The sequence below is a fragment of the Pristiophorus japonicus genome, chromosome 6, assembly GCF_044704955.1.
Source record: "Pristiophorus japonicus isolate sPriJap1 chromosome 6, sPriJap1.hap1, whole genome shotgun sequence".
Classification (NCBI taxonomy): domain Eukaryota; kingdom Metazoa; phylum Chordata; class Chondrichthyes; family Pristiophoridae; genus Pristiophorus; species Pristiophorus japonicus.
The window spans coordinates 63,215,808-63,287,896 of record NC_091982.1 but is presented as its reverse complement, the minus strand read 5'-3'; positions in this window follow the sequence as shown (position 1 = coordinate 63,287,896).

The following is a 72,089-nucleotide window of genomic DNA, read 5'->3' as shown; positions in this document are numbered from 1 at the left end:
TCCAGATCCTGAACTGCATCCTGAAGGGTGGAAGATGCCTGTGCGTGGATTTTTTTAACGCGGGGTGACCGTTGCACACCAGTCACCACACGGACTTGACAGAGCTAGGTCCTGGTCCAGTGGCCAATATTTATCCCTCAATCAACATAAAAAAAGTTAATGTGCTCATTATCACATTGCTGTTTGTGGGAACTTGGTGTGCACAAATTGGCTGCTGCGTTTCCCACGTTACAACAGTGACTACACTTCAAAAAGTACTTCATTGGCTGTAAAGCATTTTGAGACATCCTGTGGTCATAAAAGGTGCCATAGAAATGCAAGTCTTTATTTTTTCTTTTTAACTGAATTTAAATTCCCTCGCTGCCATGTTGCGATTTGAACTCACTGGATGGTTAGTCCAGAGCTCTGGGTTACTAGTCCAGTAATATATCCATTATACTACCGTACACTTATTTAAAGCATGCTTGCATTCAATTTTTCTGTGGAATACATGACAGGATTGTTTACCACAAGCTGCCAGTAAAATGATTTGGAAAGTGTGTACATGGACAGTGGATATTGGTAGTTAATTCTAAACATGACAAATAATTCACGAGCGGCATCGTTGAGCTCAGCTCTTAAAGTAAACATCATCGCATTTGATCAGTATAATCCAAGGATGAAAGATTTGCATTTATATAGCGACTTTCATGACCTCAGGATGTCCCAGGGCGCTTTTCAGCCAATGAAGTACTTTTGGGGTGTAGTCACTATTGTACTGTAGGAAATGCAACAGGTAAATTGCGCACAGCAAGCTCCCACAAACAGCAATGTGATAATGACTAAAATAATCTGTTTTTGTTATGTTGGTTGAGAGATAAATATTGGCCAGGACACTGGGCATAAATCCACTGCTCCTTCTTCAAAATAATGCCATAGAATATTTTACATCCAGCTGAGAGAGCAGAAGGGGCTCGGTTTAATGTCACATCCAAAACACTGCACCTCCGACAGTGTCGCTCTCCCTCAACATTGCACTGGAGGGGAGTATCAGCCTGAATCATGTGCTTGAGTTTCTAGAGAGGGGCATGGACCCACCACCTTCTGACTCAGAGGTGCAAGTGCTACCAACTGAGCCAACCAATGAGATTTAAGGATCAAGATTAAGCCAGCCACCTTGACTCAAATACTGAGTCAAATGCGACTTTACATAAGAAATAGGAGCAGGAGTAGACCATATGGCCCCTCGAGCCTGCTCCGCCATTTAATACGATCATGGCTGATCCGATCATAGACTCAGGTCCACTTCCCCGCCCGCTCCCCATAACCCCTTATTCCCTTATCATTTAAGAAACTGTCTATCTCTGTCTTAAATTTATTCAATGTCCCAGCTTCCACTGCTCTCTGAGACAGTGAATTCCACAGATTTACAACCCTCTGAGAGAAGAAATTCCTCCTCATCTCAGTTTTAAATGGGCAGCCCCTTATTCTAAGGTTATACCCCCTAGTTCTAGTCTCCTATATCAGTGGAAACATCCTCCTTGTATCCACCTCGTCAAGCCCCCTCATAATCTTATACATTTCGATAAGATCACCTCTCATTCTTCTGAATTCCAATGAGTAGAGGGACAACCTACTCAACCTTTCCTCATAAGTCAACCCCCTCATCCCCAGAATCAACTTAGTGAACCTTCTGTGAACTGCCTCCAAAGCAAGTATATCCTTTCGTAAATATGGAAACCAAAACTGTACACAGTATTCCAGGTGTGGCCTCACCAATACCCTGTATAACTGTAGCAAGACTTCCCTGATTTTATACTCCATCCCCTTTGCAATAAAGGCCAAGATTCCATTGGCCTTCTGATCACTTGATGCACCTGCATACTATCCTTTTGTGTTTCATGCACAAGTACCCCCAGGTCCCGCTGTACTGCAGCACTTTGCAATCTTTCTCCATTTAAATAATAACTCGCTCTTCAATTTTTTTTTGCCAAAGTGCATGACCTCACACTTTCCAACATTATACTCCAACTGCCAAATTTTTGCCCACTCATTTAGCCTGTCTATGTCCTTTTGTAGGTTTTTTGTGTCCTCCTCACACATTGGTTTTCCTCCCATCTTTGTATGAACTGCAGCCTGAGATGTTCTCAAATATACAACAGTACAAAATTATCAGCCATGGCTCAGTTGGTAGCACTCTTTCACCTCTCTGTCAGAAGGTTATGGGTTGCAAACCCCATTCCAGAGATTTAGGCTGCCATTCCCAGTGTTGTACTTAGGGTGCATTGCACTGTCGGAGGTGCCACCTTTCAAATGAGATGTTAAACCGAGGCCCCATCTGCTCTCTCAGGCATGAAATATCCCGTGGCACTATTTTGAAGAATATGATAACCAATGAAAGAATGGGGCCGATGAGAGACACTAAAGATCATCTGTGTGTCGAGGCGGAAGACATGGGTATGGTTCTCAATCAATACTTTGCATCTGTTTTCACAAAAAATACAGACATTACAGACATTGCAATCAGGGAGAAGGTGTGTGAAAAATTAGATGAAGTAAACATAGTGAGAAAGGAAGTATTAAGGGGTTTAGCATTTTGAAATTGGTCAGTCCCCAGGCCTGGTTAAATGTATCCAGGCTGTTAAGAGAAGCAAAAGAGGAAATAGCAGAGGCTCTGACCATCATTTTCCAATCCTCTCTGGCTACAGGTGTGGTGCCGGAGGACTGGAGGACTGCTAATGTTGTACCTTTGTTTAAAAAGGGAGAAAGCGTTAGACCGAGTAATTACAGGCCAGTCAGCCTAACCTCGGTGGTGGAAAAATTATTGGAGAAAATTCTGAGGGACAGGATAAATCTTCATTTAGAAAGATACAGATTAATCAAGGACAGTCAGAGTATGGATTTGTTAATGGAAGGTCGTGTCTGAGTAAGTTGATTTAAATTTTTGAGGAAGTAACAAGGAGTGTCGATGAGGGTAGTGCGTTTGATGTAGTGTAAATTAATTTTTATGAGGATTTTGTTAAGGTCCCACATGGCAGACTAATCAAAAAAGTAAAAATTCAATTCAGAGAAGTGTGAGGCAATGCATTTGGGGAGGGCTAACAAGGCAAGAGAATACACATTAAATGGTAGGACACTGAGAAGTGTAGAGGAACAAAGGGACCTTGGAGTGCAGGTCCACAGATCCCTGAAGGTCGCAGGCCAGGTAGATAAGGTGGTTAAGAAGGCATACAGAATACTTGGCTTTATTAACTGAGGCCTAGAATACAAGAGCAGGGAGGTTATGCTTGAACTGTATAAAACATTAGTTAGGCCACAGCTAGTGTACTGCTTTCAGTTCTGGTTACCACATTACAGGAAACAAGTGATTGCACTGGAGAGGGTATAGAGGAGATTTACGAGAATGTTGCCTGGACTGGAGAATTTTAGCTATGAGGAAAGATTGGATAGCTGGGTTGTTTTCTTTGAAAAAGGGGAGGCTGAGGGGAGACCTTATTGAGGTGTGTAAAATTATGAGGGGCCTGGATAGAGTGGATAGGAAGGACCTATTTCCATTAGTCGAGGGGCCAACAACCAGGGGGCATAGATTTAAAGTAGAGGAGATATGAGGGGCAATTTCATCACCCAGAGGGTGGTGGGGGTCTGGAACTCACTGCCTGAAAGGGTGGTAGAGACAGAAACCCTCTCCACATTTAAAAAGTACTTGTATGTGCACCTGAAGTGCCATAAACTACACGGCTACGGACCAAGTGCTGAAAAGTGGGATTAGGCTGGATAGCTCTTTTTCGGCTGGCACGAAAACGATCGGCCGAAATGGCTTCCTTCCGTGCTGTAAATTTCTATGATTCTAAGAGCGGAGGAGTTAAACCCAGTGTCCTAGCCAATGTTTTATCCTCAACTGACATCACTAAAACAGATTATCTAATGATTAACACATTGCTGCTCGTGGGAGCTAGCTGTGTGCAAATTAACCGCCGCATTTCCTAAAATTCCAACAGTGACTACACTTTAAAAAGTACTTTATTGGCTGTGAAACGCTTTGGGATATACTAAGTTCGTGAAAGGCGTTATATAAATGCATGTTCTTTCCTCACAACTAGCATCATAAGGCTGAAGATCCCAATTGAAATATACTTTGTGGGTTTTATGATATTACATAGAAACATAGGTGCAGAAGTAGGCCATTCAGCCCTTCTAGCCTGCACCGCCATTCAATGAGTTCATGGCTGAACATGCAACTTCAGTACCCCTTTCCTGCTTTCTCGCCACACCCCTTGATCCCCCGAGTAGTAAGGACTTCATCTAGCTCCCTTTTGAATATATTTAGTGAATTGGCCTCAACTACTTTCTGTGGTAGAGAATTCCACAGGTTCACCACTCTCTGGGTGAAGAAGTTTCTCCTCATCTCGGTCCTAAATGGCTTACCCCTTATCCTTAGACTGTGACCCCTGGTTCTGGACTTCCCCAACATCGGGAACATTCTTCCTGCATCTAACCTGTCTAAACCCGTCAGAATTTTAAACGTTTCTATGAGGTCCCCTCTCATTCTTCTGAACTCCAGTGAATACAAGCCCAGTTGATCCAGTCTTTCTTGATAGGTCAGTCCCGCCATCCCGGGAATCAGTCTGGTGAACCTTCGCTGCACTCCCTCAATAGCAAGAAAGTCCTTCCTCAAGTTAGGAGACCAAAACTGTACACAATACTCCAGGTGTGGCCTCACCAAGGCCCTGTACAACTGTAGCAACACCTCCCTGCCCCTGTACTCAAATCCCCTCGCTATGAAGGCCAACATGCCATTTGCTTTCTTAACCGCCTGCTGTACCTGCATGCCAACCTTCAATGACTGATGTACCATGACACCCAGGTCTCGTTGCACCTCCGCTTTTCCTAATCTGTCACCATTCAGATAATAGTCTGTCTCTCTGTTTTTACCACCAAAGTGGACAACCTCACATTTATCCACATTATACTTCATCTGTCATGCATTTGCCCACTCACCTAACCTATCCAAGTCACTCTGTAGCCTCATAGCATCCTCCTCGCAGCTCACACTGCCACCCAACTTAGTGTCATCCGCAAATTTGGAGATACTACATTTAATCCCCTCGTCTAAATCATTAATGTACAATGTAAACAGCTGGGGCCCCAGCACAGAACCTTGCGGTACCCCACTAGTCACTGCCTGCCATTCTGAAAAGTACCCATTTACTCCTACTCTTTGCTTCCTGTCTGACAACCAGTTCTCAATCCAAGTCAGCACACTACCCCCAATACCATGTGCTTTAACTTTGCACATTAATCTTTTGTGTGGGACCTTGTCGAAAGCCTTCTGAATCTGGAATCATTTCTGGAATCAGCCAAGTGGCAGCTGTTAGCTTGCTGCAGTTTTTTCAATCTATGAATACTTAAAAGCTACACAGATCAATGCGCGTTGGCACCTGACAAGGAAGACTGCAATTCATGTTTTTAAACAAAGTCATAAGGAGCAATAAAAGGTAAAAGGTAAAAGGTAAAAAAATGTAATGTTACCTTAATAAGAACATAAGAATTAGGAACAGGAGTAGGTCATCTAGCCCTTCGAGCCTGCTCCGCCATTCAATAAGATAATGGCTGATCTGGTTGTGGACTCAGCTCCACTTACCCGCCCACTCCCCGTAACCCTTAATTCCCTTATTGGTTAAAAATCTATCTATCTGTGACTTGAAAACATTCAATGAGCCAGCCTCAACTGCTTCCTTGGGCAGAGAATTCCACAGATTCACAACCCTCTGGGAGAAGAAATTCTTTCTCAACTTGGTTTTAAATTGGCTCCATCGTATTTTGAGGCTTTGCCCCCTAGTTCTAGTCTCCCTTACCAGTGGAAACAATCTCTCTGCCTCTATCTTGTCTATCCCTTTCATGATTTTAAATGTTTCTAGAAGATCACCCCTCATCCTTCTGAACTCCAATGAGTAAAGACCCAGTCTACTCAATCTATCATCATAAGGTAACCCCCTCATTTCTGGAATCAGCCGAGTGAATCGTCTCTGTACCCCTTCCAAAGCTAGTATATCCTTCCTGATGTAAGATGACCAAAACGACATGCAGTACTCCAGGTGCGGCCTTACCAATACCTTATACAGTTGCAGCAAGACCTCCCTGCTTTTGTACTCCATCCCTCTCGCAATGAAGGCCAACATTCCATTCGCCTTCCTGATTACCTGCTGCACCCGCAAACTAACTTTTTGGGATTCATGCACAAGGACCCGCAGGTCCCTCTGCACCACAGCATGTTGTAATTTCTCCCCATTCAAATAATATTCCCTTTTACTGTTTTTTTTCCCAAGGTGGATGACCTCACACTTTCCGACATTGTATTCCATCTGCCAAACCTTAGCCCATTCGCTTAACCTATCAAATCTCCTTGCAGTCTCTCTGAGTCCTCTACACAACCCGCTTTCCCACTAATCTTTGTGTCATCTGCAAATTTTGTTGCACTACACTCTGTCCCCTCTTCCAGGTCATCTATGTATATTGTAAACAGTTGTGGTCCCAGCACTGATCACTGTGACACACCACTAACCACTGATTTCCAACCGGAAAAGGACCCATTTATCACGACTCTCTGCTTTCTGCTCGCTAGCCAATTCTCTATCCATGCTAATACATTTCCTCTGACTCCGCATACCTCTATCTTCTGCAGTAACCTTTTGTGTGGCACCTGATCAAATGCCTTTTGGAAATCTAAATACACCACATCCATCGGTACACCTCTATCCACCATACTCGTTATATCCTCAAAGAATTCCAGTAAGTTAGTTAAACATGATTTCCCTTTCATGAATCCATGCTGCGTCTGCTTGATTGCACTATTCCTATCTAGATGTCCCGCTATTTCTTCCTTAATGATAGCTTCAAGCATTTTCCCCACTACAGATGTTAAACTAACTGGCCTATAGTTACCTGCCTTTTGCCTGCCCCCTTTTTTAAACAGAGGCATTACATTAGCTGCTTTCCAATCCGCTGGTACCTCCCCAGAGTCCAGAGAATTTTGGTAGATTATAATGAATGCATCTGCTATAACTTCCGCCATCTCATTTAATACCCTGGGATGCATTTCATCAGGACCAGGGGACTTGTCTACCTTCAGTCCCATTAGCCTGTCCAGCACTACCCCCCTAGTGATAGTGATTGTCTCAAGGTCCTCCCTTCCCACATTCCTGTGGCCTGCAAATTTTGGCATGGTTTTTGTGTACTCCACTGTGAAGACGGAAGCAAAATAATTGTTTAAGGTCTCAGCCATTTCCACATTTCCCATTATTAAATCCCCCTTCTCATCTTCTAAGGGACCAACATTTACTTTAGTCACTCTTTTCCATTTTATATATCTGTAAAAGCTTTTACTATCTGTTTTTATGTTTTGCACAAGTTTACCTTCGTAATCTATCTTCCCTTTCTTTATTGCTTTTTTAGTCATTCTTTGCTGTTGCTTAAAATTTTCCCAATCCTCTAGTTTCCCACCTTATATGCATTGGTCTTTGATTTGATACTTTCCTTTATTTCGTTGGTTATCCACGGCTGGTTATCCCTTCTCTTGCCTCCCTTCTTTTCCACTGGAATATATTTTTGTTGTGCACTATGAAAGAGCTCCTTAAAAGTCCTCCACTGTTCCTCAATTGTGCCACCGTTTAGTCCTTGTTTCCAGTCTACTTTAGCCAACTCTGCCCTCATCCCACTGTAGTCCCCTTTGTTTAAGCATAGTATGCTCGTTTCTGTCACAACTTCCTCATTCTCAATCTGTATTACAAATTCAACCATACTGTGATCACTCATTCCGAGAGGACCTTTTACTAGGAGATCGTTTATTTTTCCTGTCTCATTACACAGGACCAGATCTAAGATGGCTTGCTCCCTTGTAGGTTCTGTTACATACTGTTCTAAGAAACAATCCCGTATGCATTCTATGAATTCCTCCTCCAGGCTACCCCATGCGATTTGATTTGACCAATCGATATGTAGGTTAAAATCCCCCATGACTACTGCCATTCCTTTTTCACATGCCTCCATTATTCCCTTGATTATTGCCCGCCCCACCATGAAGTTATTATTTGGGGGCCTATAAACTACGCCGACCAGTGACTTTTTCCCCTTACTATCTCTAATCTTCACCCACAATGATTCAACATTTTGTTCATTAGACCCAATATCATCCCTCACAACTGCCCTGATATCATCTTTTATTAACAGAGCTACCCCACCTCCTTTCCCTTCTTGCCTATCTTTCTGAATCATCAGATACCCCTGTATGTTTAATTCCCAGTCTTGGCCACCCTGCAACTATGTTTCTGTAATGGCCACAAATCATACCCATTTGTAATGATTTGTGCCGTCAACTCATTTACTTTATTTCGAATGCTGTGTGCATTTAGGGAGAGTGTTTTCATCCTAGTTTTTCAAACATGATTTTTAGTTTTGACCCCTCCTGTAGCCCTTTTATATTCAGTGGCCCTTTTTGTTTCTTGCCTTTGGTTTCTCTGCTCTCCACTTTTACTCATCTCTTTTCTGTCTTTTGTTTTTGTCTCCTTTTTGTTTCCCTCTGTCTCCCTGCATTGGTTCCCATCCCCCTGCCATATTCGTTTAACTCCTCCCCAACAGCACTAGCAAACACTCCCCCTAGGACATTGGTTCCAGTCCTGCCCAAGTGCAGACCGTCCAGTTTGTACTGGTCCCACCTCCCCCAGAACCTGTTCCAATGCCCCACGAATTTGAATCCCTCCCTGCTGCACCACTGCTCAAGCCACGTATTCATCTGTGCTATCCTGCGATTCCTACTCTGACTTGCACATGGCACTGGTAGCAATCCCGAGATTACTACTTTTGAGGTCCTACTTTTTAATTTAGCTCCTAGCTCCTTAAATTCATCTCGTAGGACCTCATCCCTTTTTTTTAAACTATGTCGTTGGTACCAATGTGCACCATGACAACTGGCTGTTCTCCCTCCCTTTTTAGAATGTCCTGCACTCGCTCGGAGACATCCTTGACCCTTGCACCAGGGAGGCAACATACCATCCTGGAGTCTCGGTTGTGGCCGCAGAAACGCCTATCTTCCCCTTATGATTGAATCCCCTATCACTATCGCTCTCCCACTCTTTTTCATGCCCTCCTGTACATCAGAGCCAGCCACGGTGTCATGAACTTGGCTGCTGCTGCTCTCCCCTGATGAGTCATCTCCCTCAACAGCACTCAAAGCAGTGTATCTGTTTTGCAGGGGGATGACCAGATGGGACCCCTGCACTACCTTCTTTGTACTACTCTTCCTGCTGGTCTTCCATTCCCTAGCTGGCTGTGGATCCTTCTCATGCGGTAAGACCAACTCACTACACGTGCCACTTATGTCATTCTCAGCATCGTGGATGCTCCAGAGTGAATCCACCCTCAGCTCCAAATCCGCAACGCAGTCCGTCAGGAGATGGAGGCGGATACACTTCTCACACACGTAGTCGTCAGGGACACCGGAAGTGTCCCTGAGTTCCCATATGGTACAGGAGGAGTATAACACGTGACCAAGCTCTCCTGCCATGCCTTATCCCTTAGATACCCTTAAATTGGTAACAACAATGTTACAGTTTACTTACTGATTTAAAAAATAAAAAGAAAAGCTACTCACCAATCACCAGCCAATCACTTACCCCTTATCACTTAATGTATCCCTGTATTGGCAATTATAATTTTCCAGCGCACTAAACGTAATATGATGTTAACGTGCTAAAAGGAAATGTGGCAGAAAATGTGCTGCAAATGTTCTGAAGGTCTTAATGAATTTATTACTTAAAAGGACTAAACAAATGAAAACATCTCTGGGAAGTTAATGTCTGGGAAAGAGACTGACAAAAGAAGCGATTTAAAAATGATAAAGGGGCCTTTGTACACGGAAAGTTATTTAATGCATGGTTAATGTCGAAGACGTTTTCCGTTAATTCGTCAGCTTATTTTGGCCGAGGTATCTATTTGAGATTCAGACGTCAATGTGTTATTCAAATTAGTGCGTTCTTAAGTACAAGGGACTTAATTGTCCTATGTGTGGGTGTAAAGGCTCCTTTCGTGCTAACTACGCGGAAGAGAATCATAACCATAAGAACAGTATATATTAAACCCGCATATGATAATTTGCCACTGTTGATAAGATGAAATGAGCAATTGTACGTGCTGCAAACTTAGTCGCCTAGCAACTGTCGATGACCCGAATAACTCGGGCTGATCCCACCTTGCTGGTGAGCTGAGAATGATGGCTGACAAGCTCCAAGCCACTTGAGAGACACTTTGTCAGGCCAGAAAAAAAAACAATCTGAGCAACTGCGATTCGGGAAACGTCAAATTCTGCAAAGTCAGAGCATCAAGAAACCTGGGCTGTTGCAGCCATAGAAGCAAATAGCAAAAGGTTTTATTGTGTTCAAAAAATAAATTGGGAAAGATTCTCCATTCAGCTTCATAATTTACGACTGGCTAATTAAAGGGCAGTTTGGTTAATGTTTGATTTCCGAGAAGGCACTTTAATTCGCAGCGCCAATAAAATATTAGCAATTGCAAAGTATCTGTAATAACAATCCTTTCATAATGTTCAAACAGAAAACAAGCTATTTAACAGGAATAATTGTTTTTTTAACTGTTCAATCAATTTAGGTACCAGCTGGACTCGATGGCAGCATTCTCAAAAGGTCATGGGTTCAAGCCTTCGGTCCATGACTGCCATTCATACTATAGGAAAACATCAGTTGTTAAAAGATGAGATCATCAGGCAGATACAGAATCATAGAAATTTACAGCACAGAAGGAGGCCATTTTGGCCCATTGAGTCCGTGCTGGCCGAAAAAGAAGTACCCAGCCTAATCCCACTTTCATGCTCTTGGTCTATAGCCCTGCAGGTTATGGCACTTCAGGTGCACATCCAATCACTTTGTAAATGCTATGAATGTTTCTGCATCTACTATCCTTTTAGGCAGAGAGTTCCAGACCGCATCCCCCCCCCTCAACCTCTGGGTGAAAAAAGTTCTCCTCAACTCCCTTCTAAACATCCTACCAATTACTTTAAATCTATGCCCCCTGGTTGTTGACCCCTCTGCTAAGGGAAATAGGCCATTCCTAACCACTCTATCTAGGCCCCTCATCATTTTATACACCTCAATGAGGTCTCCCCTCAGCCTCCTCTGTTCCAAAGAAAACAACCCCAGCCTATCCAATCTTTCCTCATAACTAAAATTCTCCAATCCTGGCAACATACTCATCAATCTCCTCTGTACCCTCTCCAGTGCAATCACACCTTTCCTGTAATGTGGTGACCAGAACTGCATGCAGTACTCTAGCTGTGACCTAAGTAGTGTATTGTACAGTTCAAGCATAACCTCCCTGCTCTTGTATTCTATGCTTTGGCCAATAAAGCCAAGCATTCTGTATGCCTTCTGAACCACTTTATCTACCTGGCCCACTACCTTCAGGGATTTGTGGACATGCATGCCAAGGTCTCTTTGTTCCTCTACAATTCTCATTGTCTTACCATTTAATATGTATTCCCTTGCCTTGTTAGCCCTCCCCAAGAGTATTACCTTCCACTTCTCTGGATTGAATTCCATTTGCCACTGTTCTGCCCACCTGACCAGTTCATTGATAAGTTCCTGCAGTCTATAGCTTTCTTCTCCATTCTCAACCATGCAGCCAATTTTTGTATCATCCGCAAACTTCTTAACCAAACCCCCTACATTCAAGTCCAAATCATTGATATATACCACAAAAAGCAAGGGACCTAGTACTGAGCCCTGCGGAACCCCACTGGAAACATCTTTCCAGTCACAAAAACACTCATCGCCCATTAACCTTTGATTCCTGCCTCTGAGCCAATTTTGGTTCCAACTTCCCACTTTGCCCTGATGTGAAGGAATTCTACCTTATAACTTCTTTACTAATAAGATACCACCTTATAACTTCTTTTAAAATTCTACCTTGTAACTGCTATAAAAATAGGACAGATTGAATTTGGCAATCCTAACCACAGAAAAATTCCTGCCTTCAAGGACTGACCCTGAATAAGTTAATTTATTAACTTCTTAAAACAGGACCATTGTTGAAATAAGCAGTCAGCTTGAATGGCCTAATCTGGATTGTTCATCATAAACAAATGGGTTGCCCTCTTGGCTACAGATGACAACCCGAACAATGAATACATGGTTAGTTCTATTGAATTAGCAAAAAGTCAAGTACATTACACAAACAAACCTTCAAAAATGCAGCACCACCTCAGTACTGCCCCTCCGACATTGCAGCACTCCCTCAGTACTGCCCCTCCAACAATGCAGCACTCCCTCAGCACTGCCCCTCCGACAGTGCGGCGTTTCCTCAGTACTGCCCCTCCGACAGTGCTGCACTTCCTCAGTTCTGCCCCTCCGACAGTGCAGCTCTCCCTCAGTACTGCCCCTCTGACAGTGCAGCCCACTCCCTCAGTGCTGCACCTCCGACAGTGCGGCACTCCCTCAGTAAGGCAGTTGAGTGTTAGCCTAGATCTTTATGCTCAAGTCTCTGGAGTTGAACCTGAACCCACAACATTCCAGGTCAGAGGTGAGATTGCGACCCACTGAGCTACAGCAGACACTCTCAATCCTGGTCTGTAGGTTAGTGTATAATATAATAGGACCAGTAGCTTACCAATACATAAGTTAATTTTGCATGATGAGCATATGTTCTGTGGTGTAGTTGCATATAACACATTAAGATTATTTAGAATTACATAGGATATACAGCACAGAAACAGGCTATTCGGCCCAACCAGTCCATGCCGGCGTTTACGCTCCACTCGAGCCTCCTCCCGTCTTACCTCATCTAACTCTATCAGCATAACCCTCTATTCCCTTCTCCCTCATATGCTTGCCTAACCTCCTCTTAACTGTTTCTATATTATTCGCTTCAACGGGTTCCACATTCTCACCACCCTCTGGGTAAAGAAGTTTCTTCTGAATTCCCTATTTGATCTCTTGCTAACTATCTTATATTGATGGCCTCTAGTTATGCTCTTCCCCACAAGTGGAAATACTCTCTGTCCATTCACATGACAATAATCTCAGATTTGATAGGTTCAGACCAAGTTACAGGATATTGTCCCTCCAGGTATACCAGGTATGGACTGGAGAACTTTAGCTCTGAGCAAAGATTGGATAGGTTGGGTTTGTTTTCTTTGGAACAGAGGAGGCTGAGGGGAGACCTCATTGAGGGGCCTGGATATAGTGGATAGGAAGGACTTATTTCCCTTAGCAGATGGGTCAACAACCAGGGGGCATAAATTTAAAGTAATGGGTAGGACGTTTAGAGGGGATTTGAGGGGAAATTTCTTCACCCAGAGGGTGGTGGGGATCTGGAACTCACTGCCTGAAAGGGTGGTAGAGGCAGAAACCCTCACCTCATTTTAAAAAGCACTTGGATGTGCAGAGCTACGGACCAAGAGCTGGAAAGTGGGATTATGCTGGATAGCTCTTTGTCAGCCGGCGCGGACACGATGGGCCAAAATGGTGTAAATTTCCATGATTCTAATAGGCTCAGCTTCAGCAACTCTTTGGTTTTGTGTGCTGATCACCCATCTGGACTGGTTAGCAGTTTGTAGACCTTGATGGATATCTGACTTGTAAGTCTAGAGGCTAATAAACTTGCTTGTACTTTCCGTTGATATTAATAAAACCCACAAATTGATAACATTCTGGAGTGACTTACCCTATATAATTTGGTTGAATCGCATGCCAAAACATTCCTGAAAAAAAGGCTGGAATTTTGCTGCTGCTCAGAGGACGGCTGGATGGCAGGTCAGCTGTTAAACTTAAAATGATTGACAAAGGGTCAGGATCCCACTGTCAATCCGCCACCACGCTACTTTCCCAGAGGTCAGGTCTGTCAACGCTGAACCGACCCGACATGCAGTCATTATGACCTTGCCACAAGTCTATTAAAAATAATTTTGTCCTGAACTTACCATTTTCCTAGGTTTTCCATGGGATTTACATTGCTCGGGGATCACGTTGGGTAAGGACGTTGGGAGCTGTGTGACCACGAATTCATTTCTTTACTTGACAACTGCGATTGTGTTATAAAAACTCCCATCTTGCAGTTGTGCACTTTCCAAGGTCAAGCAATGTTGCTTACCGCATTTTGAAAGCAGATTGAGCTTTATGCATGTTGCAAGTGTTGGGAGCAAATTCTCTATCCAGTGTCACTTCACTGGAACAACCTCTCTCACCATTGACAGATCGCTTCTGTCATCTCAAGTTCACCTGCACGCTAATATATCAGCATCGGAGCCCTTGAAACTTTCTCACCTTGATCCTCAGAATCCCACCATGATCATCCCCAACACCAGCAGCACCAGCCACACCAGCAGCACCAACAACAACACCAGCCTTCTCCGCAATCAACTACACCAGCCTTCTCCGCAATCAACTGATGCTGCACAGGACACAGTGCATTTAAGGAGATATTTCATAACTCTCAACAAGAATATATTCCAATGAGGAGGAAAGGCTGTAAGAGAAGGGATAACCATCCGTGACTAACAAAGGAAATAAAGGATGGTATCAAATTGAAAACAAGGGCATACAAGGTGGCCATGACTAGTGGGAGGCCAGAGGATTGGGAAACTTTTAAAAGCCAGCAAAGAATGACTAAAAAAATAATAAGGAAAGGGAAGACAGATTATGAAAGCAAACTAGCACAAAATATAAAAACAGATAATAAGAGTTTCTACAGGTGCATAAAAAGGAAGAGAGTGGCTAAAGTAAATGTTGGTCCCTTAGAGGATGAGACTGGGAAATTAATAATGGGGAACAAGGAAATGGCAGAGGCTTTGAACAAATATTTTGTTTCGGTCTTCACGGTAGAGGACACTAATACATCCCAATAATGGATAATCAAGGGGCTGCAGGGAGGGAGGAAATTAATACAATTACTAACACTAAAGAAGTAGTATTTGGTAAAATAATGGGACGAAAAGCTGAAAAGTCCCCTGGACCTGATGGATTGAATCCTCGGGTCTTAAAGGAAGTGGCTGCAGAAATAATGGATGCATTGGTTATAATCTACCAAAATTTCCTGGATTCTAGGGAGGTTCCAGTGGATTGGAAAACTGCAAATATAACGCCCCTATTTAAAAAAGGAGGCAGACAGAAAGCAGGAAACTATAGACCAGTTAGTTTAACATCTGTCATTGGGAAAATGCTGGAGTCCATTATTAAGGAAGCAGTAGCAGGACATTTGGAAAAGCATAATTCAATTAAGCAGAGTCAGCATGTTTTTATGAAAAGGAAATCATGTTTGACAAATTTGCTGGAGTTCTTTGAGGATATAATGAGCAGGGTGGATAAGGGGTAATCAGTGGATGTAGTGTATTTGGATTTCCAGAAGGCATTCGATAAGGTGCCACATAAAAGGTTACTGCACAAGATAAAATTTCACGGAGTTGGGGGTAATATATTCGGAGTAATATTTGTACTAAGTCTCCCGACGCATGTGCAGAAATGAGAGTTAGAACAAATATCACCGACTCCGCCTCCCCAAGCGCAATTCCTACTAACCCTTTTATGCGCATGCGTCCAACACCATGTTGCCTCCTTCATCATCATAGGCGGTCCCTCGAAATCGAGGCTGACTTGCTTCCACTCTAAAAGTGAGTTCTCGGATGACTGAACAGTCTAATACGGAAATTACAATTTCTGTCACAGATTGGTTGGAGGAAAGGGTGAGTGGGGAGTCTGGTTTGCCGCACACACCTTCCGCTGCCTGCGCTTGGTTTCTGCACGCTCTCTGCGACAAGACTCAAGGTGCTCCGCGCCCCCCCAGATGCTTTTTCTCCACGTAGGGCAGTTTTTGACCAGGGACTCCCAGGTGCCGGTGGGGATGTTGCATTTTATCAAGGAGGCTTTGAGGGTGTCCTTGAAATGTTTCCTCTCCCCACCTTGGGCTCGCCTGCCGTGTAGGAGTTCCGAGTAGAGTGCTTGCTTTGGGAGTCTTGTGTTGGGCATGCGGACGATGTGACCCGTCCAATGGAGCTGGTTGAGTGTGGTCAGTGCTTCAATGCTGGGGATGTTGGCCTGGTTGTTGCCTCTGCTGAGCAGCCGAATGCATCAACCGAGCCTCCCGCAGCGCCGGAGAGGGTGGCGGGGTGAGCGAGGAGAGAGAGCTTGGGTGCTGGGCCAGAGAGAAATTGAAAGCTTGGGGTGGAGGGGAGAGAGAGTTGGGGGGGAGGGGGAGACATGGTGGGGGGAGAGAGAGAGTGTTTGGGGGGGAGGAGAGCTCTTGTGGGGGGAGAGAGAGAGAGCTTGGGGGGGGAGGGAGAGGTTGAAGGAGGGAGAGAGAGGGGTGGTAGGGCGGAGAGAGAGAACCTGGGATGGGGGTGCGGGGAAATGAGAGAGTCATAGATGGCGGGGTGGGGGGGGGGATTGGAGGGGAGAGAGGGAACTCAGAGAAAACGAATCACGTTCTTCCAACCCGCTGGTGTGTGCAAGCTTGGTGCGTGTGTTGCAAGGGACGTCATTGGAGGGAATGAAATCCAGAAGTCACGACACTGTCACTGTTCACTTCGTACCCAATAAACCTGTTAACAATCCACACACAATGCCCCATCTATAGGGGTGGGGGGGTGGGTTGCGGGGGTAAGGTCTTGCGCTGGGGTAAGGGACTTCGGCTGGAACTTGCCGGCTTTTGGGGAGATCTATCCTCTGTGGCTTCTGAAGTTGAAATGGATCAAATTACAAATTGGAAATTCACTCAGAACTTGGGCTGGTCGGTTCCAGTTGTACATTCTAGAGGAACTGCAGGGTGTGGCTTATCCTCCAAGGTGACCAATCAGCAATAGGTCTAGAAAGTCAATCAGAGAAACGGTTGCATTTCAGTTAGTACAAATAGACGCATCCTAATATATTAGCATGGATAGAGGATTGGCTAACTAACAGAAATCAGAGAGTCGGGATAAATGGGTCATTTTCTGGTTGGCAAAGAATATCTAGTGGGGTGCCGCAGGAATCGGTGCTGGGTCCTCAACTATTTACAATCTATATTAATGATTTGGATGAAGGGACAGAGTGTAATGTAGCCAAGTTTGCTGATGATACAAAGATGGGTGGGAGAGCAAACTGTAAAGAGGACACACAAAATCTGCAAAGAGATATAGAAAGGCTACGTGAGTGGGTAAACATTTTGCAGATGGAGTATAATGTGGGAAAATGTGAGGTTATGCACTTTGGCAGAAAAAATAGAAAAGCAAATTATAATTTAAATGGAGAAATACAGTACAGAGGGACCTGGGTGTCCTTGTGCATGAAACACAAAAAGTTAGTATGCAGGTACAGCAAGTAATCAGGAAGGCAAATGGAATGTTGGCCTTTATTGCAAGGGGATAGAGTATAAAAGCAGAGAAGTCCTGCTACAACTGTACAGGGTATTGTTAAGGCCACACCTGGAGCACTGCGTACAGTTTTGGTCTCCGTATTTAAGAAAGGATATACTTGCATTGGAGGCTGTTCAGAGAAGGTTCACTAGGTTGATTCCAGAGATGAGGGGGTTGAGTCGGTTGGGCCTATACTCATTGGAGTTCAGAAGAATGAGAGGTGATCTTATCAGAACATGTAAGATAATGAGGGGGCTCAACAAGATGGATGCAGAGAGGATATTTCCACTCATAGGTGAAACTAAAACGAGGGGACATAGTCTCAGAATAAGGGGCCGCCCATTTAAAACTGAGATGAGGAGGAATTCCTTCTCTCAGAGGGTTGTAAATCTGTGGAATTTGCTGCCTCAGGGAGCTGTGGAAGCCGGGACATTGAATAAATTTAAGACAGAGTTAGACAGTTTCTTAACTAATAAGGGAATATGCGGTTATGGGGAGCGGGCAGGGAAGTGGAGCTGAGTACATGATCGGATCAGCCATGATCATATTAAATGGCGGAGCAGGCTTGAGGGGTAAAGTGGCCTACTCCTGTTCCTATTTCTTATGTTATGATGAAATGATCAGCAGGTCAGGCAGCAGCCTTGGAGAGAGAAACAGAGTTACGATTGAAGTTTGCTGGGCTCTTATCTGTTGGAAGGTAGTTCGAACTTGGTTAGTACTGGGCCTGGGGAGACTGGAGGGTAGCTCAGCAGATGTGACACGTATCATTTTGCCATATTCTGTGATATATGCGGTTTTCCTCAGCTTGCGCCTGGGACCGTTTTAGACTTTATTTTTTATTCATTCTCGGGATGTGGTTTTGCTGGCAAGGCCGGCATTTATTGCCCATCCCTAGTCTCCACGAGCAGGTGGTGATACTGATACAGTAGAGTATCTTCATAGAGCAGCTAAGAATCAACCATGGTGGTGAGGGGACTGGCATCAGATATAGGCCCAGACCGGGTAAGGTCACCAGATTTCCATCCCTAGCGGGCATTAGTGAACCCATTGGGTTTTTACAGCAATCTGACAGCGATATAAATGCAAGTAGTTGGCAAGAGATAGAGAATGATGTTCATGAAGATTCAAAGGGTGAGATAGCTGGCACTGGCAAGGAAAAGGTATTAGTAGCTGATGAGGAGCCAACTGTTCCTGCATAACTTAACCATTCTATTGTGGTTTAAAAATAACACGCATCGAATAAAGTTCAACAATGCCTGAGTGATTACATTGTTCTAGATGTTGATGCTTTTCTACATATATGCAAATTATAGAAGATTCACATTTATTTGAAGAGATGCCATTACAATGATTAGCTAGACAGGCACGGACTCACGAAACCCTTCAGTCAGCCGCGGCTCAGCGGGTAGCACTTTCGCTTCTGAGTCAGAAGATCGTGCGTTCACTCCAGAGAATTGAGCAAATAATCAGGGATGACCATCCTAGTGTGCAGTACCATGGGAGTGCTGCACCGTCAGAGGTGCCATCTTTCAGATAAGAGCTTGCCGTGCGCAAATTGGCTGCCGCGTTTTCTACATTGCAACAGTGACTACACTCCAAAAGGTACTTCATTGGCTGTAAAGAATTTTGGGGTTTCATCACCATCATAGGCAGTCCCTCAAAATCGAGGAAGACTTGCTTCCACTCCAAAAGTGAGTTCTCAGGTGACTGAACAGTCCAGTATGGGAATGACAGTCTCTGTTACAGGTGGAACAGACAGTGCTTGAGGGAAAGGTTGGGTGGGGAGTCTGGTTTGCCGTGCGCTCCTGCCACTGCCTGCGCTTGTTTTCTGCATGTTCTCGGCGACAAGACTTGAGGTGCTCAGCGCCCCCCCGGATGCTCTTCCTCCACTTAGGGTGGTCTTTGGCCAGGGACTCCCAGGTGTCGGTGGGGATGTTGCACTTTATCACAGAGGCTTTGAGGGTGTCCTTGTCACGTTTCCTCTGCCCACCTGGGGCTCGCTTGCCATATAGGAATTCCGAGTAGAGCGCTTACTTTGGGAGTCTTGTGTCTGGCATGCGAACAATGTGGCCCACCCAACGGAGCTGGTCGAGTATGGTCAGAGCTTCGATACTGGGGATGTTGGCTTGATCGAGGACACTGACGTTGATGCGTCTGTCCTCCCAGGGGATTTGCAGGATCTTGCGGAGACACCGCTGGTGGTATTTCTCCAGCGACTTGAGGTGTCTACTGTACATGGCCCACGCCTCTGAGCCATACAGGAGGGCGGATATTACTACAGCCCTTTAGACCCTAAACTTGGTGCCAGATTTGAGGGCCTGATCTTCGAACACTCTCTTCCTCAGGCGGTCGAAGGCTGCGCTGGTGCACTGGAGGCGGTGTTGAACCTCGGCGTCGATGTCTGCCCTTGCTGATAATAGGCTCCCGAGGTCTGGAATTTGTGAAAGGCGGTGTAGAAATGTAAGTCCTTTCTTTTCCTGAGCTGTGACTTTTTAATACACAAAGTTTATCGTCACATTCCGTTCATTCGTAACAGTTTAGAAATTCACTGCATTAAATGCAGATTTGCGTAAATCACTGACGATCTCGCAGTATCGGCAACCCCATCAAATGTAAACAATCTCCTGGGTTCTCTCGATCTGACATCTGAAAGACGGAAGATATTTTTAATGGGCATTCAGCAGTGGAACTAACACATAAATTAAGACCACGAATGATGACAGACCAGTTAGAAATCTGATGACCTTGGAGACGCGAGGATACTGTTAGGGATCGCCTAAGACTCCGACAGGCATGCCATAACAGTCTACATATCTAAAATCATAGAATGATAATTAGAACAGAAGAACATAAGAAATAGCAGCAAGAGTAGGCCATATGGCCCCTCGAGCCTGCTCCGCCATTTAATACGATCATGGCTGATCTGATCATAGACTCAGGTCCACTTCCCCACCCACTCCCCATAACTCCTTATTCCCTTATCGTTTAAGAAACTGTCTATTTCTGTCTTAAATTTATTCAATGTCCCAACTTCCACAGCTCTCTGAGGCAGCGAATTCCACAGATCCACAAGCCTCTGAGAGAAGAAATTCCTCCTCATCTCAGTTTTAAATGGGCAGCCCCTTATTCTAAGATCATGCCCTCTAGTTCTAGTCTCCCCCATCAGTGGAAACATCCTCTCTGCATCCACCTTGTCAAGCCCTCTCATAATCTTATATGTTTTGATAAGATCACCTCTCATTCTTCTGAACTCCAATGAGTAGAGGCCCAACCTCCTCAACTTTTCCTCACAAGTCAAGCCCCTCATCCCCGGAATCAACCTTGTGAATCTTCTCTGAACTGCCTCCAAATCAAGTATATCCTTTCGTAAATACGGAAACCAAAACTGCACGCAGTATTCCAGGTGTGGCCTCACCAATACCCTGTGCAACTGTAGCAAGACTTCCCTGCTTTTATACAGCACAGAAGGAGGCCATTCGGCCCACCAAGCCTGTGCCAGCTCTGTAAAAGAGCGATCCAATTAGTCCCAGTCCCCCCTACTCTTTCCCCACAGCCCTGCAAATTTCTCCTTCTCAAATATTTATCTACAGGCAACTCTCGAATATCCAGGTCCCTCGGGGATTGGGCTATTCCGGGTAAACGAATTTTCCATGAGGGTGAGTCTACATTTTAAAGTTAAAACTTTAATGAATAAATACAATTGTTAGGGTGCGTTTACATTTATAAGTTAAAACTTTAATGAATCAAACAATCAGCTACAAACAGTAACAAAAGATGGACATTACCAGCATGCATGTACAGGTTCTGTGCCTGGGACCTGGTGCCGGCCCTGCCCCCATTCCCAACGTCAGAGGGGGCCGTGAGAGACAGCGGCTGCAGCAGTGCGCACACACACACACACCAGCAAAGCACGGGCAGAGGAGGGTGATTTTTACAGTGAGTGAGAGAAAGAGAGAGTGTGTGAGAGAGAGAGAGAGTGTGTGAGAGAGATAATGAGCAAATACAATTGAGCACAGTGTTTGGAAGGACATTTTTCCAAATTATTTGGGGCTGTCATTTCACTTGTTAGCAACGGAATTTTAAAGCCCATTACAATGGTTTTCCATTGGATCTGTGTACGGATAATCAAGAGTTGCCTGTAATTCCCTTTTGAAAGTCACCATTGAATCTGTTCCCACCGTCCTTTCAGGCAGCGCGTTCCAGATCACAACAACTCACTTCGTAAAAACATTCTCCTCTTTTCCCCCTCTGGTTCTTTTGCCGATCAGCATAAATCTGTGTCCTTTCGTTACATACACAGAATGAATTCAGTTCAAGCAGCCAATTTACACACAGAGTGTTGCAGTCGCGGTGCAGTGAATGTTTCTGTAAAGGTTGCCATGATCTTCTGAGTGACCAATCATTGCGAACTAATTACTTGAATGAATGAGGCACACCAGCTCTCGGTCGAAACGGCGAGTGTTAAGCCAAGCTCCGTGACCAAGAGTGGGGACTGTGAGCTCTATCCCAAATTCCCGTGGGGCTTGCACAATCCTGAGTATTACATGTTTCTTGCAGATTCCAATCCCAGGAGCAATTTTCAAATTGAAAAAAAAGAGATGGTTTTATCCATGCATTTTGCAACTTGCTGAAATTGCTTTTCATTTGCACACGTTTCTTCTCACCAGAAGTAGCCACTGGGAAGTACTAAATAATTTAGTTTAACCGTTTAAAAGAAATGCATGAACAAGCGTTTTGAAAATTGCCTCTCAGATAAATACAAAAGCAAAATACTGCGGATACTGGAATCGGAAACAAAATTAGAAAATGCTGGAAATACTCACTGGATCAGGCAGTGTCTGTGGAGAGAGAAACAGAGTTAACGTTTCAGCTTCTGACGAAGGGTCATTGACCCGAAACATTAACGCTGTTTCTCTCTCCACAGATGCTGCGTAACCCGGTGTTCTGAGTGACATTAATCCCTTAACTAACATCACTAAAAGACAGATTGTCTGGTCATTTATCTCAGGGCTGTTTGTGGGAGCTTGCTGTGAACACATTTGCTGTTTTGTTTCCTTCATTACAACATTATGTTCAAAAAGTATTTATAAGAACATAAGAACATAAGAAAGAGGAGCAGGAGTAGGCCATACGGCCCCTCGAGCTGGCTCCACCATTCAATACGATCATGGCTGATCTGATCATGGACTCAGCTCCACTTCCCTGCCCACTCCCCATAACCCCTTATCCCCTTATCATTTAAGAAACTGTCGATCTCTGTCTTAAATGTATTCAATGTCCCAGCTTCCACAGCTCTCTGAGGCAGCAAATTCCACAGAATTACAACCCCCTGAGAGAAGAAATTCCTCCTCATCTCAGTTTTAAATGGGCGGCCCCTTATTCTAAGATCATGCCTTCTAGTTCTAGTTTCCCCCATCAGTGGAAACATCCTCTCTGCTTCCATCTTGTAGAGCCCCCTCATAATCTTATATGTTTCGATAAGATCACCTCTCATTCTTTTTACAACATTATGTTCAAAAAGTATTTATAAGAACATAAGAACATAAGAAAGAGGAGCAGGAGTAGGCCATACGGCCCCTCGAGCTGGCTCCACCATTCAATACGATCATGGCTGATCTGATCATGGACTCAGCTCCACTTCCCTGCCCACTTCCCATAACCCCTTATCCCCTTATCATTTAAGAAACTGTCGATCTCTGTCTTAAATTTATTCAATGTCCCAGCTTCCACAGCTCTCTGAGGCAGCAAATTCCACAGAATTACAACCCCCTGAGAGAAGAAATTCCTCCTCATCTCAGTTTTAAATGGGCGGCCCCTTATTCTAAGATCATGCCTTCTAGTTCTAGTTTCCCCCATCAGTGGAAACATCCTCTCTGCTTCCATCTTGTAGAGCCCCCTCATAATCTTATATGTTTCGATAAGATCACCTCTCATTCTTCTGAATTCCAATGAGAAGAGGCCCAACCTTCTCAACCTTTTATCATAAGTCAAGCCCCTTATCTCCAGAATTAACCTAGTGAACCTTCTCTGAACTGCCTCCAAAGCAAGTATATCCTTTCGTAAATATGGAAACCAAAACTGCACACAGTATTCCAGGTGTGGTCTCACCAATACCCTGTATAACTGTCGCAAGACTTCACTGCTTTTATACTCCATCCTCTTTGCAATAAAGGTCAAGATTCCATTGGCCTTCCTAATCACTTGCTGTACCTGCATACTAAGCCTTTGTGTTTCATGCACAAGTACTCCCAGGTCCTGCTGTACTGCAGCACTATACAATTTTTCTCCAGTTAAATATTAACTTTCTCTTCGATTTTTTTCTGCCAAAGTGCATAACCTCACACTTTCCAACATTATACTCCATCTGCTAAATTTTTGCCCAATCACTTAGCCTGTCTATGTCCTTTTGCAGGTTTTTTGTGTCCTCCTCACAAATTGCTTTTCATGCCATCTTTGTATCGTCAGCAAACTTCGCTACATTACACTCAATCCCTTCATCCAAATCGTTAATAAAGATTGTAAATTGTTGGGGTCGCAACACTGATCCCTGCGGCACCCCACTAGTTACTGGTTACCAACCAGAAAATAAACCATTTATCCTGATTCCCTTTTCTCTGTTAGTTAGCCAATCCTGTATCCATGCTAATATATTTACTCCAACCCCGTGAACTTTTATCTTGTGCTGTAATCTTTTATGTGGCATCTTGTCAAATGCCTTCTGGAAGTCTAAATACACCACATCCACTGATTCCTCTTTATCCACCCTGTTCATTGGCTGTAAAGCACTTTGGGACATTCTGAGGTTGTAAAAGGAGCAATAGAAATACACGTCTTTCTTTCTTTTGCTACTTTATCATCATCATCATCATCATAGGCAGCCCCTCGGAATCGAGGAAGACTTGCTTCCACTACTGAAGTGAGTTCTTTGGTGGCTGAACAGTCCAATACGAGAGCCACAGACTCTATCACAGGTGGGACAGATAGTCATTGAGGGAAGCGGTGGGTGGAGAGTCTGGTTTGCTGCAAGCTCCTTCCGCTGCCTGCGCTTGATTTCTGCATGCTCTTGGCGACGAGACTCGAGGTGCTCAGCGCCCTCCTGGATGCACTTCCTCCACTTAGGGCGGTCTTGGGCCAGGGACTCCCAGGTGTCGGTGGGGATGTTGCACTTTATCAAGGAGGCTTTGAGGGTGTCCTTGTAACATTTCCTCTGCCCATCTGGTCTTGCTTGCCATGAAGGAGCTCTGAGTGGAGCAATTGCTTTGGGAGTCTCATGTCTGGCATGCTTTTGTATATTGATTATGTTATTGGACTAGTAATCCAAAGGCCTGGACTAATAATACAGAGACACGAGTTCAAATCCCACCACGGCAGCTGGGGAATTTAAATTCAGTTAATTAAATAAATTTAGAATTAAAAAGCTAGTGTCAGTAATGGTAACCATGAAACTACCGGATTGTCGGAAAACCCCATCTGGTTCACTGATGTCCTTTAGGGAAGGAAATCTGCCGCCCTTACCCAGTCTGGCCGATATGTTGCTCCAGATCCACAGCAATGTGGTTGACTATTAACTGCCCTTACATAGCCCAGTGAGACAGTGAGTTGTACCGAACTGCTACCACAAGGACTGCACCATTTCGAGAGGCGGCGGCTCGCCACCACATTATCAAGGGCAATTAGGGATGGGCAATAAATGCTGGCTTTGCGACGCCCACGTCCCGTGAATGAATACATTTTTTTAAAAAGTTTATTTTATCCTGTGTATATTAGACTTCTTGTTAATTGCAATCCGTTACATAATGGTTCGCGCTATATGCCATCCTTTACATAACAGACCTCATTGATGTTACTCATTTAAATAAATATATTTCCAGGATCTGTCTCTTTTTAAACTAGACTCAGGAAAAAGTGTTTGTTAGTCTCCACACCTATAGAAGCTGCACTTTATTCCTCCTGTAATATTCTGAAAAGCATTTTCTCTTCACATGCCATTTTATTTAGCAGCAAGTTACAGTGAGCCCAACAGGATGGTGCTGAATATAGAACTGCACGATAAAGCCAAGCTAAACACTGGCCACCTGATTAGTCTTCCTTCCCTCCCTTCCTTCCCTCTCTTCCTTCCCTCCTTTCCTTCCATCCCTTCCTTCCCTCCCTTCCTTCCTTCCTTCCTTTTCCTTTTCCTGCACTTTCAGCAGGGAGTTGTGGTCACTAGGAATTCCAGACTAGAGATGACACCTTAACAGGCCCTTATTTTATTATACGAAAATGAGCTCTGCGGATACTTAGAAGGCAGATGGCGGTCACAGATTGAGGCCCAAAACACAAGCAGAAACTCGAACATATCGATTTTGGGGTGGAAAACTTGTGGAATTGGCTTTTGCCTCAATGTGAATGCCACAAATTCTAGTCTTTAATCTCTTGCATCTCGTATATGTCACGCTGCAATGCCTCAATCAAAGGAGTCACCTGTAATGTAGCACCACCTAGTGGACTACTGCTCAACCTAGTGGACTACTGTGGTAATGCAACTGCTGATGTAAATACAATAAAAGCATCATGTGACTTTGACACTGACAAGTTCCTGTAAGAGCCTTTTGTGTGTGTGTGCTCCAGTGATGTCGTAAGAATATATCACATCACCTTTCCTTATGGATGCAAAATAAATCTTAAACGAAGAAGGACAAGCACCGATTTAATGCTGCCTTTTCCAGAGCTGCAGGCACAGAATTACAGGCGGTTACAATTGCTTTCGAATTGATCGCCGGCATTCACAGCTGGTGACCACTGCCCAGACTCGCTGGCTCCGACCAGTTCCCCAGAGAGCGTGCTTGTGCACTGACCGCAAAGGGAGAAGTGAGTTTATTGATTGCTCCGTCTCAGCTAGCAAACATTGCAAACTGTACTTCCTACTTCATGCTACGATGAGCAATGTCCTGGCAAGGTTGAGCAGGTTGAACATAAGAACATAAGAAATAGGAGCAGGAGTAGGCCCCTCGAGCCTACTCCACCATTCAATAAGATCATGGCAGATCTGATCATAGACTCAGTTCCACTTCCCTGCCCGCTCCCCATAACCCTTTACTCCCTTATCCCTCAAAAATCTGTCCATCTCCGCCTTAAATATATCCAATAAACAGCCTCCACAGCTTTCTGGGGCAGAGAATTCCACAGATTTATGATCCTCTGAGAGAAGAAATTCCTCCTCATCTCAGTTTTAAATGGGTGGCCCCTTATTCTGAAACTATGTCCCCTAGTTTGAGTTTCCCCTATGGGTAAAAATATCCTCTCTGCATCCACCTTGTCGAGCCTCCTCATTATCTTCTACAATTCGATAAGATCACCTTTCATTCTTTTGAACTCCAATGAGTACAGGCCCAACCTACTCAACCTATCTTCATAAGTCAACCCCTTCATCTCCGGAATCAACCGAGTGAACCTTCTCTGAACAGCCTCCAATGCAAGTATATCCTTCCTTAAATACGGAAACCAAAACTGTTGGGCTCATATTCTTTGGAGTTTAGAAGAATGAGAGGTGATTTTATTGAAACATATAAGATTCTGAGGGGGCTTGACAGGGTAGATGCAGAGAGGATGTTTCCCCTCGTGGGAGAATCTAGAACTAGGGGGCATAGTTTCAGAATAAGGGGCTGCCCATTTAAGATGGAGATGAGGAGGAATTTCTTCTCTCAGAACATCGTGAATCTGTGGAATTTTCTCCCCCAGAGAGCTGTGAAAGCTGGGTCATAGAATATATTTAAGACGGAGGTAGACAGATTCTTGAACTATAGGGGAGTCAAGGGTTATGGGGAGCGGAAAGGGAAGTGGAATTGAGGCCAAGATCAGATCAGCCATGAATAGGCTCGAGGGGCCGTTTGGCCTACTCCTGCTTTTATTTCTTGCGTTCTTAGGGCAAAGGATAAAGGCTGAGGGGAAAATAAAGGAACCATTCACTAACTGGGCAGCTTATGATGATCTTGAAAATCACAGGAATGGTTGAGACATGTTTCAACTTGAGGAACAAGATTTGAAACAGACTGTGTTTTAGGATACAGTGTATGAGTAACTTGAGACAGGACTTACGGGCAGGTACTCTTGACTCAATGCGAGAGTGTAGTACGGCTGATGACAAGTTGGCCGCCCATTTTAGATCTCTCCCTGTTATAGAGAAAGATTTTCCCCTAGGGCAATGGTACCTGTAGCATAATGTTAGAACTAAATATGTAACTCGAGTATTAAATGCGTGTGTAAGATGTATAAAGATGGCTGCTCGTGGTTTAGCAAAGCCTCAAGGGATTTCAGCCAGCAAAAAGAGACTGAATTCTTAGTTACTGATAACGGCTGTTTTTCTCACGCAGGGATATACAAGAACTCCGCAGATGTTCCCAATCTGCGGGCTAACAGGCCTTAGACAAGACGTCCTGGTTCACGTTAGAACATTATGACTCTGTAACAGGACTAAGATAAGGAGACTGCCAAAAGACAGCAACCAAGGACAGTAAGATAAGGGGAGGGCCCAGACATGCCACAAGACCATGAATAACCCTTAGTAACACATGAGATAATCACACAGTCACATAATGGTTAGAAACATAGAAACATAGAAACATAGAAAATAGGTGCAGGAGTAGGCCGTTCAGCCCTTCTAGCCTGCACCGCCATTCAATGAGTTCATGGCTGAACATGCAACTTCAGTACCCCATTCCTGCTTTCTCGCCATACCCCTTGATCCCCCTAGTAGTAAAGACTTCATCTAACTCCCTTTTGAATATATTTAGTGAATTGGCCTCAACTACTTTCTGTGGTAGAGAATTCCACAGGTTCACCACTCTCTGGGTGAAGAAGTTTCTCCTCATCTCGGTCCTAAATGGCTTACCCCTTATCCTTAGACTGTGACCCTTGGTTCTGGACTTCCCCAACATTGGGAACATTCTTCGTGCATCTAACCTGTCTAAACCCGTCAGAATTTTAAACGTTTCTATGAGGTCCCCTCTCATTCTTCTGAACTCCAGTGAATACAAGCCCAGTTGATCCAGTCTTTCTTGATAGGTCAGTCCCGCCATCCCGGGAATCAGTCTGGTGAATCTTCGCTGCACTCCCTCAATAGCAAGAATGTCCTTCCTCAAGTTAGGAGACCAAAACTGTACACAATACTGCAGGTGTGGCCTCACCAAGGCCCTGTACAACTGTAGCAACACCTCCCTGCCCCTGTACTCAAATCCCCTCGCTATGAAGGCCAACGGGTTTAGACAGGTTAGATGCAGGAAGAATGTTTCCAATGTTGGGGAAGTCCAGAACCAGGGGTCACAGTCTGAGGATAAGGGGTAAGCCATTTAGGACCGAGATGAGGAGAAACTTCTTCACCCAGAGAGTGGTGAACCTGTGGAATTCTCTACCACAGAAACTAGTTGAGGCCAATTCACTAAATATATTCAAAAGGGAGTTAGATGAAGACCTTACTACTCGGGGGATCAAGAGTTATGGCGAGAAAGCAGGAAGGGGGTACTGAAGTTTCATGTTCAGCCATGAACTCATTGAATGGCGGTGCAGGCTAGAAGGGCTGAATGGCCTGCTCCTGCACCTATTTTCTATGTTTCTATGTTTCTAACATGCCATTTGCTTTCTTAACCGCCTGCTGTACCTGCATGCCAACCTTCAATGACTGATGTACCATGACACCCAGGTCTCGCTGCACCTCCCCTTTTCCTAATCTGTCACCATTCAGATAATAGTCTGTCTCTCTGTTTTTACCACCAAAGTGGATAACCTCACATTTATCCACATTATACTTCATCTGCCATGCATTTTCCCACTCACCTAACCTATCCAAGTCACTCTGCAGCCTCATAGCATCCTCCTTGCAGCTCACACTGCCACCCAACTTAGTGTCATCCACAAATTTGGAGATACTACAATTAATCCCCTCATCTAAATCATTAATGTAAACAGCTGGGGCCCCAGCACAGAACCTTGCGGTACCCCACTAGTCACTGCCTGCCATTCTGAAAAGTATCCATTTACTCCTACTCTTTGCTTCCTGTCTGCCAACCAGTTCTCAATCCACGTCAGCACACTACCCCCAATCCCATGTGCTTTAACTTTGCACATTAATCTCTTGTGTGGGACCTTGTCGAAAGCCTTCTGAAAGTCCAAATATACCACATCAACTGGTTCTCCCTTGTCCACTTTACTGGAGACATCCTCAAAAAATTCCAGAAGATTTGTCAAGCATGATTTCCCTTTCACAAATCCATGCTGACTTGGACCTATCATGTCACCTTTTTCCAAATGCGCTGCTATGACTTCCTTAATAATTGATTCCATCATTTTACCCACTACTGAGGTCAGGCTGACCGGTCTATAATTCCCTGTTTTCTCTCTCCCTCCTTTTTTAAAAAGTGGGGTTACATTGGCTACCCTCCACTCGATAGGAACTGATCCAGAGTCAATGGAATGTTGGAAAATGGCTGTCAATGCATCCACTATTTCCAAGGCTACCTCCTTTAATACTCTGGGATGCAGTCCATCAGGCCCTGGGGATTTATCGGCCTTCAATCCCATCAATTTCCCCAACACAATTTCCCAACTAATAAAGATTTCCCTCAGTTCCTCCTCCTTAGTAGACCCTCTGACCACTTTTATATCCGGAAGGTTGTTTGTGTCCTCCTTAATGAATACCGAACCAAGTACTTGTTCAATTGGTCTGCCATTTCTTTGTTCCCCGTTATGACTTCCACTGATTCTAACTGCAGGGGACCTACGTTTGTCTTGACTAACCTTTTTCTCTTTACATATCTATCGAAACTTTTGCAATCCGCCTTAATAATCCCTGCAAGCTTCTTCTCGTACTCCATTTTCCCTGCCCTAATCAAACCCTTTTTCCTCCTCTGCTGAGTTCTAAATTTCTCCCAGTCTCCGGGTTCGCTGCTATTTCTGGCCAATTTGTATGCCACTTCCTTGGCTTTAATACTATCCCTGATTTTGCTTGATAGCCACGGTTGAGCCACCTTCCCTTTTTTATTTTTACACCAGACAGAAATGTACAATTGTTGTAGTTCATCCATGTGGTCTCTAAATGTCTGCCATTGCCCATCCACATTCAACCCCTTAAGTATCATTCGCCAATCTATCCTAGCCAATTCACGCCTCATACCTTCAAAGTTACCCTTCTTTAAGTTCTGGACCATGGTCTGTGAATTAACTGTTTCATTCTCCATCCTAATGCAGAATTCCACCATATTATGGTCACTCTTCCCAAGGGGCCTCGCACAATGAGATTGCTAATTAATCCTCTATCATTACACAACACCCAGTCGAATATGGCCTCCCCACTAGTTGGTTCCTCGACATATTGGTCTAGAAAACCATCCCTTATGCACTCCAGGAAATCCTCCTCCACCGTATTGCTTCCAGTTTGGCTAGCCCAATCTCTGTGCATATTAACGTCACCCATTATAACTGCTGCACCTTTATTGCATGCACCCCCAATTTCCTGTTTGATGCCCTCCCCAACATCACCACTACTGTTTGGAGGTTAGAGACTACTTCTATTGTTCGATTTGAATCCATATGTAATCCATAATCAATATGATTGGATAGGGTCCGGCCGAAATGGGCTGATGTTACTGTAGTAAACTGTTGTAAAACATATAAAAATCCATAAAACCCTTTGTTCGGCAGAGAGAGGTACCTGGACCCACCAGTTGCTTCATCTCCCCGCCGGTGTAATAAACTGTTTTGATGTATGGACCGATCCTGAGTGACAAGTGATTCTTGGAGGGTACATTTGCGCTAACAATGGCGTCACGAACAGGATATTGCAGAGGCTGTTGGGATACCCCGAGAGAATCCGGGTGAGTATTGGCAGTAGATCCCGGGGGGAAGGGACCAGGTGGTGTCCAGAGGCCGACGCAATTTCCGACCTGTAAGGAGGGTCGGACCAACAGGCAAAACGGTGGTAGGTAGTCGTTAAGGGGGCATAGAGCACTGCGGGAATTGCTTAAAATGCGTTAAGGAATTGCAAGAGTATGTGTAATAGCAGATTCATAATCTGACAGTGGACAGAAACAGCCTCCTACAAGTCATGTCGGGGGAGGCGGACCGCTGAGAGTGAGGTGGTCTACTACAAGTCATTCTGGTGAGAGCGGACCTCTGAGAGTTAGACCTCTAACTATCCCCAACCTTTAACGAGCTACCCATCTAAATTTATTAGTTAGAAATAGCCTACTACAAGTTGCGTCAGGGGAGGCGGACCGCTGAGAGTAAGGTGGTCTACTACAAGTCACGCTGGTGCAGGCGGACCTCTGAGAGTTAAAGACCTCTAACTATACTAAGTACTAAACATGGCCAGTATAACAACAAAACTCGAGTGGGGGCCAGAATGGTCCCTTACCCGCCACCTGGCGGAAAAACAAAAGAAAGTAATAGAAAAGACCTGGGTTCTGATTCTTCGAGCCCACGTCAAATTAACAGAGAAAGTAAATCAATCATGTGTTAATCTATCATCACATATTAACTTATTAAAAAAAACCCTGATAGTGGCTATCTTAAGTGATGTATGGATCCAAACAATACAGCCGGCCAAACAATAAGCTTTGTTGAATGAAGAGAGACTTTTGTGAATGTCTGTCTTTGAGTGAGAGTGTTTTTTGTGATTTTTGACTGCGGAATTAATTTTTCATGTGTCTGAAAGCCTGTTTGGAAAAGTGGTGGAGCTGTCTGTTTGTTTTAGCTCTGCCTACTTTTTCAAACAGAGTGAACGTTTTTTTAACCCTTTGCAGTGTTGTCCCATATGTGGGAAGTTTTAAGCCATCTTAAGTTAGAAACGCAGGTGTGGATTTATTCAGATGATAAGTTGTGGAGCTAGGAAATGCCCAAAGGATATAGGTTTGTTGAACAAAAGATAAAAAATACATGGTCCCGGTGGTTTTAAAAAAAAATTAATTTGACACGCTCACTTACTTGTCGAAAGAAAATCCGCAATCATTGATTACATTGGGTTGAAAGACATAACTTTAGTCTGGGAATGAGATAAAGAATGACTTTAAAAAAAGCCTGCGTGGATCTCTCGAGGTTGTGGGCTGGGGAAGTACGCTCCCATTTTCCTTTGTGTAAAACCTTGACATGAAAGCTTCTATCTAAGTAAAAAGAGTTTGAAATAAAAGATTGGCATTACAAAATTTGAATTGGAATTTTGAGATATTAAGAGAAGGCACAGCAAAATACTGAGATAGATTCAAACAAAAAAAAAAATTATCTGATATTAAAACGGCATGCTTTAGAAGTTTAGAAAAAAGGACATTGTAACAACTTTGAAACTGGAATATTTAAGAGAACGAAAAGCAGCCCTCAAAGCCTACGTGCTAGACTCCATTCTAGTTATGGAAAAGACGAAAAAAAAGATAAAGACGCAACTTTGAAAGAAAACAAATTGAACGAATTTGAAAAAAAAGTGTCTCGATTGTCTGATGATTTTAAATTAACAAATTTACGGAGACACGAGCCCTCTGTGTAAAATACAAAACCTAATTTGAAGAAAGGAGATCTGAAAAAAAAAGACGTAATGAACTAAATAGGTGCTGAAAAAAAAAGTGTTTGCGATGGAAAAAGACATAACTTACTAAATACTAGTTGATATTGGCTGTGAAACAAAAAAGATACTGGTTTAATTGAAAAATGTTTTTGTCAGTTTGAAAAGATTTCCAAAATGGATGTTGTTTATCAAGAAAAGTCCCGAACAGTCGAAACAAGCAGGAGGGTTTTGAAAATACTAGTTGATATAAAACACAAGATTTGCCCAGTGAATGGGACAGTAAAAAAAAATCCAAAATGTTGGAATGTATACAGCTTGTGTGAAAATTGGATTTCAGTAAACAAAATAGCTATTAAAAATGTGTGGTCTCATTTTAAATCAATTAAAAAAAAAGTCTTTGGCAAGTACTTGAATTAGAAGTTTAGGAAAGATTGGAGTTTAATCTAAAAAGCTGTCTTTCCCGATGAGAAGATTTTTATTATGGCGGCTTTACTAATGATTTCTGCTGTTTTAACGGATTCCTAATTTCTAAGCAAATTTTGAAGGCACAAAGACTTGAAAAAAAATTCAGATGATTATGCGAAGTCACGTAATGACATCAGGCCTTCTTACAAACCTGTAAAGGAGTTAACCCTTTCCATTGACAGCTGTTTTATACTGGACATTATTAATTTGGATTTCTTAATAGAATAAAGAAGACTCACCTGACAGATAAAGGAAATGGTGGGATAGTCAGGATAAAAATGAAATAAAACTAGCCTATGTAATAATACTTGCCTGATACAATAAAGAAATAGATACCCAAACAAAACAAATTCAAGAGTTAAAAGCTAAGACAAATAAGATGGAAGAGATAAAAAAAACGGGACCAGACAGATAGTGCAGTGCGCAGCCATAGCACCATCACCTATGGCAACAGAGCCAATATACCCCACAGTGGGGAGTCCACAAACCCAACCTAACCCTTACCTCTGATTTCACAGAGTGACCTCGACATGCATGGATAAAAGATGAGTAGACCAGAACCTAACACCTGGTGACGACCAGGATCTGTTTAAAATTTGCAGGTAAAGCACCCACCGAAATGGAATCACAGTGGCCACTTCAGTTCTGCAGCATGATACTAGGGATCTCGACACTCATACAAGCATCAGATAACCTGGATGGACTACAGGGGATGCAGCAAATGCAGGAAAGACACACTTACCCGAACTATGGGATCTTGTTTAACTTAACTGATGGAATATGTATCCCAGTAGCCAAGGACTGGAGCAAGGACAGAACTTATTTTAACACATAATGTTAAGCATGAAATTGTGTCTGTTCTGATCAATGTTTCATGCATCCAAATGCCGGAGTATTGGACAGAACAGGCAAGGAAGATGTATAGTATATTAAGTAAAGTTATAATGCAGCAGGCTGCCGATGCCATGGGTGCCAGGAGGTTCAGAGGACAAGAGCAGGTAGATAGGCATAAGAGGGGAATAATTAATGATGCTGCTACCTGCTTTAATACCGGGACCTCCATAGTAAACTCACTGGATATACAAGGGCTGAATGAAAAGGTGGAACAACTTAAAGAGGTGATGAGGGAATTGTTGGAGTGGGCAGAGCAGAATCAGAGAGAACCAGCTGACTTAGGAAGGGAAGGTACAGAGATACAGTTAGATGGAATTTCAATAATCAAGACACATGCCAAAACAATTAATCGTCTAATTGACAGAGAAAAGGAAGATGCCGGAAAGCTCCGACAAGGGCAACTCTGTCACGCTTATGGTTTGTGGATGGTAGGACAGATACGACACAACCTCGATCAGATCCAAGGGGGGGAGGTACCGGACTGGATAGACAGCTCACACCTATCTCAGCTAGCCAAGCTGAAGGGGACACTGGATAACTGCACTCTGAAGGGACTAACCAGAGTATGCCCAGCGATCCCAAACTGCCAGATGGGCACAGCCGCGAGGGTGTCTTGATGATCCCTATAGTCACACGAGACTCAGGTCCATTTCCCCTTTATTAACTGAAGAATATCTGAGTTGTACATGACAATGCCTCCCTCCATTATTACTTAACCGCAGACTCCGTTATCCATAGAGATAACACGCTATACGGCGTCTCCCTGACAGGGTGCAAACGAGATCGCGGTGTGCCCCCACCCGGTGGGACAAGGAGAATTAGATGAGTGTGGTTTTAATCGAACCGATGGATGCATTTTGGAAATAGTAGCTGCCGCTACACATTTTGCTCGGGCCGGGTACGGAGGCAAAGGGAGATACTGTGTCTCCACCACAAAACATTTGTATCAGTATAACGGCTTGCAATGCCAGATCCCGCAACCAAACTTCTGCTTAACACACCTACAACCCGTTACCATAGGGCAAGCCCGCATTATCCAAGTTAGACGGCGAGGTACTGAAATCATTGAAGCCACCGAGCAGCTCCGTGATCACCTGCAAGACTATGACGAGCCAGAACATGCCCCTATTCCCCATTTAGCGGAAGTACCAAGGGAACTAAGACTTAGAGTCGGACAGTCTGTTAAACTCTGCCATCAACTACGGACAAAGATTGAGACACTGGAGAAAGACACTGACACAGAGCTGCAGGATGAGAGTTGGTGGAGGAGGGTTTGGAACTGAGGGATGAATGTTAACATTCACCCTTGGATTTGAATTATATCACATATACTGGTCAGAATACAGCTAGTCCTAGCGTCAGCATGGGGAGTCATGGCTTGCCGGTCCTGCAGATATTATGCACAACAACGGAGGTTTAACACCAGAGCTCAGATAAGCTAGGAAGTTCACGTGACAGGTGAAAAGGGCAATTCGAACTATATTAAATTGATCTAAAACAACTGGGACACCTGAAATCGCATGACTGGCCAGCACGTCGAAGCAGGGAATATCGGGTGATACAAAAATATAACATAAAATAAATTAGTGTCGGTTTCAGGGGGCTAGGACTAGCCCCTTTACCGAAAGGGGGAATTGTTATAGAGAAAGATTTTCCCCTAGGGCAACGGCACCTGTAGCATAATGTTAGAACTAAATATGTAACTGTAGTATTAAATGCATGTGTAAGATGTATAAAAATGGCTGCTCGTGGTTTAGCAAAGCTCCAAGGGATTTCAGCCAGCAAAAAGAGACTGCATTCTTAGTTACTGATAACTGTTGTGTTTCTCACACAGGAATATACATGAACTCCGCAGATGTTCCCAATCCGTGGGCTAACAGGCCTTAGACAAGATATCCTGGTTCATGTTAGAACAATACGACTCTGTAACAGGACTAAGATAAGGAGACTGCCCAAAGACAACACCCAAGAACAGTAAGATAAGGGGGGGGCCCAGACCACGCCACAAGACCATGACTAACCCTTAGTAACACATGAGATAATCACGCAGTCACATAATGGTTAGAGACTACTTCTATTGGTCTATTTGAATCTATATGTAATCTATAATCAATATGATTGGATAGTGTCCGGCCGAAATGGGCTGATGTAACTGTAGTAAACTGTTGTAAAACATATAAAAATCCATTAAACCCTTTGTTCGGCGGAGAGAGGTACCTGGACCCACCAGTTGCTTCATCTCCCCGCCGGCGTAATAAACCGTTTTGATGTATGGACCGAACCTGAGTGATGAGTGATTCTTGGAGGGTACACATTCACGCTAACACTCCTCATTGAAGTCATTGGATATAAAAATGGGGGAGAGATATGCAACGGCCTGCCGATTCACTATCGCCCATTTTACACAGTGGCACAGAATCACATTTACCCCCATGGTAAGTTCACCGTGGTTCCCAAAGCTCTCCCCCACCGTCTGGGTCTGCTATAGACTCAGCGAGACTGGGCAGGGAGCGTGAAGACTGAAACCAGTTTGGATAGTGTTACCCGTTACCAGTGGGTGCTCTCTCATGCTGCAGAATTGGCCATAATTGTGAGGCAATTCTGAGTTTGTGCTGAAATCACATTGTTGAAGAGAAGTAAGAGGATGCTTCACTATGGATTTGATCCTACCCATCTCTGACATCCCATTTGCCAGAATTGATTTTCCTCATTTTAAACATCAAACATTGAACTCCCAGCCAGAGAAAGAATCTGCTGAGGCAGCTTGTCATTGCAGTGTGAGGTACCAACAGAAAGGCTGTACTGGCAGTAACCTGGGGGCAGATTGACCAGTTCTTTTTGGATGGAACAGGGTGTGTGGCAGGCACATAGACATATAATAAAAATACATTTAAACAACACGTAGGGAGGGGAACGCTTCAATCGAGACAACCTGATAAGTAAAAGATGCACAGTGAATTGCGAAAGCATAGTAGCATAGTGATTATGTTATTGGACCAGTAATCCAGGGACCTGGAGTAGTGATCCAGAGACGTGAGTTCAAATCCCACTATGGCAGCTGGGGAATTTAAATTCAGTTAATTAAATAAATCTGGAATAAAAGGGTAGTATCAGTAATGGTGACGATGAAACTGCCGGACTGTGTTTAAAAATGCATTTGGTTCACTGATGGGCTTAATGGAAGGAAATCTGCCATCATTACCTGGTCTGTGTGACTCCAGACCCACCACAATGTGGTTCAATCTTAACTGCCCTCTGAAATGGCCTAGCGAGCCACAAAGTTGTACCAACCCGCTACGACAAAGTCAGCACTGTTGGGGGTTGTCCATGAAGGTCCTGACGTTCCAGGTCCCAAACGTCATCTTAAAGGATGGATGATGCCTGTGTGTGAATTATTTTAATGTGGGGTGGCCGTTGCACACTAGCTACCACAGGGGCTTGACAGAGCGAGGTCTTGGTCCAGTGGCAAGGGGATCCAAGACGACTGGCGACCAGGCTCCACTGTATGGGCCTAGTACATATACAAACACATGCTCCTCCTGTCCTACTTTCTCCTTTCCGCAGGATTTCTTTCCCTGGGTTTCATAGGACACAGTGGCGGCTTAACTAACTCGTTGCTGGCCCGTGCTGCGCCGCTCCTAGACCACGACCCCGCAGCTGTCGTTGCCCTGAAACTCAGGCGCTTCGACATTGACATCGCCGCCCTAAGGGGAAGACCAGCTCAAAGACCAAGGCGGTGGCTACACCTTCTTCTAGAAAGGCAAACCAGGAGACAACATCGCCTCAATGGGGTTGGCTTCGCCGTAGAAAACGAGTCAGTGGACCCCACCTGAGGGATAAATGAACGCTTCATGACCCTTCGGCTCACCCTAGCCAGTGCGCAATGGTCTTCAGCACGAAGCTCCAGACAAGACCAAAGAGGAATTCTACTCCAATCTCAAACAATCCCTGTCCTGAGTCCCAATGGGCGATAAGCTGATCCTCCTTGGTGACTTCAACGCCAGAGTTGGAAAGGACACAGACCACTGGGGAGGGGTGATCGGCAGAGAGGGGTTAGGGAAAGCCAAATCCAATGGCACCCTCCTCCTGACGAAATACTTAAAACACGGCCTCGTCATAACTAATACCCGGTTCCGTCAGAAGGACAATTATTAAGCTTCATGGCAACACCCTCACTCCAAGCATTGGCATCTGCTAGACTACATCATCGTCCGGGCGAGGGACTGCAAAGACGTGACAGGAGCTGATGACTGCTAGACGGACCACCGCCTAAATCGCTCTGTCATTTCCACCAACATTGCTGCAAAACAGTGACGGGAACAGGAAAAATGCTACAGGAAAATCAACGCCGGAGCACTTAAAGATCCTGCTAAGAAAGCTCTATTCAGCCAGCGCCTCACTACCAATCTGACAACTCCCAGTGACCCAGAGACGCAGAGTGTCCACAGCGCCTGGTCTGCCCTCAAGGTCTCCATAATCAGCACCTGCGAAGAGACGCTTGGTCACTCGACCAGGAAACACCAAGACTGGTTCAACGAGAACGACCCAAGGAGATCCAGGAGCTAATATGCCACAAGCGCAAGGCATTCTTAGACTGGAAGCAGCAACACAACTCGAGGGCAAGAAAATAGCTCAACAGATGTCTGAAGGCCAAGGTCCAACAGAAAACCCATGACCTAAAGAACAGATGGTGGGTGGAGAAAGCTCAAGAAATCCAGCAGCTAGCCGACACTCATGACGTGCGAGCATTCTTTAGCACAGTCAAGGCGCCCTACGGCCCAAGCACCCAAGGTCCTACCCCACTGCTGGCCAAGAACAGAGAGGTGCTCAACAAGGACAGAGACGCAGTCAGTGCCCACTGGAAGGAGAACTTCGAGGATCTCCTTAACTGAGACTCTGTCTTCGACGTGAGTGTCCTCGACTCCATCCTACAGCATGCCACCCGCCACCATCTCAGCACAACCCCAGCCCGGCACGAGGCTGAAAACGCCATCTGACAACTGAAGAACAACAAGGCATCAGGAGCAGATGGAATCCCCGCCGAAGCACTAAAACATGGCGGAGAAGCACTACAGGCATTGATTCATGACCTCATCTCTCTTAGCTGGAAAGAGGAGATCATGCCAGGAGATCTCAGAGATGCTGTAATCATGACCATCTTCAAGAACGGTGACAAGTCCAACTGCGGTAACTACAGAGGAATCTCCCTGCTGTCTGCTGCAGGGAAAGTCATCGCAAGAAGTCTCCTCATTCACCTTCTCCTTGTGGCTGAAGAGCCCCTCCCAGATTCGGAATGTGGATTCCAACCACTAAGGGGCACAACGGACACGATCTTCATCGCGCGGTAGATACAAGAGAAATGCAGGGAACAGCACCAACCCTCATACATGGCCTTCTTTGACCTCACAAATGCCTTCAACACTGTCAACCATGAGGGATTATGGATCGGCCTCCTAAAATTCGGCTGCCCTCAAAAGTTTGCAACCATCCTTCGCCTGCTCCACGATGACCTGCAAGCCGTGATCCTGACCAATGGATCCACCACAGACCCATTCCACGTTCGGACCGGGGTCAAGCAAGGCTGTGTCATCGCACCAACGCTCTTCTCGATCTTCCTTGCTGCAGTGCTCCATCTCACCCTCCGCAAGCTCCCCGCTGGAGTGGAGCTAAATTACATGACAAACGGGAATCTGTTCAACCTCCACTGCCTCCAGGCCAGAGCCAAGGTTGTCCCATCATCCATCATCGAATTACAGTCGGCAGATGACACTGGTGTCTGTGCACACTTGGAGGTCGAACTCCAAGCCATCGTCAACACCTTCACTGAGGTGTACGAGAGCATGGGCCTTACACTAAACATCTGTAAGACAAAGGTCCTCTACCAACCTGACCCCACCACACAACACTGTCCCCCGGTCATCAACATCCACGGAGGAGGCCTTGGACAACGTGGACCATTTTCTATATCTCGGGGGCCTACTGTCAACAAGGGCAGACATCGATGATGTGATCTAATACTGCCTTCAGTGTGCCAGTGCAGCCTTCGGTCGGCTGAGGAAGGGAGCATTTGAAGACCAGGACATCAAACCCGGCACCAAGCTCATGGTCTACAGAGCAGTAGTGTTACCTGCCTTCCTATATGGCTCAGAGTCATGGACAATGTACAACAGGCACCTCAAAACACTGGAGAAGTACCACCAACTTTGCCGTCGCATGATCCTGCAAATTCATTGCAGGATAGGCACACCAACGTCTGTATTTTTGCTCAGGCCAAGATCCCCAGCATCGAAGCATTAATCACACTCGATCAGCTCCGCTGGACGGGCCACATCATCCGCATGCCCGATACTAGATTCCTAAAACAAACGCTCTATTCAGAGCTCCGACATGGCAAGCGAGCCCCTGTGGGCAGAGGAAACACTTCAAGGACACCCTCAAAGCCTTCTGATAAAAGTGCAAAATCCCCATCGACACCTGGGAATCCCTGGCCAAAGATCGCCCTAAGTGGAGGAGAAACATCCGGGAAGACGCTGAGCACCTCGAGTCTCTTCACCGACAGAAAGCTGAAGCCAAGCGCAGGCAGTGGAAGGAACATGCAGCAACCCAGGCACCCCACCCACCCGTCCCTCTAACCACCGTCTGCCTCACCTGTGACAGAGACTGTAGGTCCCACATTGGACTCTTCAGTCGCCTGAGAACTCATTTTAGTGTGGAAGCAAGTCATCCTCAACTCCGAGAGACTGCCTAAGAAGGAGGACTGTGGGAGCACTTTCACCACACGGACTGCAGCGGTTCAAGGATGCGGCTCACCACCACCTTCTCAAGGGCAATTTGGGATGGGCAATAAATGCTAGCCTTGCCAGCGACGCCCACATCCCAAGAACGAATAAATAAAAAATTTAAAAATTTGAGCTTGATGTACAAAAGTTATTGAACAGGAAGAAGCTCACAATCGCAAAGCACCAAATGAATATCTAATAAAAAAACCCACAATGTTGGTTGAAATTCCTCCAGGACTCCTCCCAATTGTCTGATGTCAATTGCACGGAAGACTCATAGAAACCCTGGAGAAATATTGTCCACTGCAATCTCCATCATCATCATGCAAAGTACAAAATATTCCGTTGTGTTGACAACGTTTGACGTGCCAAAAATATGTATTAAATAACAGATAAACAGGCCGAGTGAAGGCAGAGAGAATGAAATATTTCATGTGATTTTGCGCAGGGACGAAGTTGCTGGTTCCTTTCTGAAGATCTCTGGAAGAGACACAGCAGCACCTTTTTGCTTTGTAGAATCTTCTTCCGAAGGGCAGTAGCAAATCAAATCAAATGTCAATATCTAAGTCAGATAACCAAACCAAAGCTTCTGCTGTAACAGCGTGGATATCTTGCAGGTTGCCTGACAATTCCCTCTGAGGGCAGTGATGTGCTCCAGGCTCTGATTAGGAGCTCCACAGTCACCTGACGGTCTGCACAGAGCGGCATTAAAAACAGAGTGCACTTAAACAGAGTGTTTTATTTGGGAATTTGGAAAGAGTGGGAATTGGGAAACGAGGGGAAAGGAGTTGCTGCTTTTTGCTTACATGACTTGTAATGCTTTGTGTTACAGCTAGATGTATAATTTCAGTGCCCATAACTTAATCTAGAGCCATTAAGTAGTCAAGAAACTATGTTACTTAAATGCAAATGTAAATAAATGTAATTAAATAGAACAAGGTCATTTAGGGATGGCAGGTGATGTGCTACAACTGCAGCATGTGGGAGTTTTGGGAGATCATTCTGAACCCGGACAACCATGCTTGTAGTAAGTGCCTGCAGCCTGAGGAACTTCAGTTCAGAGTTGGTGAGCTGGAGTCTGAGGTGCAAACATTGTGGGTCATCAGGGAGGGGAGAGTTACCTGGACACTTTGATCCAGGAGGCAGTCACACCCCTTAGGTTAGGTAGTGATACAGGTCTGATTAGTGGTCAGGGACAGGAGGGTGTGACTGCAACTCAGGCAGGTAAGGGGACCCCAGGTGCAGTGCTGGAGGAGCCTCAGCCTTTGTCCTTATCCAACAGGTATGAGGTTCTTGCTGCCTTTGTGGATTAGGGATAAGGCCTGCAGGATGGATGAGCAGGCTGACCATGGCATCGTGGTGCAGGAGTGAAAGGGAATGTAGTTGTGGTAGGGGACAGTATAGTCAGAGGGAAAGATACTGTTCTCTGCAGCTGTGACAGGGAGTTCCGAAGGTTGTGTTGCCTGTCCAGTGCCAGGGTTAAAGATATCTCCTTGTGGCTGGAGAAGAACTTCGATTGGGAATGGGAGGATCCAATTGTCATGGTCCATGTAGGAACCAATGATATAGTTGGAACTAGGAATGATGCTCTGCTGAGGGAGTTTGAGGAGCTAGGGTCCAAATTAAAAGCAGAACCTAAAAGGTAATAATCTCTGGATTGTTGCTTGAGCTACGCGCCAATAGGCATAGGGATAAGCAGATTAGAAGGTTAAATGTGTGGCTCAATGTGGAAATATGCAGGCTATGGCAACATAAAATGGAAAGACCCCCGAGAGTAAGATTAAGGTCCCTTGAACATAAAATGAATGACCAATTGAAATTTAATTAGTCATGCTTCCTTAGTATCACCAGTAACGAGAATATACTAATCAACAGGGTACAGACACAATGTAATTAAAGAAATGGGACAGATTTTAACTAGAATAACCAAATCACTAGGGCACAGACAAATGTGTAGTCAAAGGAGATGGGCCAGATTATGGAATAGTGTAAACCAGGAGGAGAAACTCCACCTCGGCAGCGAGAACCTAGGACCAACACTCAGCAGAAGTAGGCACCAGGGAAGAGACTCTTGACGGAACAGTTTTAGGACAGACTGATCATCCGGAAGCCTTTTGGGTAACTATAAAATATAAGTGGTGAGTCTTGTACTTCTTTTGTATTAAACAAACATTAACGGTACTGCCATTGTCTAGTGTGTCATTTGGTATTTAACTCAAGAACCGTCATTGGCAACTCTAGTCACACGACGAGCGAAATTGCCGTTCGAGCAACAGTGATGACCCAGATGGGATGATTCTGAGTTAAATTAAATAAATAGGAGAAATGGCAGGAAAAGATGCAACCTCCCAGTCATGGGAAGAGCAGTTTAACCAGACCCTGATTGAAAATGTCAGGGGATAGCTTGAAACAATGAACTCACCCGGATTTCCCAGAGGAGACTCATTCTTCGACAAAACTAAAATAGAAAAGAAGAGGAAGTCTAAAATGTGTCTTACTGGCAGCATGTTATGCAGAATTATTTAAACAGAGCGACCTCAAGAAAACGTTACAAAACCAATGGGAGCATGAAAAATCAGGACGTCAGACAGACGTGGGAAAATTGACAGATGAAGTTAAGGAATTGAGGCTCAAATTGGTGGAGCAAGCCAATCAAATTGAGACTCTCCAAAATGATAAAAACTCCATGTTGCATATGGCCTCTAGTATGATTATGGCAGACAATAGCAAACCAAATGAGGAGAAAATGAGGCAAAAGTGCACAGAGGCTCAAGACCACGTAGATGACTCGGAAAATAATGTCGCGAATTAGCAGCTGGCCTTAGACTCCTTCAAGCGGCTCACATAACCGATAGGGAAAACAGAGCAGACCATACTCAGTGCAAGAAAAGTATCAAAAAATTAGAAAGCCAATTGATCGTGAAAAAGGGTGTTAACATAGAAAATAGAAACATAGAAAATAGGTGCAGGAGTAGGCCATTCGGCCCTTTGAGCCTGCACCACCATTCAATGAGATCATGAATGATCATTCCCTCAGTACCCCTTTCCTGCTTTCTCTCCATACCCATTGATCCCCTTAGCCGTAAGGGCCATATCTAACTCCCTCTTGAATATATCCAATGAACTGGCATCAACAACTCTCTGCGGCAGGGAATTCCACAGGTTAACAACTCTCTGAGTGAAGAAGTTGCTCCTCATCTCAGTCCTAAATGGCCTACCCCTTATCCTAAGAATGTGTCCCCTGGTTCTAGACTTCCCCAACATCGGGAACAATCTACTGCATCTAACCTGTCCCGTCCCATCAGAATCTTGTATGTTTCTATGAGATCCCCTCTCATCCTTCTAAACTCCAATGTATAAAGGCCAAGTTAATTCAGTCTCTCCTCATATGTCAGTCCAGCCATCCCGGAAATCAGTCTGGTGAACCTTTCCTGCACTCGCACAATAGCAAGAACATCCTTCTTCAGATTAGGAGATCAAAACTGAACACAATATTCCAGGTGAGGCCTCACCAAGGCCCTGTACAACTGCAGTAAGACCTCCTTGCTCCTATACTCAAATCCGCTAGCTATGAAGGCCAAAATACCATTTGCCTTCATTACCGCCTGCTGTACCTGTATGCCAACTTTCAATGACTGATGAATCATGACAGCCAGGTCTCTTTTCCGAATCTGCCACCATTCAGATAATATTCTGTCTTCGCGTTTTGCCCCCAAAGTGGATAACCTCACATTTATCCACATTATACTGCATCTGCCATGCATTTGCCCACTCACGTAACCTGTCCAATCACCCTGCAGCCTCTTAGCGTCCCCCTCACAGCTCACACCGCCACCCAGTTTAGTGTCATCTGCACACTTGGAGATATTACACTCAATTCCTTCATCCAAATCATTGATGTATATTATAAAGAGCTGGGGTCCCAGCAAATGAGCCCTGCGGCACTACACTAGTTGCTGCCTGCCATTCTGAAAATGACCCGTTTATCCCGACTCTCTGCTTCCTGTCTGCCAACCAGTTCTCTATCCACGTCAGTATATTACCCCCAATACCATGTGCTTTGATTTTGCACACCAATCTCTTGTGTGGGACCTTGTCAAAAACCTTTTGAAAGTCGAAATACACCACATCCACTGGTTCTCCCTTGTCCACTCTACTTGTTACATCCTCAAAAAATTCCAGAAGATTTGTCAAGCATGATTATGCATGCCTCCAAGTGCTCCAATAAAATAGGGAGGACCAGGGAGGGACATGTAAATGTGACCCCTGCGGTGGTGATTGTAGCTCAGGTACGGACCGCTGGGAGTACCGTCCACCCCCACAGCACCTGGCCATGACCCACCCCCATACCCAGGCCCCCTGTAACGGGTGGTGGGTCTGTCAGCTTGCCTTCCTGACCAGAGCAGTTGCAAGTCGCTCCCACTCCCTCGTTCTCGAGCTTTGATTTATTAATCAGAGTGTGATAAAGTGCAGCAGACAACTGTTTTGTACAAAGAAGTGTTGAGTTTTATTCAAGAAAGCAAATAACACAAATACACTCCAATAAAGCTGTAAAACCTTACAAAAAAGTTCTAAACAATGGGGAATACTTTATTACAGGTAGTAAACACAACAGAAATATCTCCCACCTCCCACTTAATCTCTAACTAGGGCTCCAGGGATTCATGCTCACCAAATCCTTCCTTTGACAGCTAGGGCTGTTTCACAGTTTCAGGGTTCTTTGGTTATAGTCAGTTTGCCTTGCCGTACCCCGGACGTGGTGGAAGACCTCTGCTGCATATTGAAGCTAGTTGGGTTGAGTTAGCTGATGCGATAAGACGCGATTTGGATTTTTCTCTGGTGAGTACCCAATTTCCTTTGTTAGCAATAGGGTTTTAAGTTATTTAGGTAATTTTTACCCGCTGGATAGTCTAGGCCTACCAAGACAGTTGGTATTGATGTTTCACTGATTGGTTTTTGACGTTCTTTTCTCCGATGTTGCGATGTTTCTTCCTGTGGTTTCTCGCAGTGTGCTCTTGATCTTGTTCCGAAGTGCTTAGTGAGAAAAGTTTTCCTGTGATGGTCAGAACAGTTGGTCAGAATAGAGTAGTACTCTTGGTACAATAGGCCCTCAATTATACTCTGAGAGGCTGCTTAATCTTCGCGCCAAATCTAACGTTTCTTTTGTTTGAGTTTTGCTGCCCCTTGATTTTTAAGTGGTCTTCTTTGTTTAAGTTTTGCGGGCTAGCTAACTGAAACTTAATTAAATGTTTTAATCTGGCATTGATAGACTTTTATGAGCTGACGAGCTCTTGTCCAATGTAATAGCACTGCTTTGGCTTCGAGAAGTCTGAGCTGAGCCAGATATTTCTATGCCTGTTGAAAACGTGTTGGAATATGTATGTTACATTTGGGTCCTGTGGGTGGGGTGGATAATGTTTCTTCCGTGGTCGATTGTTTAAATGCTAATGTTTTCCGAGATCCTGACTATGGTTAAACATCTCCCGCAGACAAACTGATTAGCTACAATATCCAAATTCTAAATCCCACCCCTCTGTCGCTGCAGCTTTTCCCCACAGGCCCAAGCATGCCTTTTAAAATCCCAAACTTGGTTAAAACTCGTAGATTTGTTCCATATGCATTTTAGGATCCCAAACTTTCTGTTTAATAGGCCCAAATCGAATTTCCTTTTCAGTGAGTCCAAACACTGGGGGGTTTCCACGAATTTTGGAAACTTATACCCCGAGGAGCGATCCTATCCCCATGCACCCTGTAACTACTACCCGTACTCCTGGAGCAGATGCCAATGTGCCCTCCACATACGTAACCCCCTTCTCTATAACCCAGTTGAAGGATTTAGCTAAGGAAGTGACCCCGTTCGAAGGGAAGAACTACCACTTATGGAGAGCAGCTGTAGACCAGACTGCAGTAATGGGTGGTTTAGGCGAAGTGCAGACGATTAAATTTATACCCCTATGTGTGGGGCCCATTATTTTCGGAGCTCTCCCTCGAGAACAACAGTGAGGCATAGGCACCCTAACTGACATGTGGGTAGCCATGGAGGCAGCCGCTGGAGTAGACAATAAAAACCCAGTAGACGAAATGGCCCATTTTAAACAGGGAGACCAGGAACACCCTGTCGCCTATACAGGAAGATTGTGGGTTGTATTTAAAACCATCTTTGGGGCAGGTTTAGATAGAACAACCTTGACAGATGCCCTAAGTTCACAGTGGCGGAAAACCTTATGTTCCCATGCCAATGCTGATCTTAAAGCACCGGTAAAGCATTTTGAAGCCTCCGATGAGACCCACACAGAAGCAGGGATCATTAGGCACATGAGAGAGTACCAGGAAAACTCCAAACCCACAGTCCAAGAGGGACGAATGCATGCATATCAGACAGCCCCCAGACATGGGCACGGTCAGGAACAATGGAAAGTAGAAAGACCACGTGATCCAGGCCCCTATAACCCCGGTCCAAGGAATTCTTCCGGACCCCCCCCCCCCCCCCCCGAGGGCCATGTTATAACTGTGGAGAAACTGGATGTTGGCAGAGTCAGTGTTACAAGCCCAGGGCCACCCACCACTCTAATGAAAGGGGAGGAACGGGTAGAATGAACTCGTATCACGAACAAGATTATAACTATTGATGGGGTCCGACCTAGGAAGTCATGTGTGAGGTAGAGTCTGATAACCATAGACGCCCGACTGTTTTAGGTACTGTAGGTGATCGCAATACCACACTTTTATGGGACACGGGAGGATCTAGAACCTGCCTCAGTAGTAAACACCAATTCGCACACGACGAAATGAGTGACCAGAAAGTCTTACTTAGTGGCTTTACTGGCCATAGTCTAATGGCAACGTTCACTGAGCCATTAGAGATAGGATTGGGACATTATTTCTTTCAACATTCATGCCTATCCACTCCACCTGTCATGGGAGAGACAGATATTATAGGAATTGATTTTATGAGTATTTATAATTTAGCCTATGACCCGGCCAATAGATGTAAATGGAAATGTCACACTTAATGCAGCAATTCGAGATACCCACCGGAACATATGATGTGTGGGTGTGTTGCATGAAAACTTTAACTTTTAACACTTCAGAGATGACCCCCTCCCGCGAACTACAGGAAATTCTAATTCAGAATGCAAATGCTTTTGCCACCCATAAACATGAGTGCGGTAAAATAAATACTGAAGTCCTCGTTACGGGACCCGCTCCCTCAACGACAGTATATGATCCCGGCAGCCGCCCAGGGTGATGTAGACAGTATTATGCACCGTTTGTTAGAACAAGGAGTCCTACGACCCCTTGCGTCTGTTAACAATTCTCCTGTCTGGCCGGCAAAAAAAACAGATAAGTCGTGGCGAATGACTATAGATTATAGAGCCCTTAACAGGATGACCCCGCCATCTGCAGTCACCGTGGCTACTGCGCCTGATGTCATTACCCAGTTATCTCCGGCTGCGAAGTTTTTTTCAGTATTGGACATTAGTAATGGATTTTGGTCCATCCCCTTGGCGAAGGAATGTCAATACAAGTTTGCTTTCACCCACGGAGACCAACAGTATACCTGGACCCGATTGCCTCAAGGTTTTCATAACAGCCCTTCAATTTTCTCCAATATCGTAACCCTCAACTTTAAGGGTTTCTCGCAGCCCTCAGCCCTTGTGCTTTATGTAGATGATATACTTTTACAAACAGACACACTGGAAGAACACGTCAAGTTATTAGATGAGTTGCTGCACACCTGTTTCAATATCGGAATTAAATTAAACCCAAAGAAAGCTCAGATAGGAAAGTACTCAGTGCAATACCTCGGAATGACCGTCACCCATGGCTTATGAGAAGTGAACTTGCAAAGGAAGGAGGCGGCCTCAAGCCTCCCAGTCCCAACAGATGTACCCTCACTCCGTTCCTTCCTCGGTATTACTGGGTACTGCCGTGACCACATAGAAGCCTACTCTCGAGTAGCAAAACCCCTGTACCAACTGCTCAAAAAGGGAATTCCGTGGACGTGGGGTGATCCAGAACAGCACGTGTTCCAAGTATTTAAACAGGCCCTTATAACTGCCCCCTCCCTACTTAAAGCTAACCTATCCCTACCCTTTTATTTAGAGTCAGCCGCTGATAACACAGGCCTCTCGGGGGTACTGTTACAGGACCATCATGACAAACTCCAATCCGTAGCTTATGCCTCACACATTATAAGACCAGTGGAAGCAACTTTCCAGCCCTGTGAGAAGAATCTTCTGAGTGTCTTTTGGGCAGTACGTAAATTGTCCCCCATAACTGGACTTAGCCCCCTTATTATCTTAATGACACACACCCCCATCAAAATGTTGAAGGACGGAAATCTCAAGGAAGGCTCAGTCAGTTCCCAGCGAATCGCACAATGGACCCTTCTTCTCCAAGGATGGGACATTGCAGTCCAGTACCAGCCTAAGACCACTAATCTAGCTCACAACATGTTGTACACCAGCGACCCACATCAGTGCGAGATTCTGACTTCAGGTACCTTACATGGTCCCTTTCAGTCAGAAAGGGAGAGAGGAAGAGACAACAGTCACGAAGTTGGACCTAAAACTCACGTTTAAGTGGATGGCTCTTCCGCAATTATAAATGGGCAACAGTGCACAGGATTCTCAGTAATAAAAATTACCCCTGTCGGCATCAGGTTTTAGAACAGACGGCAATTAAATTAGAAGGCCGTAAAGGAGCTCAAATTGCAGAATTAAGCAAGATCGCCTACATAGTCATGCACCCAAAAGACTACCCGATGCCTGTCCAAATTTTTTCCGACAGCGGTTACACATGCAACAGTCTGACTGACTTTCTGCTCATCTGGCAAGCTAGAGGTTTCTCCTCCGCAGACGGAAGGCCGCTAGCTACAGCCCCACTTTTGAAATTAATTTTTGACACAGCCACCTCAAACCAAGGTCCATACGTCATAACCAAAGTCAAAGCGCACGCTAAGACTACCCCCCAGGAAACCGAATGGCGGACGAACTAGCTAAAGAAGCGGCCCGTACAGGTTTCCTATCAGACCCCTTGGAAAACGTAAAAACCACACCAATGGCACCAGTTGCTGTTACCCACCCTATACTGGACTTGGCAGTCAGTCAGACTACAGACACTGATCTTAAAAACATACAATTAGGAAATCCATGTCCCAAACCATACCGAGGACAACATTTTCAGCTCCACGATGGAGTAGTACTTAAAGACGGCAAATATGTGGTCCCGGTGTCAGAAAGGGAGAATTGATTTACCAATGCCATGATATCAATGGGCATCAGGGAATGGATAGAACCACAGCCAAATTGAAGGAGCTATGTTGGTGGCCTGGAATACAGCAAGAAGTGGAAGGGTATGTCACAAACTGTCTGATATGTGCCCAGAACAATCTGACACAGTACAAAACCAGGCAGAATTAGGACATCCTAGACAGAAGAAGGGCCCTTGGACTCAACTTCAGATAGACTATGTAAGACCTTTACCCACCTGTCCCGGTGGTAAGAAATACATTCTAGTAGTGGTGGACGTATTCTCCAAATGGATCGAAGCATTTCCAACTAACAATAACTCGGTCACCACAACCGCAAAAATACTTATGGAAGAATTGTTCTCCAGATGGGGATTGCCCGAGGGCATCGATTCTGACCAGGGAACACATTTCACAGGACAATTTATGTAACACGTCATGCAATTGGCAGGGGTAAAACATAAATTCCATATCGTCGACCAGAGTGGTAGAGCGCATGAATCGGACATTAAAAACAATGTTACGAAAATTAGTACAGCAGAACCACACGTCCTGGAACAAGGTCCTCCCTTATGTATTAATGGCCATCCGAAACACAGTGGTAGCCTCTACAGGCTATTCACCCCACGAGCTAATGACCAGAAGGGTCATGAGAGGTATCCACACCTTCATGGGATTAGATTTGAACGAGATCCAGAAAACTTCCCTGTCCTCCGAGAAATCTATTTCAAACTTGATCAAGTATTTGGAAGCTGCTAGAATGTCTGCCGCAGTGATATTGGGAAACAAACATAAAAAAAGTAAGGCCTACTTTGATGGGAAGGTACACCCATGGGAACTAAAAATCGGAGACCAAGTAATGGTAAAAATCCAGAAGGAAGGAACTATCCTTGGCGCTAAATATGCCGGACCATTTAGTACAATGGAAAAGGCTAGCGCCTCAGTGTTCAAGGTCATGGATGGCCAAGGGAAGTATAAGTGGCACCACCTTAACCAGCTAAAACCCTTTGGGAACATGAACAGCCACATGTACCACGTCATGTTAGATTCAGAAGAGACAGGGCTTGCCCCACCCGACCCAGCAGCTAACCCGATCCCAGCCCAAAGTATAATACCCGTCCTGCCGCCTATTCAAAATTTAGAGGCCGCAAGTAGTTCAGTGGAAGTCACCAAAGAAGGTAATGATTCAGAAGATGACCAGGTACCGGTCCCAGGGACACCTGACGAAGCTCGTGCCCCTCACGATGAGACAACACCATGTCCAACAGACGGTTTGTCACGGAGTTTCGAAGCTATGAGTCTCACACCTCAAGTCACCCTCCTCCGGCCTGGAGAAGGAAGCGAGGACGACGGTTCCCAGAGAGAGAAAGGAACACAGTCGCGTGGACTAGAAAACATCCAATAACTTTGCCTGACTCTGCCCCGGGTTCGAGGAGATTGAGAAGACCTACTCTGTAAGGAGAGCAACTCATACTCTGTTTTATTATCCTACAGGGTGGAATCAGAACATTTTAGGGACCTACCTAACGAATGGAGTAATCAGCTAAAATATGGACTAATGATTTTGTGTTTTGTGTGTTTGTTTATTACTGTAATTTGCATTGTAATATATCATTGTGTAAGTGGATGTCAGGAGTCAGAGGGAGGAGACGGAGAACTCCTTACGAGATAGTGGAAGTAGTTACGAGGGGGTAACCATTGAGAGAGTAATTTTCGTAATCATCTTCACCATGGCAGCAAAGACCCAAGGTAACACTTCTAGTCCTCCGGTACAGGTATTTTATGCCAATGGTACTGGAGAGATACATTCCACAAACTGTACTAATGCGGCAAGCAGTTGGGAGGCCCCGACTAACGGGAATAATGTATGTGCCTGTATTGGTACAACAAAAATGTGCCACAAGACCAGCCTGGATGGTAACCTAACCAAGATATGCATTAGGTGCAACCATGTGACCAGCCAACAATGTCACCCCATTTGGCAGGCATTGGTTAGTAGCCCTTTGGCATGCCAAGAATGGGACTACATGGTCTCCCCGGCCAACAACCCCTCGGCAGGGCTTACTTGTACTCTGACCGGAAGGGAAATACGTTGTTCAGTAACAAAGGTCAATTCCAGTTGTTTATGGGATGTATTAGTAACGCCTCTGTTCTCAACATAACCAGCAATCCCCGGACCAACACAAAGCCCAACTGTTCATGTGAAAATCAGGGTAAAATAATAGTACATCGAGAACAATCTCCCACCACCACCACCACGATAGCCCTGACCACTATTGGAATCATGCTGGCTGTATTCTATTCCCTGTAGTACTTACCATTATATCTGAGCCGTCCAACAAAAGCATCGAGTTGCTGCAAACACTGACAATAACTGCACAGAGGGGCACGACTGCACCCAGGCTCTCCCATGACTCGCTCCATATGCTTATGGAGGGCGTCGCAGCATGCAGAGAGGTACCCTTCCCTTCCACTGGATGGAAGAGACCTCCCCAGGACACCAACGCAACCTGAGTGCACATTGCACAGGAGTGCAATTGCACAGTGGTGGCTGGTGTGCAACGGCCACCACAAGTTAAAAAAATGCACACACAGACATCTTCCACCCTTGAGGATGTAGTTCGGGTCCTTCATTGAAACACCTGTGAACTCATCCTTTTTTGACGTGGAAGCAAGTCATTTTGAGGGACCGCCTATGATGATGATCATGATGATGATGCACAGGAGGGCACAAGCAGGGATGTGGTCAGGAGGACCAGGCTGCAAACCTTTCAATGGTCACAGTGGATCACGATATGTTACTGCAAAGCCACACTCAACCTCATCCTACTGTGCCACTCATCACATCCCCATCACTCTGCCTTTCCCACCCTACTCCTGCACATCCTTACTCACATCAACTTACCTTGCACCTCCACCCATCCCTCTCTACATTATCACTTCCCCATCTCAGTAGCCACCCCTCACACTCACCCTCATCCTTGTGCAATCATACCAACTAACAATACACAAGAGCAGGCACTTTGTTCTTTTAAGCAACCTTCATGTAAAGTTTCTATTAATGTGTTGTCAAACTTTGAAATCTTTATTTTCAGCACTTTGCGTTCTTGGACAGATTTGTGGGTACCTTTGGAATTGACTTAGTGAGTTGTAGTGAATGGTGAGACATAAGGGTACCCCCTACAATGGTGGTGTGTGTGAAAGGAATGGTTTGGGCATTACAGGGTTGCTTTATGGAGCTGGTGTGGGGTGGTTCCAACCTGGTGCATCATGTGGCAGCCAGGGTGTATAGCGTCAAGAGGAGTAAATGTAGCCATGGTGAGGCCTTCCCTGGCCTCCCGGGCAGCAATGTGGTCGGGTGCTGATGCTTTGCATCCTGTGCAACATCAGTTGATAGCCGAGAATGTTTGTGTGGTTGTTGGTGATGCTGGTGTGCTTAGTAATGTTGGTGTTGGGGCTGATTGTGGTGGGATTCTGAGGACCAAGGTGAGATTTGGTCAAGGGCACTGATGCTGCTGGAATAGATGGCAGAAGTTTAGATGACAGAAGCGATCTGTCAATGGTGAGAGAGGTTGCTCCAATGAGATAACAGTGAATGGAGAGTTCATTGCAAACACTTCCAAAATGTATACAGCTCAAAAGTTTCTTCAAAATCCTGAAGGCTTCCTCTTCTGACTTTGGAAAGTGAACAGGTGTGAAAAGATAGCTTTTATACCACTTCGGCAGGTGTCAACCAATCAAAGCAATGGAGAGTCACTGAGAACGTGACACACTTACCTGGCGTGTTCCCCGAGGGATGGCAAACCTGTCAAAAAGTTGCCAAAATTGTAAATGCCTGCTTTTAATCCTTTTAAATAGCACTAAACTACCTGTTAAGTACCTTAATGAAGTGGCCCGCTGCTTGGTGTCGGGTCTGCAATCCGCACACAGACCTGACAGTTGAGAAACTTAAGAGGAGGCGGGTTCAGCGCGGGATCCCTCCCCACTGTCAATCACGGCCATTTTGACAGTGGGCCCGCCTCCAAACCTGCACTCGCACGGCTGGGAACATTCCGGTCTTTATGTCTGTCATCGTGAAAGAAGACGCAAGAAAAACATCACAGAAATAGTGGAGAACGAAGGGTCCAGCGAGAAAGAAATTAGTATTAGTAAAAAAATGGTACTGGAGAAATTAATGGGACTAAAAGCTGATAAGTTCCCCTGGACCTGATGGCCTACATCCTAGGGTTTTGAAAGAGTTGGATATAGAGATAGTGGATGCATTGGTTGTCATCTTTCAAAATTCCATAGATTCTAGAATGGTTCCCGCAGTTTAGAAGGTAGCTAATGTAACCCCACTATTTAAGAAAGGAGGGAGAGAGAAAACGGGGAACTACAAACCAGTTAGCCTGACATCAGTAGGAGAGAAAATGCTAGAAACTATTAGTAAGAACGTGGTAACAGGGCACTTAGAAAATAATAATAATAATAGGATTGGCAGTGTTAACATGGATTTATAAAAGGGAAATCATGTTTGACAAATCTGTTAGAGTCTTTTGAGGTTGTAACAAGCAGAATAGATATGGGGGGTGGGGGGCAGTGGAAGTGGTGTATTTGGATTTTCAGAAGCCATTCGATAAGGTGCAACACAAGCGATTATTGAATAAAATTAGGTCTCGTGGAAGTGGGGGTAATGTACTAGCATGGATTGAGGATTGGTTAACGGAGAAAAAACAGACAGTAGGAATAAACGGGTCATTTTTGGATTGGCAGGCTGTAACTAGTGGGATGCCGCAAGGATCAGTGCTTGGGCCCCAGCTATTCACAATCTATATCAATGATTTGGATGAAGGGATCAAATGTAATATATCCAAGTTTGCTGATGATACAAAGCTAGGTGGGAATGTAAGTTGTGAGGAGGATGCAAAGAGACTTCAAAGGGATATAGACAGGCTAAGTGAGAACATAAGAACATAAGAATTAGGAACAGGAGTAGGCCATCTAGCCCCTCGAGCCTGCTCCGCCATTTAAAAAGATCATGGCTGATCTGGCCGTGGACTCAGCTCCACTTACCCGCCCGCTCCCCATAACCCTGAATTCCCTTATTGGTTAAAAATCTATCTATCTGTGATTTCAATACATTCAATGAGCATGCCTCAACTGCTTCCTTGGGCAGAGAATTCCACAGATTCACAACCCTCTGGGAGAAGAAATTCCTTCTCAACTCGGTTTTAAATTGGCTCCCCCGTATTTTGAGGCTGTGCCCCCTAGTTCTAGTCTTTCAGACCAGTGGAAACAACCTCTCTGCCTCTATCTTGTATATCCCTTTCATTATTTTAAATGTTTCTATAAGATCACCCCTCATCCTTATGAACTCCAACGAGTAAAGACCCAGTCTACTCAATCTATCATCGTAAGGTAACCCCCTCATCTCCGGAATCAGCATAGTGAATCGTCTCTGTACCCCTTCCAAGGCTAGTATATCCTTCCTTAAGTAAGGTGACAAAAACTGAACACAGTACTCCAGGTGCAGCCTTACCAATACCCTGTACAGTTCCAGCAGGACCTCCCTGCTTTTGTACTCCATCCCTCTCGCAATGAAGGCAAAGATTCCATTCGCCTTCCTGATTACCTGCTGCACCTGCAAATTAACTTTTTGAGATTCATGCACAAGGACCCCCAGGTCCCTCTGCACAACAGCATGTTGTAATTTCTCCCCATTCAAATAATATTCCCTTTTACTGGCTTTTTTCCAAGGTGGATGACCTCACATTTTCCGACATTGTATTCCATCTGCCAAACCTTAGCCCATTCGCTTAACCTATCTCAATCTCTTTGCAGCCTCTCTGTGTTCTCCACACAACCCGCTTTCCCACTAATCTTTGTGTCATCTGCAAATTTTGTTACACTACACTCTGTCCCCTATTCCAGGTCATCTATGTATATTGTAAACAGTTGTGGTCCCAGCACCAATCCTTGTGGCACACCACTAACCACCGATTTCCAACCCGAAAAAGATCCATTTATCCCGACTCTCTGCTTTCTGTTCGCCAGCCAATTCTCGATCCATGCTAATACATTTCCTCTGACTCCGCATACCTTTACCTTCTGCAGTAACCTTTTGTGTGGCACCTTATCGAATGCCTTTTGGAAATCTAAATACACCACATCCATCGGTACACCTCTATCCACCATGCTCATTGTATCCTCAAAGAATTCCAGTAAATTAGTTAAACATGATTTCCCCTTCATGAATCCATGTTGCGTCTGCTTGATTGCACTATTCCTATCTAGATATCCCGCTATTTCTTCCTTAATGATAGCTTCAAGCATTTTCCCCACTACAGATGTTAAACTAACCAGCCTATAGTTACTTGCCTTTTGTCTGCCCCCTTTTTTAAACAGAGGCGTTACATTAGATGCTTTCCAATCCGCTTGTATCTCCCCAGAGTCCAGAGAATTTTGGTAGATTATAACAACTGCATCTGCTATAACTTCCGCCATCTCTTTTCATACCCTGGGATGCATTTCATCAAGACCAGGGGACTTGTCTACCTTGAGTCCCATTAGCCTGTCCAGCACTACCTCCCTAGTGATAGTGATTGTCTCAAGGTCCTCCCTTCCCACATTCCCGTGACCAGCAATTTTTGGCATAGTTTTTGTGTCTTCCACTGTGAAGACCGAAGCAAAATAATTGTTTAAGGTCTCAGCCATTTCCACATTTCCCATTATTAAATCCCCTTTCTCATCTTCTAAGGCACCAACATTTACTTTAGTCACTCTCTTCCGTTTTATATATCGGTAAAAGCTTTTACTATCTGTTTTTATGTTTTGCGTAAGTTTACTTTCGTAATCTATCTTTCCTTTCTTTATTGCTTTCTTAGTCATTCTTTGCTGTCGTTTAAAATGTTCCCAATCTTCTAGTTTCCCACTAACCTTGGCCACCTTATACGCATTGTTTTTTAATTTGATACTCTCCTTTATTTCCTAGGTTATCCACAGCTGGTTATCCTTCTCTTACCGCCCTTCTTTTTCACTGGAATATATTTTTGTTGAGCACTATGAAAGAGCTCCTTAAAAGTCCTCCACTGTTCCACAATTGTGCCACCGTTTAGTCTGTGTTCCCAGTCTACTTTAGCCAACTCTGCCCTCATCCCACTGTAGCCCTGAGTGGGCAAGAACATGGCAAATGGAATATATTGAGGAGAAATTTGAAATAATCCACATTGGTGGAAAAAATAGAAAAGCTGAGTATTAATTAAATGGTGAGAGATTGGGAAATGTTGGTGTTCAGAGGGACCTGGGTGTCTTGGTACACGGATCACTGAAAGTTAACATGCAGGTACAGCAAGCAATTAAGAAAGCAAATAGTATGTTACCCTTTATTACAAGATGATTTAAGTATAAGATTATAGGGGGCCAAAATTGCCCCTCTCGTTAAGGCCTGTTACCATCACGAATTGGCGGCCACGCTGCGGAATGGAGCAGCCGCTGACTTTTGGTGGAATGGCTGCTGCCCTCCCGAGGTTTCCCGGCGGTGCCCCGATCCGCCTGTACCGTTCCGTTGCTGCCGATTCGTCCTAAGTGCGTCATCACCGTGCGCACCGCCGATCTATCCCCCCCGCAACCGCGAAATTCCCCTCGGAAAATCTTCGGCCCGCCCAGCGGTGCCAAAACAACCTTTTCTATGGTGGTCCAGTGAGGTGGTGGCCTTCTGCAATGGCGGTGCGGCTTCCCTTAAAGGGTGCACTGTCGCTGCCACCATGTTTTGTTTTGTTGGCTGACTGCCAACAGGCAGTCTGGCTCCCCTTCTTGGGTGCCAGGCCGCTGGCCCGACCGAAACCCTCCCTGGTGGCCCAGTGGGCCGCAGTTTAAAAATCGCGGCGGCTTGCCCCTTTAAATGAAGGAGAGAGCCGTGGTGACGTCATGCCTTGATGACATCATCGCGGCTGTGGCTCTACACCGCCCCCAACTTCCGCCCCTCAGTTGCTGTCATCGCCGCATCGTTGCTCCTCAAGTGTTGTCAGCGCCCACCGACTTCCAGATCAAAACAAAAAAACAACAAAGAGCCGAATGTCGTGCAAGAGTCGACTTGAACCGCAGCTGCGGTGAAAACCATCGGGCGGGGGGAAATTTGTACCCCCAGATGTCTTACTACAATTATATAGGGCCCTGATGAGACTGCACCTGGAGTATTGTGCACAGTTTTGGTCTCCTTACCTAAGGAAGGATATACTTACTATAGAGGGAGTGCATCAAAGGTTCACCAGACTGATTCCTGGGATGGGGGGCATTGTCCTATGAGGACAGATTGAGTAGACTAGGCCTATATTCCCTAAAGTTTAGAAGAATGAGAGGTGATCTCATTGAAACCTATAAAATTCTTACAGGACTTGACAGGGTAGATGCAAGGAGGATGTTTCCCCTGGCTGGGGAGTCTAGACCCAGGAATCACAGTTTCAGAATAAGGGGTCAGCCATTTAGGACTGAAATGAGGAGAAATTTTGTCACTCAGAGGTGTAATGTCTGTAAGCTTGTAACGTTTGTCGCTCCACACTGTGGATGTGGACGTATTGTGTATTGCAACTACAGAGTTAATTATTAAACAGAAGCAGCAGGTTCCGGAGACTTCTGAGAGCTGCCTGCCATGTTAGAAGCTGTGTTGCTTGTGCTCTGTGAATATATCACAAAACGGTGGTGAATCTTTGGAATCCTATACCTCAGAGGGCTGTGGAGGCTCAGTTTTTGAGTATATTCAAGATGGAGTTCGATAGATTTTTGTATATTAAAGGAATCAAGAGATATGGGGATCGGGTGGGACAGTGGAGTTGAGGTAGATGAACAACCATGATCTTATTGAATGGCGGAGCAGGTTCAAGGGGCCAAATGAAGTACTCCTGATCCTAATTCTTATGTTTTTGTGACGGGGTTGCTTTAATCTTTCGCCTATGGAGAAGGTGCCAGGGTCTATCGTGACCATTTCAGAGGCACTCCACTCTTTGCGAGGAAGGCGTAATCCTTCATGTTGTACTATGGGGTATAAGGAGTCCATGGAGGCAGAGGTGGATGATGACAGCCTTCTCATGGCCCACCCGTGTCACGTGATCTTAGATCAGAACTAATGTTGTCTCAAAGGAGACCGAATTTGTCGTTAACTAACCCCCCGGCAACTGGAGCAAATCAAATGTAGTGTATTTGCTTCACAGGTTCTTTGCTTAAGAATTCACGGATACACATTTGCTGTAAATAACTATCCGATTTATTAGCAAATGTTTAACAAGCAAACTGAACCCTACCAGTTCATCCACCAGGTTCACAATGGCACGCCTCTTCGTGGAGAACCTGGACTCAATTAACTGGGGTTTTATTGAGTCTTGTGAACATCACATGACTGGCTAAGCCACTCACAGTGCAACAGCTCTACAACTATTTTAATTTGCACCTGTAAATTAAGTGCCCCCTGTTTAAAGGGGGGCACTAAGACTGACAAACTTAAACAAATTAAACTTTATACATTAGTGGATCAAATTAAAATTTGGTTGCCGGGGGAGTTGATGCACTCCAGTCCCTCCGGCGCCTGCCTCTCGCGGAAGGCCGTGAGCGTACTGGTAGACACTGCGTGCTCCATCTCCAGGAACACCCTGGCTTGGAGCAACAGCTCTACAATTCTTTGAGTTGTATCAGTAATCAAGTGCCCCCCTGATTAAAGGGGGCGGGCACACTCCAAAAACTTTTCAAGTGCCCCCTTGTTATTTTTTAGGTTTTTTTGAGGGCACCAACACACAAATTATACAAGTGCCCCCTGGCTAAAAGCTGGGGGAGGGGGGCGGAGGGGGGGGGCATTAAAACCAACAACTTAAACAAATTAACCTTTAGACAAGTGATTCAAATTAAAATTTGGTTGCCGGTGGTGATGATACACTCCAGTCCCTCTGGCGCCCACCTCTCACGGAAGGCCGCGAGCGTACTGGTGGACACTGCGTGCTCCATCTCCAGGGACACCCTGGCTCGGAGCAACAGCTTCAGCAACCATGCTCCCAGGTGCATACATTACTTCAAGCTTTGTACAATATTGCAGAGCGGTGGAAAACCAGATGTTTATTCTCCGCCATTAAGCCCAAAGGTCAGCAGACTTCCCACTGCGGCACAAGAAAAAAACCTCAACCAGAAAGAGGAAAGTTACTGTCAGAGCTCGGTTCTGCTAGAAAATGATTACTTACGGTTTTGTGGAAGCATTTTATATTTTTTCATGAGCAAGACCTCTGGAGAGAGTGACAAGGTTTTGTACATTCAGTCCCCGATGGTTTTTTTTTGATCAACAGCTGCCTCCCTAACACACAACATCTGGATGCAATGACAAAAACCCACTCTCCACCACCCCCAGAATAAACAGCTGGAGGAGTAATTATGCAAATTTCTGATCTCTGATTTGCAATATCCAAATGTGATATTCATAGAATTTTAATAAACCTTTAATTCCACAAATTTATTTTTGGAAGAAGCAATATCCCTGGGCATGAAATCCCTGTTGGCAGAAACATCGCATGAACATGGTTGTATAACATTTCTTTGCTTGCTGTTTTAATTGAGACTTTAACCTCATGCCTGATCCTCTTTCATTCAAAGTTGCTTACTTGGAACGATCAGGTAGAAGTTGCGTAACTGCATCCACTGTGCTGTTTTATAGCAGTTGCTTATTTCGAATTACTGGAAAAGATTTTTTTGGAGGGGGGGAGCGGGTTAAAAATGACTTTGATTTAACAGGGGTAGTCCGCAGTTAAAACAGTCCGGTTAAACTGAAGGCACAGCCGCCAATGGTGGAGCGGTGAAAATCGTGGATGTGCGAGAGAGCAGCATTGGAGGAATGCAGAGATCTCGGAGGGTTGTGGGGCTGGAGGAGGTTACAGAGATAGGGAGGGGGCGAGGTCGTGGAGCAGCAGCAGTGATTGCTAACTTTCTGAGCTTCCTGGTCCGGCAAAAGCTCCATTTTAAAACCCTCATCCTTGTTTTCAAATCCCTCCACGACCTCGCCCCCTCCCTATCTCTGTAACCATTGGCGGCTGTGCCTTCAGCTGCCTGGACTCCAAGCTCTGGAATTCCTTCCTTAAACCTCTCTGCCTTGCTACCTCTCTCCCCCATTAAGGCGCTCCTTAAAAACAACTTCTTTGACAAAGCTTTGGGTCACCTGCATGTACACGAATCCTTAAAGGTGGCAAGACAAGTTGAGGAGGCTGTTAAAAAAGCATATAAGAACGTAAGAACATAAGAAATAGGAGCAGGAATAGGCCATACTGCCCCTCGAGCCTGCAATAAGATCATGGCTGATCCGATCATGAATGCAGCTCCACTTCCCCACTCCCCATAACCCCTTATTCCCTTATTGGTTAAGAAACTATCTATCTCTGTCTTAAATTTATTCAATGATATTCCATATGGGATCATTCGCTTTATATACAGAGACATTTAGAATACAAAAGCAAGGAGGTTATGCTAAACCTTTATAAATGACTGGTTAAGCCTCACATAGAGTAATGTAATGCGTCCAATTCTGGGCATCGCAATTTCGGAAAGATATCAACTTCTTGGAGAGGGTGCAGGGCAGATTTACTGGAATGGTTACAGGGATGAGGGTCTTCAGTTACATGGAGAGACTGGAGAAGCTGGGGTTGTTCTCCTTCGAGCAGAGAAGGTAAAGAGTAGATTTAGTAGGGGTGTTCACATTCATGAAGGATTTTGATAAAGTAACTAAGGAGAAACGGTTTTCAGTGGCAGAAGGGTCAGTAACCAGGGGACACAGACTTAAGGTGATTGGCAACAGAACCAGAGGCAACAAAAGAAAAGATTTCTTTCACAGCGAGTATTATGACCTGAAAGGGCGGTGGAAGCAGATTCAATAGAAACATTCAGAAGAGAATTGGATATATACTTGATGGGAAAACATTTACAGAGCTATGGGGAAAGACCAAGGTGTGACAGGGATTAAATTGATAGCTCCACTAAAGAGCTATCTAAAGCTATTAAAACTCTGCAGTCAAGATGGAGTGAATGGCCTCCTTCGGTGGTGTGTCATTCTATTATTCTCCAATTATATGTGCCAAATTTTGTTTGATAACCCCTTCTGTGCAGCACCTCGGGACATTTTACTATGTTAAATACACTAAATAAACGCACATTGTTTATGTGACAACCTCCCGAGATGTCGGCGCTCCTTTAATTCTGCCCTCCCTGGTGATCCAGTGGGCCGAAGCTTTAAAAGCGCGCACACTTTCCCTTTAAGTGAAGGGGAGAGCTGTGGTGATGCGACGCCGTGAAGATGTCATCGCGGCAGTGACTCTGCCCCTCAGTTGCTGTCTCCGCCCCCATTTACACCGACTTCCGGATCGAAACATAAAGACAACAAAGAGCGGAATGTCGCTCAAGAGGCGACCTGAACCGCAGCTGCGGTAAAACCTTCGAAACGGGGTGGGAGCATCCCGTTTCAGGCAGTGGGGGCAATTCCTAGCCTGTTGTCGGCCTGTTGTAGGACCCGCCCGAATTTCTTGGCGGTGAAATCAACGGAACAGAGATCGGCGCATTCTGCAAGCGAGGCAGGGGAGGGATCCACTCTGGGAGGTTACGGCCCAGGTGCTGAAGTTGAAAATTACCCCACTTCTGAACTACCCCCCTCCCACCCCCCATCCTCGCTGGGTACAATTTCTGACCCACTTTACATGCACCATTCTAAGGGGTAGAAATTGCCCTCTGCCTGAAACAGAGCACTCCCAGCCCATTTTGATGGTTTTAACCGCAGCTGTAGTTGTGGTCGCCTCTTTAACCCAACCAGCACATCTGTATACATGGTGGACTTTGACAAGCAGTATCCCTCAATCTCACAGGGTTCAGAGTGACAACAGAATTCTGTCATCGTCCCCACATTGACTCTTCCAGCAAACCGGTTACGCAACACTTTGTCGTCTCCCATTCGCTGTTCGTGACCAAGTATCCGCAGAATTAACGCGACTCAAATCTCAGCGAATCATTGCGAGCATCAATTCCTCACCCTGGATCTTGAACTTAGTCATTGCTTGGCGTAAAAATGGAGAGATATGCCTATGCATCGACCTGAAAGAGGTCAACAAGGCCATCATCCCCGACAAGTACCCTGTTCCTACCATCGACCAACTGTCTTCAGAACTCCTCGGCTCAATAGTTTTTATGAAACTCGACTGCACTGTAGTTACCTGCAAATACCCCAAGTGGAGGACAGCAAACCACTCACGGCATTCACGACGCATCATGGTCTGTATCAGTATCAACGCATGCCCTACGGATTATCTTCTGCACCAAGTGCATTTCAGAAGATTGTCATTACTATGCTTGCAGGCATAGAGGTAGCCCTCAATCTGCTTGATGATATCATCGTCCATGGACAGACAATGGAAGAACATGTCCAGTGACTTCACGCAGTTATGGCTAGACTTGTTGCACATAACATTACACTTAATGACGATAACTGTACATTCGCTGCTGGAGAAATAAACTTTCTGGGCTACAGAGTCACAGCACAAGGATGCTTGACAACATTGACACTATCCAGCAAATGCAGGAGGCTAGCAACATCAAAGAACTTTCATCATTCCTCTGCACTTAAACTTCTATCTGAAGTTCACCCCACACTAAGTGCACATTGTCGAACCACTTCTCAAGTTGCTGCTCAAGGACGTCCCTTGGGAATGGACAGATGCCCAGGCTCAGGCATTCACCACGCCTAAGGAGAAAATCACATCCCCTCCTATCCTCACACACTTTGATCCAATGCCACTACGTACTTCACCACAGATGCATCAGGCACCGCCATGGGTGCTGTGCTCTCGCAATGAATTGACGGCCTGGAACGCCCAGTAGCCTTCGCCTCTCGCACGCTCTCCTCTGCAAAGCATAAGTACTCTACAGGGAAATGCAAAGCACTCGCTTGCATCTATGCATGTGAACGCTGGCATATCTACCTCTATGGCAGGAAATTTACTCTCCTTACGGATCACCAAGCGCTAACTGCACTACTCACTATAACTGGATCTGGGCACAGACCACTACAAATCAGCCGATGGTCAGATTGCCTTCTTCAGTATAACTTTGATGCGCAGTGTACAGTACATCGCTGGCAATCGCAACCACGTAGCTGACATGCTCAGCCGCTTAACATCTGCTTCGGACTCTGGTGCTGACATGTTCACAGATGACAACACATATGTCATGTCAATCATCACTCAGTCCATCAGAAACCTTGTCTCTTGCGCTGAACTCAAAACCGAATCACAGCGTGATGCTATGCTCCAGCACGTGTGCTACTTCCTCCAGACTGAGTGGCCTAAGCAAATTCTGCAAGAGTTGAAAACCACCACAGACTTCGCGATGAATTTTCCATTTGGAACGATGGCTGGCTAGCTCATGGTTATAAAGCAGTGATTTCCAAGTTGCTTCAACAGCGCATTCTCTCATTAGCACACGATGGACACCTTGGCATTGTCCGCATGAAGCAGAGATGTCGTGATTCAGTATGGTGGCCTGGGATTGACACTTGCATCGAGGAGTTTGTCTCACACTACGAAGCCTGCAGTCTGAGCAAAAAAGCTACAAACATCCGACCAGCACCAATGAAGCCCATTCCATGGCCACAAAGACCATGGCAACAACTTCGGCCCAGTTGAAGCAGCTCTACAGCACCTGCGTTTCCTTGTTGTAGTACATGACCTGCATTCCAAATGGCCAGAAATCACTACAACAAGTTCAGTGACCTCAACAACAATCGTCACTATTTTGCAGCAAGTGAGGCCTCCCAGAGGTCATAATCACTGACAATGGACCACAGTTTGTGTCCGACCAGTTCACCGATTTCCTCATTCATATTATTGAGCATCGCCTTAATGCTCGGTACAATCCTCAAAGCATCGGAGGTGTTGAGCGATTCAAACGCGTCATCAAAGAGGGTTTGAAAGCCAACCTCGCAGCAAGCCAAGCATTCGACGAAGTGGTTCAAACCATTCTCCGCACATACTGTTCGACAAAGCACTCGCAAATGGGGAAGACATCAGCTGAGTTCATGATTCAGCAGAATCTTCGCTGGTTACTGGATAGTCTCAAACCCCCAGCCAAACCTAGCGTGAAGATAACCACACTCGCATCCCAGATTTCGGAATGCCAATGAAAAGCGAAGTCGTTCACTGACACAAAACTTTGCGCTCAAAAGCCCCAACTGAAGAACGGAGATTGGATCAGAGTTAAGCACCCAAACCAGAGTCATAAGCTCTCATCTTCACCTTCACCTCCAAAACAGATCACCCCTCACACCTACGAGCTTAATGATGGAACTCGATGGAACGCTTGTAGACTGATTCCAATTCACAGGTCAACAGACCAGCAGGATGGAACAGAGGCACCGTTCTGTTTCCCAAACAAAAACCTCGATCAAACACCGCAAGCTCCACGCCGATCTCAGCATATCAGAACATGGCCTGGCTATCTCAAGGACTTTGTCTGTTCATAGACTGTGGTTTCAAAAGGGGAGAAATATGTTATGTTCATAATTTATTTGTTACAGGACACTGGACAGGCATTAGGACCCTGGGGGAGTGATTCACACATTGCTGTATATATGCTGGTTCATGCTGGTTTTAGAGACACCATTTTGGGTTGTTGCTATAAAGGACACAGTTAGTTACACTTCTCCTGTTGCAGTTGGTCTGTTTATTTACGTACACAACAATGATCAAATTGCTGTTTGTGGGAGCTTGCTGTGCATAAATTGGCTGCTGTGTGTCCTATGGTGCAATTCAAATAGTACTTCATTGGCTGTAAAGCTCTTTGGGACATCCGGTTTACTATGAAAGGCGCTATAGAAATGCAAGTCTTTCTTCCTTTCTAAGAAACTATAAATGAGAGTGCGCTTCTGTCAGTGGTATGAAACTTTAACTCCTCGACTCTGAGGGACTGCCTAAGAAGAAGAGAAGAATATCTGAAACCCAGCTGCAAAATTGGAAAAGGCACTAAAATAGGGAGAAATCTGATGTAAACTTCTTCCAGTTATTTCCACCTATATGATGCCCGGAGATCTGGCAAAATCAATTGCGAAATATCCCCTTACGTAGGATAGGAAACTGCTTTCAGTTCCACGAAGTGAATGATGCTAATTTCAACAAGCACTTAGCACCAACTGTCCCCGAACACTGACTGAAGCAACTCCCAAGGGGGCTTGTTACACGCAGCTCTCAATGTGCTTTGCCTTGTACTGCATGCCACATCAGTTGTAGGTTCGGAAATAGCCACACAGCCTACAGGGAAGCCATGTCCCTATCAAAGCCCATCTCGAATGATAAAGCCCCAAAGGAGGAACAAGAGACTGAAGAAAGGGAGTCAAGGAGGCGGCTTTATTCCTTTTAAAATAAATACCCTTTTTCTCATCATTGAAAACTTCAAATATCTGTCGATGTAATATATTCTAAATCAGGAACTGGGTTGGAAAATCTAACGACAAGTTCAAACGCTGCGTGCTGCCACTAATGTCATTGTGTCCTTGGATTGCAGCAAACACAGTTTTAGATTACAGCCGTGAACAGACAGCCGAGCAATTTGAAACCTTCAGGAGCCAAAATTGCCCTGATTTGCGCCTCCGTTAGCGCCTCCTGGGGGCACTAATAGAGCACGACACTGTTATTGTCCGTGGTAGGCTGAGGCGTTAACGGCTTCTGCGCGATTTCGTGGGATTAAGTGGAGGTGCTGACACAGTAGTGCCCCGGGCCGCTGCACAACCGGCGATGACGTCACCACCATGCCCGGCAACCCCTTAGCGTCCCGCAGCGGAAATTGACCAGCGACCTGCAGAGCTGCCGCGTTGTAAGCGGCAGTCTCGCAGGTCGCGAACCGGGCCGAGATCCGCTCGTGGACGGAAGTTGGTAGGGAGGGTGGGGGGGAGCGCCGCGCGCCGACATTTTGAACGTATTGGCCGGCTTACAAGTCGGCCAGTTATTGCTCCTCCGTTGCGTGGTCCTGGCCACCATTGTGCAGCCCAGCGCTCCGACACCACGCCGCCCTGGTTGCCCAGTGGAGGCTGTCAGAGGCCCGGGCAGAGTGCGCAGCGGCCCTCCCCTTTAACAGAAGGCAACGGGCGTTGAAACGCACCAGTGCTTCGCGGAGATGCTGTGTAGCGCTGCCGATGCCGCCCACGTAACGTCCCTGAAACCGCCCCAACAGGAAGTGCGACGCGAAATATTGCGTTCCACTTCCTGTGGGGGTCAGTAACCGCCATTTCGCAGTCAGGGAGCGGGACTTCCGCGCGGGGGACAGGAAGACCCGCCCGACTCGGTTACTGCCCCCAAACAGAGCGCCGAGGGATTCCACCCTCTCAGTGTGTGCACGAGCAGATTTCCTGTGGCGGTGCTCACGCTATTTTAGAACAATCGGCTTACACTGCCAGTGTGACACGCAACGGCCGAGCATTTCCTCAGCAGTGCCACAAAAGGCCCATCGAAAGAAAGAAAGAACTTGCATTCCTACAGTGTTCACAACCTCAGGATGTCCCAATGCGCTTCATAGCCAACGAAGTTGGAGTGTAGTCACTGTTGTAATGTGGGAAACGCGGCAGCCAATTTGCACGCAGCTAGCTCCCACAAACAGCAATGGGATAAATGTCCAGATAATCTGTTTAGTGATGTTGATTGAGGGATAAATATTGGCCCCAGGACACCGGGGAGAACTCTCCTGCTTTTATTTGACGTAGTTTCATGGGATCTTGTGGGCCTGCATGCAGATAATCATCCAGGCCTTAAATTGGACATGTGGTCCACTCGAATGCTTGGTATGCGCTCCTGTCACAAGTGAATTATGTTGAAGTGCAGTGACTGTCGCTGTTTAGGACTCTGGTTAAAACCCCATCTGGAGTTCTGGGCAACGTTCTTGAGGAAGGAAATATTGGCCTTGAAGGGAATGCAGCACTGATTTACCAGAATGATGCCAGGGCTCAATGTCATGAGGACAGGTTGCATAGACTAGGTTCGTATTACCTTGAATAGAGAAGATTAAGGAGTGATCTAATTGAGGTGTTTAAAATGATTTTTGTGGTATACACCAATGATCTCGATTTGAATATAGGGATATGATTAAGACATTTGTAGATGATACTAAAATTGGCTGTGTGGTTGATAATGAAGAGGAAAGTCATGGGCTGCAGGAGGATATCAATCTATAGGTCAGGTGGGCAGAGCAGTGGCAAATGGAAATTAATTCGGAGAAGTGTGAGGTAATGCACTTTGGGAGGGCGAATTAGGAAAGGGTATACACATTAAATGGTAGGCCACTTAGAAGTGTAAATGAACAAAAGGACCTTGGAGTGCTTGTCCACAGATCCCTGAAAGTAGCAGGTCAGGTGGATAAGGTGGGTAAGAAGGCATACGGAATGCTTGCCTTTATTGGCCAAGGTATAGAATACAAGAGCAGGGAGGTCTTGCTTAAATTGTATAATACTCTGGTTAGGCCACAGCTGGAGTACTGCGTACAGTTCTGGTCACCATATTATAGGAAGGACGTGATTGCATTAGAGATGGTGCAGCGGAGAATTACTAGGATGCTGCCTGGAATGGAGAATCTAAGCTACGAGGACAGATTGGATAAATTGGGTTTGTTCTCCTCAGAACAGAGAGGAGGCTGAGGGGAGAGCTCATTGAGGTGTATATGGCAGTGTTGGGTCATTTTCCATTGCGGTTTGTTTGTAGAGCTGTATTGCTTCTGTCACTTGGAAATTTTGTGACATTCTATTAGATTAAGGTGCTGTCTGATTTTGGGGGTGCTGATTCATCTGTCAGGGGAGGATATGTGTGTTTGAGGAATGGCACCACGTTGTACTAGGAGGCTTTCTGAGTCTATGTCTGAGGCCCACATGCACTGCCTGGGGCCTGGATATAGTGGATAGCAAGGGCCTATTTCCTTTGGTGGAGGGGTCAATTACGAGGGGCATAGTTTTAAGGCGGTTGGTGGAAGGTTTAGAGGGGATTTGAGGGGGGGCTTCTTCACGCACAGGGTGGTGGGGATCTGGAACTCACTGCCTGGAAAGGTGGTCGAGGCAGATACCCTCACCACGTTTAAAAGGTGCTTGGATGGGCACTTGAGGTGCCGCAACCCGAAGGGTTACGGACCTAGAGCTAGTAAGTGGGATTAGACTGGATAACCTCTTGGTGACTGGTGCAGATATGATGGTAAGTACTGCAGGGAATCAAATACGGCCAGTGTGATCTCCTGGACTAGTTTCGATCGCCTGGATGGATCGGAGAGGAATTTTCTCAGATTTATTCTCCAATTGGCCTGTGTTTTTATCTGGTTTTTGCTTCTCCCAGGAGATCACATGGCTCCTGTTGGGGTGGAGTGTCGAATGTTTCGGTGTAAGGTGTGTCGCAGTTATGTGGGGTGGTCTGGTTGGGCCAGATGCTCTTTACCTTTCCGCCATTGTTCATTGTTCATAGGTTTATATGTAACCTTCAGGGCTGTTACGGAGGGCCGTGTGCCTCTTTGTCATCCGGCGCGGACATGAGGGGTCGAAATGGCCTCCTTCTGCGCTGTAAATTTCTAAACTCTTTCTACATTCTTAGCAACATTCTAAAGGGTCTAAGTGTGTTAAAAAGGCAAGACTGAAGGCTCTGTGCCTCAATGCGAGGAGTATTCGGAATAAGGTGGACGAATTAACTGTGCAGATAGCAGTTCACAGACACAATGTGGTTGGCATCACGGAGACATGGCTCCAGGGTGACCAAGGCTGGGAACTCAACATCCAAGGGTATTCAACATTTAGGAAGGATAGACAGAAAGGAAAAGGAGGTGGGGTGACGTTGCTGGTGAAAGAGGAAATTAATGCAATTGTAAAGAAAGACATTAGCTTGGATGATGTGGAATCGGTATGGGTGGAGCTACGGAATACCAAGGGGCAGAAAACGTTAGTGGGAGTTGTGTACAAACAGTAGGAGTGATGTGGGGAGGGAATCAAACAGGAAATTAGGGGTGCATGCAATAAAGGTGCAGCAGTTATCATGTGTGACTTTAATATGCATATGGGTTGGGCAAACCAAACTGGAAACAATACGGTGGAGGAGGATTTCCTGGAGTGCATAAGGGATGGTTTTCTAGACCAATATGTCGAGGAACCAACTAGCGGGGGAGGCCATCTTAGACTGGGTGTTGTGTAATGAGAGAAGATTAATTAACAATCTCGTTGTGCGAGGCCCCTTGGGGAAAAGTGACCATAATATGGTGGAATTCTACATTAGGATGGAGAATGAAACAGTTAATTCAGAGACCATGGTCCAGAACTTAAAGAAGGGTAACTTTGAAGGTATGAGGCATGAATTGGCTCGGATAGATTGGCGAATGATACTTAAGGGGTTGGGCAATGGCAGACATTTAGAGACCGCATGGATGAACTACAAGGTGGTTGGTGGAAGGTTTAGAGGGGATTTGAGGGGAAGCTTCTTCACACAGAGTGTGGTGGGGGTTTGGGACTCACTGTCTGGAAAGGTGGTAGAGGCAGAAACCCTCTCCACATTTAAAAAGTACTTGGATGGGCACTTGAAGTGCTGTGACCTGGCAATTGGGATTAGATGGGATAACCTCTTGTTGGCTGGTGCAGGTACGATGGTAAGTACTGCAGGGAATCTAATATGGCCAGGGTGATCTCCTGGACTAGTTTTGATCACCTGGATAGGTCGGAGATGAATTTTCCAGATTTTTTCCCCAATTGGCCTGGGTTTTTATCATTTTTTTGCCTCTCACAGGAGATCGCATGGCTCTGGGTGGGGTGGAATGTAGAATGTTGCGATACATAGGGTGTCTCAGTTGTGTGGGGCGGACTGGTTGGGCTAGGTGCTCTTTGTCTTTCCGCCATTGTACATTGTTCATAGGTTTATATGTAACCTTCAGGGCTGCTGATCGAGGGCCGTGTGGCTCTTTGTCAGCCTGCGCGAACACGATGGGCCGAAATGGCGGCCTCCTGCGCTGTAAATTTCTATGTTTCTATGTTTTTATGTTAATAAGGGTCAATAGAGGGAAACTGTTTCCTCTGGTGGCGGGAGTCCAGAACAAACGGGCATAATCTTAAAATTAGAGCCAGGCCGTTCAGGGGTGATGTCAGGAAGCACTTCTTCACACAAAGGGTGGTTGGAATTCGGAACTCTCTCCCCCAAACAGCTGTTGAGGCTGTGGGAGCCCGGGGGTGGGTTAATTGAAAATATTAAAACTGAGATTGATAGATTTTTGTTAGGCAAGGGTATTAAGGGTTTCTAAACAAAGGCAGGTGGCTGGAGTTAGGCTACAGATCAGCCGTGATCTAATTGAATGGTGGAACTAAAGTAAATGTTGGTCCCTTAGAAGATGAGAAGGGGGATTTAATAATGGGAAATGTGGAAATGGCTGAGACCTTAAATAATTATTTTGCTTCCGTCTTCACAGTGGAAGACACAAAAACCATGCCAAAAATTGCTGGTCACAGGAATGTGGGAAGGGAGGACCTTGAGACAATCACGATCACTAGGGGGTTAGTGCTGGACAGGCTAATGGGACTCAAGGTAGACAAGTCCCCTGGTCCTGATGAAATGCATCCCAGGGTATTAAAAGAGATGGCAGAAGTTATAGCAGGTGCATTCGTTATAATCTACCAAAATTCTCTGGACTCTGGGGAGGTACCAGTGGATTGGAAAGCAGCTAATATAACGCCTGTTTAAAAAAGGGGGCAGACAAAAGGCAGGTAACTATAGGCCGGTTAGTTTAACATCTCTAGTGGGGAAAATGCTTGAAACTATCATTAAGGAAAAA